This window comes from Chenopodium album, chromosome 18, assembly GCF_948465745.1.
Source record: "Chenopodium album chromosome 18, dcCheAlbu1.1, whole genome shotgun sequence".
Classification (NCBI taxonomy): domain Eukaryota; kingdom Viridiplantae; phylum Streptophyta; class Magnoliopsida; order Caryophyllales; family Amaranthaceae; genus Chenopodium; species Chenopodium album.
Genome location: NC_137851.1, coordinates 40,274,718 through 40,346,806, shown reverse-complemented (window position 1 = coordinate 40,346,806; position 72,089 = coordinate 40,274,718). Strand labels below are relative to the sequence as shown.

The following is a 72,089-nucleotide window of genomic DNA, read 5'->3' as shown; positions in this document are numbered from 1 at the left end:
GAAATATCTTGTCTTAGATGTCTCTTGATTACCCTCCAAGGAAGCATTTTTATCCTTCTTTAATTTCATGATCAAAAATAAAATGAAAACATGCCACAATTCTTTAGTTGCTTAAGTCATCAATCTCACACTTACCTTAAATTCAAGCCTAGATCTTTAAGTAATTTCATAAACCAAAATTACCTTAATTCTTCTTACAATAAGTTACCTTAATTCTTGCATTCATAAGTAGAGCTGTCAAAAATTGACCCGACCAGAGAACCCAATTTGAACCGGCAATTATTTGAACCTGACCTGTACCCGAACAATGGGGTGAAACTAGTGACCTGTGACCCAACTTGAACCCAACCTAATTAGAACCGATTTGATCTAATACTTTATGACCTGAACCCGAACCTACAACCAACCTGATAGTAACCGTCAACCGATTTAATACGACCCGACAACAATTTGAACCCGAACTAGTACCCGACCCAATTAGAACTTGAAAACAGTTATAACCCAACACAACCTGTTATTGGCTCGAGTCATGGAAGGTTTAATAAAAGTTTATATACCTTTTGTTAAGCTTAAATATTGGTACAATTATGTTAACCCTCAATCCTTAACAACATATTGGTACAATTTGTTCAGCTTATATACCTTATGTTCTCTATTACTTCGTATATAGGTTTAATAAAATCTTTATATCGCTTGATCAAATTATGCAAGGCATAACTATATAGATTCAACTTGACACATCGATATTTATTCGAAATGAAATTGAACCAAAATCAAGGATGATCCAACTTTAAGATTATCCGACCAATTATATGACCGGACACTAACTCGAACCCGAACATGAAATTGAACCTGATCTGAATTTGACTCAAATCGAACCCGACCTACACCCGATAAGGTGAACGATCCCGGAATAACTTGAACCAAAATTGACCCAACCCGAAACTTAACCTGATCTGAGGCTAAAATGACCCGACATAACTTGATCTTGATTTGACACGAGACTTGATTTGACCCGACCCAAACCCGACTTGAATACCTGAATTGACAACTCTATTCATAAGTCTATATATACCCGCCCCCACCCCCCATGCTAATGAAAAACTCACACAAAAATCCTCACAAATTCTCTTTTTCCCCCTCTATTTCTCACGGTCTTCTCTCCTCATCTCCATTCAGTTTTGTTCCAACCACCACCAACATCTCCTGCTGCCACTGCCCGACGCGAGCCACCAGTCGGAGCTGCTGTTGTCGCCTCTTCTTCTTCCTTCTTTCTTGCAGTTTCTTCTCCTTCTTATTTTCTTGAATTATTTTAATTATTAATATTATTATTTCATAAATAATTATTATTAATGTTTTAATTGAATAAAATCAGAAAAACTATTTAAGAATTATTGAAAGAATTTTAGATTGATGTAAATAGAATTGGGAATTTATTTTAGTTGTTTCTGATTATTTGATGACCTTATAATTATGGTTATATTTATTTGTAGGGTGTTCTTGGTGAGATTGCTTGAGTTCTCTTGTTGTTTTTGCTAAGCAAGGAGGAAAGATACATTTAGGTGGGTAGATACTCTATTAAAGTGATTGAGTTGAACAATGTGTTTTAAGTGAATTTAATGGTGTATGAATTAAATTGTATATTATGATTTTTGAAATAAAATATATTTGAGGAATTATTTTAATTTATGAGGTAATAAATATGTTTAAAGGATTGATTTTAATATCATGTTTAAATAAAATTGAATTTATTGAACTAATAAAAGAATTGGTTTGAAGGATTAATGATTTATAAAAAGGTTGAATTGGAATTGTTATTATTATTGGAATTTCAAGGATTTAATTTAACAGAATTATTACATGAGGAATTACTGAATTATTATTTAACGCTTTACAAGGATGTTTGTTTTAATCACACTATGCGGATTTGGTTGATAAAGATTATGGACTTTATATGACCTAGTCTTTCCTCACGCTATAACAAAATGAAGCAAAGGTAATTATGAAAAACCATTCCCTAATATTAAAAAAGCATTGCCTTGTACCTAAGACAACACATATGAGGCGTAGTTTATGCCTCCATTGTCTATTCATAAGGCAACACATTTTCGTACAAAGGAAACAATTTTAAAAGCCAAAGGTAAAATAATACCTAAGGCAACAATTTTACAAAGACAACAAATAAAATTGTTGCCACCTTAGGAGACAATTCAAAATTATTACCTTTTGTCATAATATAAAACAATATTTTCATTTGTTGTGTTTGCTAGTAATAATACAAAAGTGTTGCCAAATATTTTAAAGACAACATTTAGAAAACTGTTATGTAAAAATTGAATGACTACAATGAATCGGCTATTTTTTTATATTTTTTTCTATTGCAATATATTACTATATTATATTAAAGGAGTGGGAATGTGTCGTACTCTTGTGAATTTGTTATATTAGAAAAATGTTGAACATTAAAACATGTAATAAGCATTTAACTAGAGAATCCTAAACTTATAAAATTAATTAGTAAAACAGTACAACAAAAACAATATCAACATGTTTTCAACATCAAATCTATTTGAATAACCTATTGTTTAATAGAATGTTGTAGGCTATAAATATTAGTCTAACTAAAAAATAGAAGAAAAAAAATTATGTCCAAGCGAGAAATAATAAAAGTTAAAGCAACTTCAAATTGAGCTATAAAGTCATATTCTTCTTCTTCTTACTCCCAACCTTCTTCATCTTCTTCTTGTTCATCCCCCTGAAAAAAAAATTTAAAAATATTTTCAACTTAGTATCTCTCAAATGCACCAAAAAAAAAAAAAAACAGAGAAAAAAAAATGAAAGCCTTAGCCACTTTTCTATCTATACTTTGCCTAGTATAGAAATCAAAAGGTTTTTACCTTGGATGTAGAAGCCGAAGAATGAAGTCGAAGCATTTCTGCCGTACTACCATCCTTCTCAAATTGACTATCAATAAATAAAGAGCCAAGCATACTTAAATCAAAAGACATTTGAGGATTTTGTTGTTGAATTTGAGAAAGAATGGAGCTAAGACCATATGCTATCTCCCTTCTATCTTGTTGCCTTTTGTCCTCATAATCTTTTTGTAGAGCTTGAACATCCTGAGCATGCTTCTCTTCAACTTCCTTCATCAAGGTCTTCCGCTTTAATTGAGTTAATGAAACACCCCTTCCATGAAAATTTAATCGAGACTTTTTCTTGTTATCAGAACCGATAATAGTTGAAATCACACTTTCAACCTTCTCTGAATCTAATTTCTCAAGTTCAATCTACATTTTAAAAGATAAAGGAAAAAAATTAATATTGACAAAATTAAATGCAAAAAAATTAACATGAAATGAGAATGAATCTTACCATCAATTTTTCCCTTAGGTCACCAGGCTTTTGCTTTGTTAGCTTCTCCTTGCGTGTTGCTATGAACATTTGAGCTAAACTAGGATTTTGTGTTGTTTTATTATCCTTTTTCTATATAAGAGTAGTGAGTGTCAATCATTTTAATGCAGAAATAAAACCAATAATAAAAGTGATGAGAAAAGTAAACAAACAAACAAACTCACCCACTTATATCGAACCCTAGCAAAACTCTTTGGTCCTGAAGTGTGCATAATGTTCTTTTCCTTTCCAACTAACCGATTTGCTTTATTTTGCATACATCGTTCCTGACAGATTAAGACGGTGAACTAAATGAATAAAATTTTTCTTAAGACAAGAAATATACATTTGCTATAAAGGGAGGGAAATATAAGAGACTTGTATAAATGTAATACCTCATATTTGTCATCATTCCAAATCTTTAACAAGTCCTAGATCATTTTTTTTGGGACTCGTTTTGGTCGTTTGATCATCCTTGTTTTTATCATTGTCATATTTATGAAAGTGAACTCTTTTCAAATAACATTTGTACCTTCTCCAAGCAGCGCCAATGGTTTGCAAAACCCATTTTTTGGCCTCAATTGGGACAATATAATGTTTCTACAGCAATAAAAAAAAAAGTTATATTAAAGTGATCAAATTGGCACTGTTAAACAACTCACTGCCAATTAATTATTCTTAACCACAAATCAAGAATATAAGAAAACAACTCATTGAAAGTCTGGAACCTATTCTGGCACTTAGAAAACAAGTCACTGATCATAAAAACGTAGCAGGCAGAACACCAGGTAGGCTGATTAGCAGCAATAATGACAGTTGGGGGTTCAATTTTTTTTACATAACATATGCCAATCAAGAAAGTTTAACATGACACTCTGAGATGATAGAAGAAACCATATAGGACAAGTTAAGCAATTATAAAACATTTTTACCATATTTATTTGATTGAATAAGTAACTCACCAAGACATAATCTTCTAGTTCCTTAGTATGGGCCAATTCTTGACAGTCAATGGTAGGATATTTGCTTTTCGAGCTATTGTTCCTAAGAAGCTAATGAACTCATTGCATGTATTGTCATCCGGACCAATAGGTTGTCCATGCTTATTCAAGGTAATTTCCAAGCGTTCTTCTTCGCTGCGTCTATGGACTTTGTAGCACATAGTGGGTCCTCTTCTAGGCTTATCCTTTTCAGCTAACATGAGCAAAGAAATTCAAATGTTAATAAAATGACTTATCAAGCATCCAGGTAAAAAATTTTAAATACAAAAACAAACGATAGCTTGCCATTTTCTTTATCATTCTTGTCATGATTTAAGCGTTCAACTTCTAATCCGAGCATTTCAACTGGTTCTCTTGTGGTTAAATAATGCTGCTGTGATGTATGATTAGGGGTAGATGAGTCACCATGTGAAGAAGCCAAATCAACATTCCGCCAACGTTTCGCCGAAGCTGTTGTCATTGCTTTTCGAGTCAGAGCCTTCATTTTGCGAATCTGAAATTGGGAACAAACATGGAAAAAAGAAAGACATACAATACTCTAATATATGTATGTACAAACATTATACAAAAAAACATAACGTGAAATTAAAAAAAGGTTTCGCACTTCATAGCTCTTGTTAAATTTATAAGCCATTAATTGATCATAGACCATACATTCATAAGGGGATTTATAAGCAATTAAACATAATGTCTAACTAAGCATGTGCTTCAAGTAGCCTTGGGAATTGTGTTCTTTAGTGTTTCAGCCACCATATTGACATAAGAAGTCAAATTTGAGCTGATCTTTAGGTATATGAGCATACAAGGAAAATGTGATGGACCAAAAGCCCAAACCTCTATTGCAATATCAGAGAAGAGGAAAACCACATCAGCACAAGGGAATAAAATTAGTTAATTGCTGAAGGACGAAGGACAGGGGAAGAGGGGAGTCTGTAGGAAGGGGGAACAACACTCACTAGTGGAGCAGCAAACTTGGAGCAGCATATCAAAGTAGATGGAAATAAGACAAAATGAATTAAGGCGGCCTCTTTTGTGTTGGACGACAACCTTGTATATATAAGAATGTTTTTGCATTGTTAAGAATTATGTGAGAAGACTGTTGTATTGGAGCTTTTTATCCTAAAGATACTTTGGACAGTAGTAACCTAAAGTTACTGAACTATCAATATATTTAACAATTCATAGGTTGTCGAATCTTTGTTCTTGCTTATTTTTCTTGTTTTGTATGTGCTTTCTATTGAGTGAGTTTGAGAGTGTGTAGATGTAGAGTCTCACAGAAAATGTATATGTGTATCAAGACAGACAAAGACTAGGCTATTAGCACAATGCTTACGCAATTTCACACTTTTGCAAATGACGCGACAAACCATCCAATTTTATTTGGGATTAAGGTAATCACTAATGACTGTAATCAAAACCAAAACATCACAATAAAAAACATACATTACAGTACAGCTTAATCATGAATCATCCAATCTAAATTGAAACTTGTAGTTTAACTGCTTACAACGCAGAGCAGAATTTGTGTTCAAAGTTCTAGAGAAGTATTTGGCAGTAGATTGCAGAACAAGGGGAGATTATACGCTGATACATGCTTGTAAATTTGGAAACGAAAATGCTTCATTTACACCAAAACTAGACCTAAAATGATCAAATCGTAACTTAATGCCCCTGACTAAGTGTGTTTGTGTCTTAGAAACATGAAACAAAGGTTTTTACACATTAATAGCATTAACAATAGTGATATTAGTTGATTTTTGCAAAGTTGGGATAAAAAATGCTTTAGGGATGTAAAACATAACCCAAATTGATCGAAAAATGATTAAATGCCCCTTGCTATGAGAATTATTGTCTTAGAAACATGAAACTTAAGTTATTACTCATAGATTAGTCTAATAATAGTATACATAATCACACATGCAAAATCATACCATTAGTGCCACGCCGCATCACCACATGAGCTGCCATATGAACACCAGCAACCCCATGGTAGTGCCACGTTGGCAGCAAGTGTACAGTCAGCAAGGTAGGGGGGCAAAAACTCATGACAATAGAGTAGTAGAATTAAAGTTTCAACAGCCGTAAAGCAATAGGCAACAACAACATTATAAAGTAGCAGCAGCACACCAAGACATCAATAAAGAGAGCTAGAGGTCAGGACAGCAGGGGTTATTAGTATCCTATGTACAACAAACATAATTCACATTGAAAGAATTGGCAATAAGGTCTGGCCGTCAGGAAGGAATACAAAAAAGGAAACACATTTTTCTTACTACTTTTTAAATCTGTAGAGAATTGGACAAATTTTCTATCAATACATGATCATAGTTGATGGCAAATCAAAAATTCAAACATCAATTCCTAGTTGCATATATACTTGCATGAGATAATAGTGTTCCATTCTCAATTTAAAACCCATATTTTCAATTTAAAACCCACATATATATAGCAGCACAACACATTTTGATGCATACAGAATTATAAGTGTAAAGAACATAGACATGCTTAATTATTAATGTATAGCATAGAAACAACTACCTTCCATTGAATAGGATTGGACTTGTCTTTACTGTTAGATTGTGGAACGGGTAACTCTTCATTAGTGGAATCAAGCTCATGCTCCATATCTTGGTTAGGCCTATAGAGCTCATCATCTCCCGAAACCTTTTTCATTTTTATTCTTACTATGATTGCCTCTATTACTTTGAACTCGCGCCATCAATGACTTAGCTTGTTCCTTCAAACCTAATTCTTGCATTCTTGACATATTATTTTTAATGTTGTCCATTCTCAACCTCTCATATTCTTCCATTCTTGGTTCATGAGTTTGATGCTCATCACCTGAACTTCTTATAGCTCCAAGCTTAGTGGTATTTTTCTTTGTCATACTTGGAGCTAATTGATTTTAAAAATGAATCCAATTATACAGTAGAAAACAATCATATATATATATATAAGCAGTCATAAAGCAAGCTTTTACAAAATAAAGAGTAAGAAAAATACAACCAAACGATAGTTATATGCATATTGACCAACTTATAAAAAAGGGGAAAAAAAGCATGAGTATCAAATTCCAATTCTAGATGAGAGTCAATTAAGAAATCATTGAAGAATAAATGCTAGAACTTGATCGAGTGACATAGTTTGGGTAATGAGAGAAGAATGATTGATGTAATAGACCCAATATCCAGATCACAGTTGCAGGTTTACACCAGGAGGGAGAGGGAGAGCAATATCTAGTCATGCAAGTAGTAAAGTTTGTGCTCTCCCTTAGTTATATCTAGTCATAGCTTATAGTCATGACTAGTAAAGTTTGCATGACTAGATCAAGAAGGAGAGCACAAACAACAGTCAATTACACATTGATTGCACACCTAAACTAATTTAAGTGCAATATGTTTCTTAAAGTAATCTGATTTAACTTTACAGTAAGCCTTGTTAAACCATTACTTCAAATTTTCTTAACATCTGCTGCAAATTTTCTACAGGGCGAATATTAGTTGTAATTGATTTAGATATGCACAGATTTAGTTATATCTCAAGGAAAGGCTTTGAGGCATTCCTAGACAGATTAAAGATGTGTATTTTGGATTTTAGACTCACCGTACAAGCAAGTTAATACTGCCCTTTTTGAGATTATTTATGTTTTATCTTATTCGGCTGTATCCCTTTCTATCATAAACTAAGCATATGCAATAAGCCGACATCGGTTACTGATAAAAATGTTGGACAGAAACATAGGAGAGGTGGGAAAATTAGTGCAGATGCATATAAACCCCACATAGTGTAAGCAACCCCACTAACTACCATTAGTCAATTCGTTTGAATGTTAATTAGACCTTGGACACATATCTTAGCATCTGCCAGCAATTACTTAGTTCAGTAACAACTAGACATTAGGGAATAAATTGATAGTCCTCAATATGCTTTAATTTTTAAATCTTTTCTAGTTAAAACTCTTCTGCTCAAGTTACAAAACAAGCAAGGATAACCATCTGTTTAATAATCTAGCTGATTTCACAAAAGGGTTTGCATGATTGAAAGCTTAACAACTAACCTCTATTAACTTAAATTTTAGTGGAAAATTCTATTCTGTTATTCAGACTAAAGTAGAGCAAACAGAATATAATTGATTTCTATTGTGAACAAATCAGCATATATCTCAGACATGGCTCTTTTACTAGCATTAAATGAGAAGGGGTCTGCACTCAACATAAAATTTAGTTCACTCATGGCCTGTTTGGTAACTAGAATTTCATTTGAAATTCTGGATTTGGCCTAATTGTGTTGTTTGGATATGCTTAGAATTTGGGAATTGAAATTGGCCCAAATCCAAGATTATGAAGACAAGAGTATTTTTTGATATATTGAAATTCCAAACCTACACTTGTCATTTCAAATTCTGATATTCATTAAAAAAAAAAGCCCAACTCTCACTCCCTTATGTCGTACAACGTACACAACATCTTCCCCAATTTTTTCTCTCTCCTAGGGTTCTTCACCATGGAAACACCTCCTCCACTGAAGTAAGCTTCGAATTTCTGTACTCTCATTATTCCTTTTGGTCCACCATTGAAGTGTACGCTCATTCCACTTGTTCAACATTGAAGTGCAATCTCGATTCTCCATTGAAGCGGCATGCGAGCTTTCTCTCTCCTCCATTGAACAACAAAAAAAAATACCAACATTGAAGCAAGAATCAACGAAATTCTGTACGTCTTTGGCACGAATTTACTGAAAATTTGGAGGAATTTGGATTTAATTGAGGATTTTTGGGAATAATTTGGGGTATTTTTGAACTTCTTTGGTATTGATTTACTGAATAATTGAAGAAATTTGGGTTTAATTTTAGGATTTATTTAAGAAAAATATTGATAATCTAAGCAGAGAAAGAGATGAAAATTTGGGAATTTAAGATTGAGGAGGAGAGAGAGGAAATTTTTGTGAGTTAAGAGTGTAATTTCATTTGCTTAATTCAAAATTTCACTCATCTCCAAACATAGGTTAGAATTTGAAATTTTGGAATTGAAATTTTGATATTTCCCAAACACCCAATATTAAAATTGAATATCAAGATTTCAAATTCAAAAATTCAATTCCAACATTTAAAATGAATATCTTGTTTCCAAACACAACCTCAGAGTATTTCAAATTCAGAATACCAAACTTCTTTAGCACAAACTAAGGTGCAGTACAGCACCCTGACCAAACAAAGGGGTAGTAAAAATAAGGGGTATAGAACACATGACTCACTTAATTGACTTGCTGTGGTACCTGGTTTTTAGTGGATAAAGATTAGTGTATAAAAGGTTCCACTTAAGTGTCTAATAAGACTTATAATAAAAGACTTAGAGTCGCCACCTTATTTTTATCCGAATAAGGACGGATTTTAAAACAGTCAATAAAAAAAATCAACTGTTAACTCCATAAAAAGAAATAAGGCACATGGTTCGAGGTTTAGGTTAAGAGAATCGAACGTCTGGAACTCGTCTTCCCTTCCGTTCTAAGGAACGGGCTCTTACTATTGCGTTGTTAAGAATCAAGTTTTAAGACATGTAAACCACATCAAAAAAAATTAATATAAGGTAGGTTTGAGCACCAAAGTTGCACTACGTACTGATCATAGCGAGATTTTGAGTTCACTCACGGATCAAAACCTTCGTAGTTTGGACATATGTCATGTTTTAAATAACCAATTCCATTGGGTTTTTAATTTGGGTTATTGACATAAATGTCATTTTTGCAAGTGGTATTTTAGTGATCTTTGACGGATTCACTCATAAAAGTAAAATGAACCACCTTGGTTGAGTAAAATCACCCCGATTGGTGATCACCAAAAATGTCTTTTGAATAAGACAATTCAACAAATGCATCCCGATTGACGACTTTTAAGTGGATCAAGGTATTTTTTTGGAGTGAAAATGTAAGGGTTCACAATATAATCTCACTTTGGGTTTAAAACCACTCAAGGGTAATTTTGTAAGGTTTTAAGGGTTATGTATTTAGGCTTAATGGAATTGACCAAGTAAAACACGTCACCTGTCAAGGCCTTAAAATAAAAGGGAACAATAAACTATTTAATTATATTCGGTTGTCAATTAATCCATCAGGTAATTATAATGGGATATAAGCTTATTTTTATGGAGATGGATAATTGCTACAACCTTATACAACTAAATAATTAATCTTAACGTCATGTTTGGAAATGAGGCCATAACCTTATATTAAATATCATTAATTATTAGAAATAAACAAGCAAAGTTATGATTCATTCTTGTGTCACAAAAGGGTTTGAAATAAAAAGGTTCACGAAATTATAAAAGAAAATAATGTTTGTTAAAACTTTATTTCTGAAGTCATCTTAAAATAAAATAAAAGATTCTTAAAATAACACTTAGAATTAAGGCTGGTTAAAACTCTTATTTCCAAAGTCATTTTTAAAATAAGATTAAAGACATTTTAATTAAAACTCCATGAAATAATAATTATATATATAATATAGTGTAATATAGGTTTCATACCACCATTAGTTCTTTAAAAATAAATTAATACAATTTTTAAAAAGCAATTAAGAGAAAAACGTGCATATTTCATCTCTTTGATAGGTTGAACTAAAAAAATCATTAAAAATCATAGAAAAATCAAAAAAATTATTGTGAGATATGGTTGGAAAGATCTTGAAAAGTTCTAGCATTGAGCTAAATAAATGGAACTGATTCTGGTCTTAAGGGTTGTTTCACAAGCCATCTTTGGGTCGTGGTAAGTAATTCTTCACTCTTGAACAACCTTTGCTTAAACTCTTAATTCCTTAAGTCCTTAAGCTCACTTTAAGAAATAAATAATTCTTTAAAATATATATTAGGCAGTCACATGAATGTATTAACCTTTCATATTTAAAATGCATTATAAAGAGATGCAATACAAAATGCAATTAACCCCCCTCTTTGTAACCTATCACCTCACCAATAGGCTTGGCTTTCTAATGTCAAGTAATGAGAGATTTAGGGCTAATTTAGCACCTAATATCGTCATTACCCCTATTGGTAACATCACATGAAAACAAACACATTAATTAGCATAATAATAATAATTAAGGAAATTAAGAAAGGAATAAAGATAATACCTCGAAGTAGATGTATCAATTTTTTGGATAACCCTTCTTACTTATCAAGGATGAAAAGATGATCACTCCTTAATTAAAGTGCAATAAAAGAGACTAAGTGATTTTTTTTTTTTTGGAGTTTTGAGATATTAAAGGAAATTAATGCAAACATAAAGCTAAAGAACTTTTTTTTTGATTTTTGATTAGAGAAAATAAACTTGAAAAATAAAGCTAAATCTTGAGAAACAAACTCCTTTTTTTGGTTTTTAATATAGACTTACTAATATTTTTTAATAAGGATAATAAAAAAATATTGCTTGAACTTGAAATATTTTTGTGTTTTTTTTTATAGGAATTAAAGATGATAACAACTCTTAAATAAAAATAACAATATCAACTTAATTATAAGATGCTTTTAATAAGCTAATAATTTAAGAATATAGCTAAATTAGAGAGATTTTAACTAAAGCAAAGATTAGAGGAGAAAATTTTTTAGAGAGAATTTTTAGAGAGAGAATTTGTAGGAATTTTTGGTGTCTACAGATTGCCCCACATTGATTGAGTTTAAATAAAACGATAATCAATGTTTGAGAAAAGACACGAAATTTTGATGTATGTTTCTAAAAAAAGGAAGGAAAATCCCAATTGATTTTCATTTAAACATTGGCTTTGGTGCAGCTGAAAAATAGAGTGAAATTCTCACTCAATTACAACACAAGTGTTGGCTTGGGTGCAACTGGAAAACTGGCTGGAAAATAGAGTGAAATTCTCACTCATTGCAATACAAACGTTGTCTTAGGTGCAGTTGAAAAACTGGCTGAAAAATAGAGTGAAATTCTCACTCATTTGCAACACAAATGTTGGCTTCGGTGCAGTTGAAAATCTGGCTGAAACATAGAGTGAAATTCTCATTCAATTGCAACACAAATATTGGCTTGGGTGCAGTTGAAAAATTGGCTGAAAAATAGAGTGAAATTCTCACTCAATTGCAACACAAATGTTGGCTTGGATGCAGTTTAAAAACTGGGTGAACCTTGCACTAGTTTAATTTAGATAGATGTTTAAAAGAACAAAATTCCAATTTTCACGAGCTTTAGGGAAGATAATAATCATTCTTGAAGGAACATAGTTTATGGATTTCGGATGCAAAAACATCAGGTGGTTTGTACCGAGTTTTCGGAAAAGTAAACTCCTTCGGCCTTTTCTTCCTGGCACCATTATCACCACCACCCCTATAAAAAGGAAAGTGATACTCATTATTTCTACACAAAATCAATTCCCTCCTTCTCCTTTCAAGCTTCTTAAGTATTATTTCTTCTCTCCTTAATTTTTCTAAGAAAAAATGAATGCAATGTTTCAAGAAATCAATGAAATCAGTGGAGCTAGAAAGCTCCAACTAAAAGGAGTGGTAGAAAACATTTCTCCACCTCGTCTTTCCCCTTATACAAGTGTCTTTACTAGAACCATCACCCCTCTCCTATCTATTCAGCCACGCAATGTTTTTCGCTTTGGAGAGATGGAAATGACCCCCCTTCTGGAAGAAATGGAGGGTTTACTAGGTCTTCATAAATGAGGCCATGTGATTACACCTGCTAACCCAAGGGCAACTGATGCGGTCATGAGGGATTTGATAGGTATACCATTAAATATGGAAAGCAATTATCGTCTGCTTGACATTTTAATGTTAGATAATTTCCTTGAAACTTTCTCTTTACCTCATTGGGAATTTGCCAACAATGAAAATTTCCAAAAGTGCCAAGAAAGAGCTTGCATCCTTTTTGCTCAGCCTTATTTTACTCAAGGAATCATTATTTTCCTGTCATGTTCGCCGCCTTTCTTTGTTGTCACAGATTGAGTTAGGGAACCGTTTAGGGCCTCTTATCCTAGGGGAACTTATCTAGGGGGTTTTGTCAAAGGATGTCCAATCGTGCTTCAACTTTGGTTATGTGAGAAATTCAAGCTATCTAGACCACCTATTCGAATTCCTTACCAAATCCAACATATTCGGGAGAGAGGTTTTTTCCTATATTCCGTCAATGTTGCAACCATGGTGCATGGACAGACCTTTTCGCTACAACTGATGTAGAATGGATCATTTCATTTCTCAACATAGATTCCATAACAATTAGCACTAGCAGGCGCAGAGGTGTCCAACTTCTAGAATTGTGTCGCGTCACCTTCTATCTTCCTTGGAGATGCTTGAGACAAGCGGGCCAACTCCAACGACTCCTAGAGTTCCATGAGCTCCCAGTGGTACCTTGTACCACCTATGAAATTGGGAATGTGGAAGCTCTTAGGGCATCATCTCGTGTATGGAAATTTGCACGAATGCTCCCAGCATTTTCAGTTCTCGAGGATAATGTTCAAACTATGTCCTACGCAACATGGTTGTTGGAAGACCTCGAGGGTGATGCTTAAATAAATCCTTAGAAGGATCTCCTTATTGTATTTCGATACTTGTACTTGTGTTCCCTTGTTTGTGCATTTCAATTCCAAAAGAAGAAATCATATCCGAAGGCATTGGTTTTTCGGGAATGGTGTATGTGGTTGTTGTTTTCGTGGTTTTTTTTTTTAAAAAAAAGGATGTAACCTTGCCAAAAAGCGAGAGAGTTTGTGTTATATAAAAAAAACTATTTGGTTGTTGTAATCATATTTTGTTAAGTATTGACTTGATCATGATCTTTTAATAATAATGAATATTTCTACATGACCCTCAAGCATGCAACGCAAACATGAATGAAATCTAAACTTTAACATGATACACATATACCTATCTAAAGCTAGTAGGAGATTCACGTTTTTTTTTTGTTTTTTTTTTTTTTGCGAATCTCACAAATACAACACTGTACCAATCAAGCATAATACTTTTTCAACTAATCAAGGTTGGTGAAATGAACAAACTCATTTCCATCAAGATCCATCAATTTTACTGCTCCTGCTGGTGTAAGATGTTTGACCAGGTTCCAGACCAGTTCGGCTTGAACTTTCCACATGGATCATGAATCGGTGCTCGATTTTCCTTAAGTACCAAATCTCCTTCTTGTATATTCCTTTCCCTGACCTTTTTATTAAAAGCCCGAGCTATGCGTCTATGATAAATTTGAATGTTGTGAAGGGCATGTAACCTTCGTTCACTTGCCAAAGAAAGTTCATCGTATTGTTCTTTAAACCATTGTTCTCCAGATATCTCGCTTTCATTCATTACACGAAGCGATTGAATCTCTGTTTCGATTGGAAGAAGTGGATCCATTCCACTTACTAAAGAATATGGAGTAGTCCTAGTTGGTGTTCGAATGGAAATTCTATATCCCCAAAGTGCATAGGGAAGTTTATCAGGCTATTCTCGAGCCCTATCTGTCATCTTGGTGATTATCGTCTTGATAGTTTTGTTAGCTGCTTCAACAGCTCCATTGGTTTGAGGACGATATGGCGAAGATTGGTGATGCCTGATTTTGTACTTCTCGAGGGTTTCTTTAAGATGGCCTTCAAATTGTGAACCATTGTCAGAGATAATTTCAAAAGGTACCTTATACCGACATTAATGTTATTGATTACAAATTTTGAAACTTGTTTTGCCCCTAGTTTTGAATATGATGATGCCTCCACCCATTTCGAAAAATAATCAACAACAACCAATATATATTGATGCCCATTCGAAGCTTTCGGATGTATTTGCCCAATGATATCTATGCCCCAGCTGGAATATGGCCATGGCGAAGTAAAATTATTCAAGCTAAATGGCGGCATATGATTAAGGTTTGCAAATAGCTGACATTTTTTGCATGTTCGTACAAAATGGATGCAATCACTTTCCAAGGTGGTCCAATAATACCCTGCTCGAAGAATCTTCCGAGCAAGCATTCGTCCATTCATATGAGGCCCACATTCTCCCCCATGTACTTCTTCCATGATCCTTTGTGTATGTTCCCCATAGATGCATAATTGCAAGTTTCTATCGAAAATTTTATGATACAACAAACCTTTTAATATTGTGAAATGAGAAGCTAGCCTTCGAATAGCCAACTGATCCTTCTTGTTACTTCCTTTAGGATATTCTCCATCAATCAGATATTTCTTAACATCAGTATACCAAGCATCCTCATTGTCTTCTTGGGTTAATAGAGCAATTGTTGGTTCAAAATTAACCACTGGAATTTATTTTTTTACAATCATTACTGATTGTACCTTCACATCATCATCCCAAGTCAAATTTACCGCAAGATTTTCCAAAGCATCGGTGAAGCTATTTTGCTCACGAGGGAGATGTTTGAACTCTATTTCTTCAAAGAATGGGATAAATTGTTGAAGATACTCTGTGTACATTTGCAACCTTTCATCCCGAACTTTCCAAGCTCCAATAGTCTGGGAAATTATGAGATAAGAATCACCGTATACTGTGAGATTTTTTGCACCAGCTGCTAATGCTGCTTTGATTCCATAGATGCAAGCTTCATATTCAGCCGTGTTATTCGTTGTTGGGAAACTAAGCTTCACAGCGAAGGGAATATGTACTCCATAAGGATCAATCAATAATACTCCTGCACCATTACCCCTCCTGTTAGAGGCTCCGTCGAAATACATCTTCCATTGTGACGTACTAAGACAGAAAATATGTTCATCTGGAAAATCATCTTCAAATTCATCACCCGATATAGGTCCATCAGCCAAAGCTTCAGATATAGCCCTCCCTTTGACAGACTTTTGATTCACACACTGAATGTCAAATTCTGACAATATCGCATGCCATCTTACTATTCTTTCACTCAAGATTGGCTTCTCAAAAATGTACTTGATTAGATCTAACCTCGAAACCAGATAAGTAGTATGTGCTTGCAAATAATGTCGAAGCTTCTTTGTTGCGTAAATAAGGGCAATGCAAGCTCTTTCCAAAGGAGTGTATCTAGTTTCATACTCAAGGAACTTTTTACTGAGGTAGTAGATAGCTATTTCCTTCCTTGTACCCTCTTGGTATTGTGCCAAAAGAGCTCCCATGGCTGTTTCCGTGATAGTGAGATATAATATCAAGGGCTGCCCTGGCTTTGGTGGCATTAAAACTGGAGGATTAGAGAGGTATTCTTTCATTGAATCGAATGAAGCCTGACATTCGTCATTCCATTTTGTAGGAACATTTTTCTTAAGTAACTTGAATATAGGTTCACACCGGGTTGTCAATTGTGATATGAACCTACTAATATATTGGATTCTACCAAGAAATCCCCGAATCTCCTTTTCTGTTCTTGGTGGAGGAAGCTCTTGTATGGCCTTTACCTTGTCAGAGTCGACTTTAATTCCGTCTTGACTTACAACGAAGCCCAGAAGCTTTCCCGAAGTTACTCCAAATACACATTTTTGAGGATTCAATCTCAGATTGTATTTCCCAATTCTGTCAAAGAATGATTTTAAAGCATCAATGTGTGTCTCACGATCATGACTTTTGACAATCATGTCATCAACATAGACCTCCACAATATCATGGATGAGATCATGCAAAATCGTCGTTGCAGCCCATTGATAGGTTGCCCCAGCATTCTTTAATCCGTAGGGCATTGCTCTATAACAAAAGGTTCCCCATGAGGTAATAAAAGAAGTTTTTGACATGTCCTCTTCTGACATGAGTATCTGATAGTACGCCGAGAATCCGTCTATGAATGAGAACATGGCGTGTCCAGCAGTGTTATCAACCAGAACATCAATATGGGGCAATGGAAAATAGTCTTTTGGTGATGCTGAATTTAAATCCCTAAAATCAATGCATACTTTGACCCTTCCATCTTTTTTGGGCACTACCACCACATTTGCCAACCATTCCGGATGCTTGATTGGTTTGATGAAGTTGGCATCAAGCTGCTTTTGAATTTCTTCATTAACTTTGAGACTAACTTCTGGTTTCATTCTACGAAGCTTTTGTTGCTTCGGCTTGCTATCGGGGTAGAGTGGTATACGATGTTCAGCAATATTACGATCGACACCAGGCATATCAGCATAAGACCATGCAAACACATCCACATATTCTTTAAGTAAAATAATGAACGCATTTTGTTCATCGGGGGAAAGGGAAGACCCTATCTTGACTTCTTTTACATCATTATCCGTACCTATATTTACAGTTATAGACTCTTCCATGGGGTCACACATGATTTAGGTTCATTGAAAAGTTCATTATTAGAAAATGCATCATGATCAAGATCAATTTTTTGTACGCAAATATGTTTACAAGCAACTTCATCGATATCTTTATGATATGAGATATCAGGCAGTGTATGGATAGATGATTGGCTAGATGATGAGTTATCGGTTTCATAACCGTCTGAGGTAAAGGATTGAAAAGGATATAGTTCGAGGAAAGGAAGGAATTGTTCTTGAGCTTTGGGTCGGATATTGTTTTCAACTTCTGTTTTTATAGGAGTGATAAGTGTAACGGGGTCGAATCGAACTTCATAATCATAAATTGGTGAAAACAAGCCTCTTAGAACTCCTTGCTTTAGATGGTCAGCCCAATCAATATCTTTCTTAAATACCGGTTTCTTATCAAACCATTTCTTAATAAATTCTTTATTCCTTGCTTCTGCAAAGAAAATTTCTAACCCAGGGTGAAATTTCTCTTTATCCAAGTCACACCAAGGTTCAGGAAACTCATAAAATGGATTAGTGTCATTTTGCAACACAAATTGCCCATTCAAGGTGAGAGACTTCCTTGTCATAACTTTATAACCCATTTTCTCATCAAAACCTAAACCATGACGATTTCGCTTATCAATTATTGGGATTGGGTGCCTCATGCCTTCACCATTTCGTCCTAAACCAGCTCTCGGAACATAACCCATTTTCATCATCAATTGAAATCCTCTGGTAAGTGTTTGTGGTATTGGATCTTGGATGGAATCTGGGGATAGAGTAGATTTTCGAGTTTGATTGGTCATTGGTTGGCAAAGGATACCTAAACATTACACACTCAAGATTAGGACTTCCTCCCTTTTTTTTGAAAATAATAAAAAAAAAAGTAAATGACAAATGCAAAAATGCATGCGGGAAGAATATTTTGGTAAACATTTAAAAGACGTCTGTTAAGTTAGATAAGTTAGCGGGGTGTTCATTCCAAAAAATCTTTTAATTTTTTCGGGTCGCGCCATAAGGTTGCCTACGTATCTCCAAATAGATTTTTTTGTTTTTTTTAGAGAATCAGACCCGTCATAGTTCAAAATGGAAGAAGAATATTTTTTTTAAACAGCTGCACTCGATCAGAGTTGCCTACGTACCCCAATAACAATGTGCGTGCAAGTACAACTTTTGTGTATGATCATGAAATAGTGCTTTGGGGGATCAAGTTGTACGTAGTTCTTTGTACCGAAAGAAAACATAAAGAGAAAGAAAAAAAATGCTTGGTTTACAAAGTTCATGCTACCCCTCTCATTCATCCTTCTTGATGGAGGGTAAGATAGAGATCACCATGTTGTTGCAGATGCTTCCTTCCCCGTGCAGAGATTCCTTAGGCTTCAGGATTTTCAACAATCTTTCTCGTAGTCTTGTTGAGATATCTTTTCTGAATAGTGACGAGCAATCAAAAGAGTGGGATCGTCTTCGCGTGTCAAAATGGAAAGGGCATTTATGGACACTTTCTGATTCGGGTAGGAAATTTCAGTTGTGCGCTTTATACACCAACGGAGGGCATGGCATTCGTTAGTATCATGGCCATGTAACTGATGATAGTGACAATATTTGTTAAGATTTGGCCCAACAGGATCAGCTCCTGCTCGACGAGGTAGTGGCTTGATACGACCTTCTTCGAGTAGTTGAAGGAACAAATGTGCTTGAGTGGCCTGTGGCTGTGCCGGGCTTGTCTCTAATGCGCTAGACTTAGGATGGGTCGGCGTGATGACCCCACGATCAATGAGATCCTGGATTGCACACTTAAGGTCGTAACAAGTATCTGTTCTATGCCTATATTGATGACAATAACTGCAATATTGTCTCATATCGGTTCCATGTGGTGGTAATGAATACACATAGTTTTTTTCCCAAAAAATACCTTTTTTGCTCAAACGATCGTACACCACACTCAATGGTTCGTCGATTCGAGTGAATATCCTCCTGTTAGCTCTTTCACCTTGAGGGTGCACCTTAGGCCTTCTTTCCTTAAGTCGATAGGCATCAATTTCGTAACCATATCTCTCCATGTGCGAGAGATCGGCGTATTTGATGGAGACCATATGTCCATAATAGAAATCATTTAACTTCCTTAGTAATATCAACATAAATTCCCGATCAGTAATGGGAAAACGAAGTTGAGCCCGAATGTAAGAACATCTTGAAAAGAGATGTGAAAATGATTCCCGGTCACTTTGCTCCATATTCACTAGCTTCAATTTTTCGGTGTCAGTCTGTTGAAATTCAAACGCCCAATCACTGAATGCTTGAGCTATTTCTCCCCAAGAACCTTTAATTGTTACCCCTAAGGTATAATACCAAGATAACGCGGGTCCATCCAGACTTCTGTTGAACAACATAGGAAAATGTTCTTATGGAACATTTAAAGGATATAAGGTGTTCACAAAGTTGTATAAATGGAGGATGGGATCTCCCAACCCATTGAACTTCTCGAACTGGGGGAGATTAAGATAACGATCTTCATGCCTGTAGTTAGGGAAAATAATCAACTCCTCCGGGTATACTAACCTTCTATAACACAGGACATCGAAATCCAAATCAAAATCCTCGGCCCTAGATCTCTTCTATAACATTGTCATAAGCCCTAACAACCTGGCTTGAAGGTGTCAAGTCTTTTTTTTGATAACCCAGCTTTGTCATAACTCGATACGGGCATACGTTGATGGCAGAACCATTGTCAATAAGTACCCGAGGTATTGTCCACCCATGACATTTCACAGTTATGTGCAAAGAGTTATTATGGTTGACACTTTCTGGAAGATCATTGTCGGTAAACATTAAAGTGCGGTCGGCTCCATGAATAAGTCCTACCATTTGATCTGGTGTTATGGATGGATCGATTGAAACTTCATTGAGATGTCTCGGAACAGCAGCCCGATGGGGTTATGAATGAGTTAATAACTTCCATATGGAAACATTTGCATTAACCTCCTTCATGCGCTTAATAGCATCATCTTCTTCCTTATTCTCCTATGTCAATTCCTTGTCTTTTTCTTTCCTTCTCAAGGCTTCCACGGGGCATCTTCAAGATATGAAGGTTTAAAATGACGACCTGCGCGAGTCAAATGAGCCACATGTAGATCTTCATCATCACTAAGATCGTCAAGGTAGATCGGACATTGAAGATTACTAGGGGTATTAAGGTGTGCCCCAGCATTTTCCTCAGCAATTGACAACAATGAGAAAGCCTCCTCTTCATTATCTATTAGGAAAAATGCCCCATTATAACCCATAGTGGCGCAGACATCAGAGAACGGATCCTTATTAAGGGTAACACCGGAACCCTTGCACGGCACAAGCTTGACCTTTTGCTGAGTGGAGTGATCATACACAACACACACATAATTCTCGGATAATTGCATCTCATACATTCGAGGGGAATTTCGAACCATTAATAATGTTGGATCAATCTGGTTACCAAAAGTGGAGATGGTGTTTATAGAGACAGGAGGCTTATGATTGGGAAGAGGATTATTAGTGATGCTTGGTTGTGTATTTTTAAATTTATCAGAGGATGCCCCAACTGAAAGTCTTCCTCCATCTACTAGATCTTGAATACGGTGCTTGAATGCTGTGCAATTTTCAATGTCATGCCCAGGACCTTGATGGAATTCACAGTGTTGGTTTGGGTTGTAACTGGGAGGAGGGTTTCTTGGTGGTGGCCTTGGGTTTAAAGGTTGAACAAGGTTGGCCTTTTTTAGTTTGGAGAAATCTTGAGCATAGGTCATGTTCAAGGGAGAAAAATCCCTCTGTGGCCTGAGTTGGAATGCTGGTGCGGCGTCAATATTGTGTATCAAGTTTGTTGGTTTTGAGGGTATTGAGTCATTGTTATTGGTTTTCCTGTTGCCCCTAAATTTAGGATTGTAAGAGGTGTTACTACTGTTCCCTTCATCCTTCTTGATATCTCCCTTTTTTATGGCATCCTCCACCAAGGTTCCTGTTGATATAAGAGCCTTGAATGACGGAAAATACTGGAAAGCCATTCGTCCTTGATAGACGGGAAGAAGATTCTTCACTATCATCTGCAATTGTTCTTCCTCGTTCGGTCTATTCACCATCTTTGCAACCTTGTTTCTCCATTTAGTAATGAAGGCGAAAAACGTCTTATTAAGATTTTGCGCAGTTGTCTCCAAATCCCTCCTTGTTACATCGATCTCTTCATTATATCTGTATTGGCTAGAAAATTCTCACACAATATCAGCCCACGAAGTTTTCTGTGAATTTTCCAGATTAAGAAACCAATGTGCAGCAGCCCCATCTAAATATTGTTGAAACAATTGTGCCATTAAAGGTTCATCAACACCCCAAGGACTCATAGCCCCTACGTACAGTTTTAAGAAATTGGTGGGACTTCATGTACCATCAAATCTCGTGAGATTCGGCATCTTAAACCCAGGTGGCAGTCGTGCTTTCTGAAATAAGGTGAGACCATGAATATCCAACCAAGGTTCCGCTTTGGTCATACCCTTCAGTACTTCCTTGAGCCTGAGAATATCTTCCTCAATTTTGGTAGGAGCTTCTCTATCACCATTTCCATCATCTAAATGCAATGGTGAAGCTACCTCTGAATCATGGTGAGGAGGAGGAGCACTTGTACCCTGTCTTAACAAAATCTATATTGTTTGTTCCATAGTATCTTGACGATCAAGGATAGCTCACATCATTCCTGGAAGATCATTAGCTGGATCAAGGTTTAGCGAACTTTCATGGCCAGGAATGTCAGACATTTCGCTTGGTGGTGGAGAATGAATTTCCCTTGGTGTCGAATGACCCGGTGAGAAAGCTACTGAATCAGAATGTAAACTATGAGAAGAGATTTGCCGGACAAGCATAGATCCTGTGCGGGTCCAGGTAGATTTTCTGGGGTAAAAAGGGAACATTACAAAAAAAAAAAACTTTTTCGACAAGCTAAAAAAATAAAAGATTTTTTTACAAGAAACGAACACCCCCTTTTTTTAAAAAAAAAAAAAACTTAGACCCTATTACAAAGACTCCTTGCGTGTTGAACACACCATTAGTTCTCGGCTTATAATAAACTAAAACTTGAAGAAGGATTATTCACCCAAACTTCTTCTCTCTCTAAAATCTCAAGTGTTTTCTTTTGAGATTTTACTCACTTTGCTTAAATTTGAGTTATGGATCCTAATGCCTCACGCGTTAGAGATTTAATTCACTTCTTCTCTGACACTTCGCGTTCCTCCCTCCAAGAATTACGAGAGAGAGAACGCAACGAGATTCTTAGTTCAATACGGCCAGAAGTTCATCCATCTCAATTTTCTAGGGAAAACCTCTCTCTCCCTTATGATCAAAATTCTACAGCTATCCCACCTTCAGTTCCTCTAGTGAAACTTGCACTAGTGACTGGTCCACCCCAGGTATTCGAGATAAATAGCTCTCCAGAGTCACTCTCCTTATTTGTGGCAGATACAATGGTGCTAGCTATGTCTCTATTGCTACGTTTCTCTGGAGACTCGTTTTACCCTATCATAGCTACTATAAGTCAACAAAACCTCCCTTTTGCTAGCCAACTCGTAGAGAGTCCGAACCTGCCACCACATTTTCCTTTTAACCTTCCTATGTACTCGTCTCTCAGGTTATTGTTTTGGGATGCTCGCGGGTACTGTACAAGTCAAATATTACATAATATCTCCATATTACACAAAACCAATATTCCTACTTGTTTGGTCCTACTTATCTCTAATTTGTCAATCGCAAAGAGGTCTCTGAAAATATAGACGTAACAAAGTCTTATATTCTTGCAGGGCATAATTCTCTCCCATCAACTCTATTCCTATAGAGTGACACATGTTTCTTTTCACTCACTCGATTGTCTGAAGGATCAATAGCCATATCGGCTTACAATACCCCTCGCAGTATTTACTCTGGGACTTCCTCACGCCAAGGGAGAGGCCCGCCCCAAAGCTCAATTAATCATCCTTGGTTGGGTATATCAGATTTCATAACCTATAATCACTTAACAATGATGATGGGTGGTCCTTCAAACTATCGAGAATCTAAGGAGAATTTTCTTCAAAAACTACCTCCGCGTCATAGGCGTTACGTATCTCGTCTCCCTGAGACTTTATGGTCAATAGGTCAAAGGAGTCTCTTCATAATAATAGATAGATTAACTAGGGCATTGTCGACTACTCCTTGGTCACAAGAGGATCCTCTTACTCTATCTCTAGCAGCCTTATCAGATGGCTCAGATAGATGTAGAGGTGGGTATATATTGCGAGAACCCGGGCATGTTTGGAAATTTGGTTTTGGTTCAAGGCTTAGAGGACCTAGCTTTTCCTTTTTCTCGCTTTGTTTACTGCAAAATGGGTTGCCAAAGGCTCGCTCTCTAGAGGTGAAACAATTAGAAGTAGTGATGGACGTTAACCGCTTCATCTCATCTCTGACTAGGCTTGATGTCTACCCAGCAAATACCGAGCAAAAGTTATGTGACATACTACTCCTAATGAGCTCTCGCGGTTGGGAAGTTAGTATACGACATTCCCCTCAAGACATGCTTCAAGGAGTCTGCCTTATGGTTGATCATTGCCAAGGGTTTACTTGGGGTTAAACAGAGGTGTTCGAAGCTCCACCGTCTCCTGAGATTCAGTTAGGGCCTTTTTTACTTTTGCATTATGTATTTTTTTTATTCACTGTCATGGTTGTATCACTATGTAAATATGAATTAATGTTCTTTTCAGTCTATTTTCCACCTCATGATAAATAAATAAATAAATAAGTGAAACCTGCAACAATAACAAACTGTTAGTGGCCGGGCCCGAAGGCTGCCTACGTATTCCTGAGTGCGGAAATGTGCTGAGTGTAATGTGATTCAGGAAATCAGGCCTATCGTAGTTCGACATAATAAGGAAACCAACTTTTTAATTTTTGCGACTGCACTCAAAGCGAGCTGCCTACATACCCTGTTACAAGATTATTTTTTCATTTTTTTTTAATTTCATTTTTTTTGGGGGGATCAAGTCGCTCGTAATTCACAAAGGAAAAAAAAACTTTTATAGAGATAACTTTAACTACCATGCATCTATTTCCCCGGTCAAAAGTCGCTTCTCCCAAACAGATTTCCGTTTAGCAACATAGAAAGGCTTATCTTCTTTGTCCAAGATCCATGATGCCCATGCTTTACATACTACCGTGCAAGATTCCGTTGTAAAAAGGTCGATGTTGTCGAGGAAGATGTAGGGTTCCATGATTTCTCGAAGAGATGCCACTTTATTTGCAGATGCTTCAACCCCCTCACAAGGAACTGCTATATCTTTGTCGTAAAGCCAATTAAACCTTCTTCGGATATCATCGTCCTTTGCCTTATTGGGCATCCAATTTGGCTTGTCCCGTTCATTCTTCGGAATAAGAAAATATATTGTTCTTTTTGCAAAGGGTGGGCGCCTTATTTCAACAGCTTCATTATTTTCTATGCGATGACCCTCTGTGCTTACGGTGTTTATCCAACCGCCATGCTGCGACGAGATTTCTCCTTCATAGGCTCCCCTGCTATAGTCACCACATATAGTGATGATGCCCCATGATACTCTCATTCTCAATTTTTGATGTAAGCTAGACGAGACTGCTTTACACCCGTGTAGCCAAGGTCTTCCTAATAACAAGTTGCATGAGAGTCGAAAATCCACTACCATAAACTCTATGCTGAACAGAGCGTTCTCATGTACCAAAGGTAAGACTATAGACCCCGTCACTTCCCTGGGCTATTGGTCAAAACCTCTAAGAAGAATGGAGTGGTAAGTGATATGTAAATCATTGTACCCTAGCTCGTACAGGTATTCTCGGGAACAGAGATTAACATCAGATCCGGTGTCAACCAATATGTGATTGATATAACTTGAACCGTGTCGAAGAATGATATGCAGTGGTTCATTATGATAGTGATTAGGGGGTAAATCGCTATCTATAAAGGTGAGCCCTGGATCAACATCGTGATGTTCGACGTTTTTCCCTTTTCATGAGGAAGAGTGAAAAGCGTCTAAGGTTTTGAATACGTTTTGAGAATACATTGATTCATGGATAGGCACATCATATAATAATTCGGGGCTAGTTTGACGAGAATAAGGGGCAGTGTTTTCTTGGCGAGAAGCCTTGGATCGTTCTATAGTGGAAACCTTTGGATGCGGGCTTTTATCATTTGGAGATTCAGGTCGTAAAGTTAAACTCTTAGAGCCATCATGGAAGGTTAAGGATTCACGAAGTTGTGCCGGCGTCTTTTTGGATTGAACTAACATGAGGGGATGAAATTGGTAAATCCAAGGCTGACCAAGTTTGATATCATAGGGAACTGGTATATCACAAATTATGAAACTTGTGGTGAAACTTACACCTTTGTATTTAACAATTGCATCAATTTTACCACATACATTTTCATATACATCGTTGTTACAAAAATCATCTATTGTTACAGGTCTAAGTTCTTCCTTTTCGAATTGCCAATCAATAAATGTATGGTACGGGCACATATTAATGGAAGACTCTTCATCAATGTGGACATGATGATACTTGATGTTATGACATATCATTGCATGATCCAGTGAGTCATTTATAAAACCTTTTCTAATCAAATCGTCTTTGACTTGGTGCAGATCAAGTTTGAAGATTTCCCTCAAATCTCTAATAGGGGTTGAGGCGTTTATGATTGTTCTTTTGAGATAATCACTAAAAGCCTCACGATACATTGAGGAATTTGATAGTAAGTCCCATAACTATCTTTCACAATTCTCCTTCTTTAGTCTCGAAGTCGAACCTTCCCCAAAGCTTACCATATTACACACCGTGGTTGCCTTGTGCGGTAAGACTGCATCCCCATGAATGGTTATCACACCGCCCGAGGTTGAAAATATGACTTTCTGATGAAGTGCAGAGGCAATTGCCCCTATGTGTTGTAACCATGATTTTTCCAAGGTAAAGGTGAGGCTTTCCGGGTCATCGATTACTTGGAACTTAGCATTACAAACCCAATCATGATATCCTAATGGTAAGGTGATTTCCCCAACTTCCGCATGAGAGTGCGATCGCTTGTTCTAACCACCTTTTTTGAGGGTCTTAAAGGAGCGTCTTCACACCCTAATTTCTAGAGAATGGTTTTGCTACAGATGTTGAATGTGGACTCTCTGTTTACCAAAATTCTTGAGACCTTGTAACAATCTGATACCAAGGTAATGGACAAGGGTCGGTCATTACTGTAGTCATTTGGCAAATCTGCATCGGTAAATCTTAGAGTAGGTGGAGTCCATAATCTTGGAATTGGAATTTTCCCATCATCAATGAGTTGTTGGATTGCATGTCTTAGATCACTACAAACATTTGTATTGTGTCCGTAGTCATGACAATAGTTACAATACTTTCCCATATCAGCCCCAGGAAACGGCATAGTGTAGTTATTGTGTTTTGACTTGAGGAAACCCTGTAACTTTAACCGATGATATATAGCACTTAGTGATTCACACCTCCTAGAGTAAATCTGGCGGATAGAACCCCAACGGCTTCCTCCACTACACATTTGTGCTCCTATATCCATATCTCCGTCTCTAAACAACAAGTGAACTGTAATATTCAAGAACATGGTTAAGAAAACCTTCAAAGTGTTGAGGGGTGTAAGACTTTCCTTTGAAAAGAACATTAATTCATATATTAACTCATCGATAGTGATTAAACCATTCTTTAAGTTGAAAAGGTTTTAAAGGGAGATTTTGGCATTGCTTAAAATGCACCACATGTGGTGTTTGTTAGTCTTACTCACTTGAGATCATACGAGGGAAAGTCTAAGGATAACTCTTAGTTAATTATTAGGTCCATAAATAAGCTTTCTAAAAAAAGTTTCACTTAAAACAAGTTTTTGTTGAAAAAAAAAACTTTCATGACAACACGAATGAATCATTAAGACAAATGACCGTGGAGACTCCATGCATGTATTGATGCACATGTTTCTTAATCTAAAGGTCAATCCATTTTGAGGAAATTATTAACCAAGTGGCCTCATATCACTTCCGACTGTGAACACCGAGGGTGGACATTCCTAACAGAGCCGATTGCAATAGCGCACAGATGTAGGTTTACGCCCTTAATTCATTAATTTTGTTGTCTAAATCCGACCTTACCAATAGGTAGAGGTGTCGGCCTAAAAAAGAGAAAAAAAAATGCTCATGCTCAAGACAGTTGATGAATGATGAATGACCACATGAGTACACTTACACAAATTAACAACGCAAATTCAGGTTTAAACCACTACACATTTTATATAAAAACAAAGTCCCCAGTGGAGTCGCCAGACTGTGGTACCTGGTTTTTAGTGGACAAAGATTAGTCTATAAAAGGTTCCACTTAAGTGTCTAATAAGACCTATAATTAAAGACTTAGAGTCGCCACCTTATTTTTATCCGAATAAGGACGGATTTTAAAACAGTCAATAAAAAAAATCAACTGTTAACTCCATAAAAAGAAATAAGGCACAGGGTTCGAGGTTTAGGTTAAGAGAATCGAATGTCTGGAACTCGTCTTCCCTTCCGTTCTAAGGAACGGGCTCTTACTATTGCGTTGTTAAGAATCAAGTTTTAAGACATGTAAACCACATCAAAAAAAATTAATATAAGGTAGGTTTGAGCACCAAAGTTGCACTACGTACTGATCATAGCGAGATTTTGAGTTCACTCACAGATCAAAACCTTCGTAGTTCGGACATATGCCATGTTTTAAATAACCAATTCCATTGGGTTTTTAATTTGGGTTATTGACATAAATGTCATTTTTGCAAGTGGTATTTTAGTGATCTTTGACGGATTCACTCATAAAAGTAAAATGAACCACCTTGGTTGAGGAAAATCACCCCGATTGGTGATCACCAAAAATGTCTTTTGAATAAGACAATTCAACAAATGCATCCCGATTGGCGACTTTTAAGTGGATTAAGGTATTTTTTTGGAGTGAAAATGTAAGGGTTCACTATATAATCTCACTTTAGGTTTAAAATCACTCAAGGGTAATTTTGTAAGGTTTTAAGGGTTATGTATTTAGGCTTAATGGAATTGACCAAGTAAAACACGTCACCTGTCAAGACCTTAAAATAAAAGGGAACAATAAACTATTTAATTATATTCGACTGTCAATTAATCCATCAGGTAATTATAATGGGATATAAGCTTATTTTTATGGAGATGGATAATTGCTACAACCTTATACAACTAAATAATTAATCTTAACCTCATGTTTGGAAATGAGGCCATAACCTTATATTAACTATTATTAATTATTAGAAATAAACAAGCAAAGTTATGATTCATTCTTGTGTCACAAAAGGGTTTGAAATAAAAAGGTTCACGAAATTATAAAAGAAAATAATGTTTGCTAAAACTTTATTTCTGAAGTCATCTTAAAATAAAATAAAAGATTCTGAAAATAACACTTTGAATTAAGGCTGGTTAAAACTCTTATTTTTAAAGTCATTTTTAAAATAAGATTAAAGACATTTTAATTAAAACTCCATGAGTTAAGAATTATATATATAATATAGTGTAATATAGGTTTCATACCACCATTAGTTCTTTAAAAATAAATTAATACAATTTTTAAAAAGCAATTAAGAGAAAAACGTGCATATTTCATCTCTTTGATAGGTTGAACTAAAAAAATCATTAAAAATCATAGAAAAATCGAAAAAATTATTGTGAGATATGGTTGGAAAGATCTTGAAAAGTTCTAGCACTTGAGCTAAATAAATGGAACTTATTCTAGTCTTAAGGGTTGTTTCACAGGCCATCTTTGGGTCGTGGTAAGTAATTCTTCACTCTTGAACAACCTTTGAACTCTTAATTCCTTAAGTCCTTAAGCTCACTTTAAGAAATAAATCATTCTTTAAAATATATATTAGGAAGTCACATAAATGTATTAACCTTTCATATTTAAAATGCATTATAAAGAGATGCAATGTAAAATGCAATTAACCCCCTTATTTGTAACCTATCACCTCACCAATAGGCTTGGCTTTCTAATGTGGAGTAATGAAAGATTTAGGGCTAATTTAGCACCTAATATCGTCATTACCCCTATTGGTAACATCACATGAAATCAAACACATTAATTAGCATAATAATAATAATTAAGGAAATTAAGAAAGGAATAAAGATAATACCTCGAACTAGATGTAGCAATTTTTTGGATAATCCTTCTTACTTATCAAGGATGAAAAGATGATCACTCCTTAATTAAAGTGCAATAAAAGAGACTAAGTGATTTTTTTTTTTTTTGGAGTTTTGAGATATTAAAGGAAATTAATGCAAACATAAAGCTAAAGAACTTTTTTTTGATTTTTGATTAGAGAAAATAAACTTGAAAAATAAAGCTAAATCTTGAGAAACAAACCCCTTTTTTTTTGTTTTTAATATAGACTTACTAATATTTTTTAGTAAGGATAATAAAAAAATAATTCTTGAACTTGAAATTTTTTGTGTTTTTTTTATAGGAATTAAAGATGAGAACAACTCTTAAATAAAAATAACAATATCAACTTAATTATAAGATGCTTTTAATAAGCTAATAATTTAAGAATTAAGCTAAGTTAGAGAGATTTTAACTAAAGTAAAGATTAGAGTCGAAAATTTTTTAGAGAGAATTTTTAGAGAGAGAATTTGTAGGAATTTTTGGTGTCTACACTTGCCTTTATGATCTAGGCACTAACAAGCATACTTATTTCATTTAGAGTTCCTTTACCTCAAAGTTAACAGGTACACATCATGTAAAATTTTTTTAATCAAACATGACATATACCTGTCTCTAAGCACACTATTATGTGAATTAATGAGGTTTATGTTTGCAAAAACTTGAACAATAAACAAGCAATATACTCACCAATTTGATGTTTAATTCATCTTTAATCAAAATTTTCAGGAGTAATATAAACCAAGAAGCTTGACTTAGAGGTTCTGCTCAATAGTTAGTGCACTCATAACTCCTCTGACTAAATCATACTAACATAAACATCATTTGAAAAGACTTAATATATTGATGCATCTAATTTATGTGTAATAGATATAAGCTCGGGAACTTGCAACAAAATAGTACCTGCCTAATATACTTAAGTAGACTAGCAAACCCCTAGGATAACAATTCCTATAACCCCAATTCTATCTAAGTTGTAAAACTTTAACTAAATAACTCAGATCATTATCATATTAATTTCCAATAAGCTAAACTAATTTTAATAATAAACTAGTGGCATGCATGTGATCTGTAGGATATGAATTGATAATCCAAATTAAAACGTCAACCTTGAATGATAACATGTAAATCATAACAATTAAAATCATCTTAACCCATAATCATATTACAAATATGCTTCTCAAGTCTGACATTATTAATTCTATGCTCTTCTTTGAAATATTAGTTTAGTATAGAGAATTTCATACTCTTTAGTTTTTAATAACTCACTTTCACACATAATTCAAATTCAATAAATAATATTAAGGATAACTATGCGGATTAGTTAAAAATTATAGTCAGCTATGTATAAAAATTATAAAACTGATTGAAATCCAAATCCAAAATCTTTCCAAAAACAAAAACAACCAATTGCATAATAATCGCAACGACACGAAATTAAATAGTAGAACAATCAATCACAAAACAACCCAGAAACAAAAATAAATCGAAAGCGTAAAAATTAAGAAAACCCAGAATATATTACATCTAAAAATCAAATCCAACATCAAATTAACCAGTTATAAATGCCAAATTCACTTCAGAGATTAAAAGGGCAACGATGACTTACGAATGAAATTCAGAATACAACGTCTTTGCCGGCATCAAACCCAACTAGCCAATCATAAATGCAAAGAAAGCAGTGTGAGTAGAGTGCAAAGCAACTAGTTAATTACGAAACAGATACTCTACACTCTTAATCAACTCTCACCTGAGTAGAAAGAAAGGAGGTGAGTAACCAATTGTGGGATATGATGATTTTAAGGTGATGAGTGTGTTGTATAATGAGATCAACAACTGAAAAGTGGAGTAACTGCTGATTCATAATGAATAAATTTTGGAGCCAAAAATAATTTACCATTCCGCGGGTTTGGAGAGGAGTGAGGCGTTGAGGATGGAGTTGAGGCGTTAAGGATGATGGGGTTTGGTTTTGTTTTGTTTTTTTTGTTTTGTTTTTTTTTTTAACTTCATTTTTATTTTGAGAAATAAATGTGGAGTACTAGCTAATGGTTCCTTTTTTTGGGAATAAATTAGGGGATCTTACTTGAGGGAAAAATTGCCCGGAAAAATTCCACCTTTGGCCCGTCCGCTAAAAATAATCCCACCTTTACCCCCCGATCTTTTTTAATGGTCCCATTTTACCAGGAACCGGTTGAGTAGATAATTTTTATTTTTTTAAGTTTAATTGACACGTGTAGGCGTGTAGCTACTTGATTGGTCAAAAAAATTTTAAAAAATAAAACAAAGAAGTAGTAAAAAAAAAAAAACCACCACCACCTAAGCCACCACCATCCCTGCCACCACCCAAACCCAAACCCTACAACCACCATCTCCCCTAGACCCGAAACTACCGCTATGGAGTTCGTGCTGACCGGAATCCCACCCAGCCAACCCAACCCCATTAACCCATTAACTCAACCATTCGAAAACCCACCAAACTAAATCGGTAAATCCTAGAAAACGGGTTGAATCAGGCAGTGGATTTTGACGTAGGGGAATCGGGGGACGGGGGAGGTTGACTGGGCAGAATCGGGGGATGGGGGAGGTCGGCGAAGCCGAAATTAGGGGACGGGGGATGAGGGAGGTTAATGACGCCGGAATCGGGGTGGGGGAGGTCAGCGAACTGAGACCAGATTCGTGGTCAAGGATTTCGGCGAGCTGAGGCCGGATTCGTGGGTCAAGAGTTCGGCGTGGCTGGATTCGTGGATCAAAGGAGTTCGGTGTGGCCGGAATCCTGAGACAATGGAGGTCAGCGCAGCCCGAGATTGGTGGTAGAGGAGGTAGGCGTGGCTGGTAGGTGGTTTGGCTGGTGGATGGTGGTTAAAATTAATTAATTGATTTTTTTATTACTTTTTTTTTTAATTTTATTTTTGGACCAATTAGGTGCTAACACGTGTCAATCAACTTGCTATAACAAGTTAACCAACCGGTTGGGACCATTAAAAAAGATGAGGGGATAAAGGTGGGATTATTTAACATTAATCCAAAGGTGGGATTATTTTTAGCGGACGGCCCAAAGGTGAGATTATTGTGGGCAATTTTTCCCTTACTTGGGTGGGAAGTGGGATTAAAAAAATCTTAATGAAACAAAGTTGTAATCTATTATTGGATTATGACGAATAAATTATTGGATTAAAAAATATGATGGATAAATTAAAATGGGTATTGGTAGCAACTTGCTAGTTTGTGGACGGTAATCTATTAAAATAATAATAATAATAATAATAATAATAAAATAAAAAATCAAACTATTTATTTTAACGAATAAAAAACAGCTGTACAATAAACATTGTATATCCATATTAATATTGTCCTAAAATGATTACTAGTTAGTCTACTATTGACTAATATTACTCCCTATATATATACACAAACTTAAAAAAAAAAAAAAAAAAACAAAAACCGGGTGTATAATAATTATTGTACATCCATTATAAAGATAGCCTAAAGTGATCAGAAGTTACCCCTAAAATGAATAAAAGTTACCACAATATGCATAAAAGTAACCCAATACAAATAAAAATTATCTACGCTTTATTAGTAAAGAATCACATTTAAATGACTAAAAATCAATTATTAATGATTGAATGTAATTAAATTACCTTTATAAAACTGCTCTTGTTGTCTATTTATATATAAAAAAATTGTATTATGTTTAAGGTTACCCAAAAAAAAGCAAAAAGTTACCCTAAAATTAGCTAAAAGTTACCCTTATACCGCTCGATGTATACTAATATTAGTGTAAATCGGGTGCATATAAAAGTTTTTCATATATATAAAGGTTGTCTATGCCTTTAATGATAAATTTACTCTCTGTAAATAGATTAAAAAAAAAAGTTTTGTAAGTAAAATCAACTATAATATCCTTATAAAACTTATTTCATTGGCTATTTACATTAAAAATTGGCAAAAAGTTACCCTGCTAAACTATTTTACGTTTTCTAAAGCATAATTAATTTTATCTAAGCTTATGTGAGCTTATTTTTTTTGTAAAATATATGGAATAAAGGTGAACATAATAGAGTCTTGTTTGTAATAATGTTTGACTTTATACAAATGTAATATTGAATTGAAATCAGCAAAAATGTAATCAAGGAGACCAAAGTCAACTGATATGAAATAGACCCACCCAAACTCATTTAAACCTAAGCTAATACTCCAATTTGAGCATTAACCAATACAAAATTGATGGCTTTTTCCAAACTTGACATGGACCCGATAGTTATTATCTCGACTCAAAATTGATCAGACCCAAACCGAGGTGGTTCAAAAGGGTAACCTTGACCATTATGACAATTTTTTTTTAACACAATTGTGAAAGTCAAGTTACTATATAGAGTAAAAAGAAACAAAGTTACGTAGTGAGTTTTACCATTAAGTTTTATACAAATGTGAAATTCAATCAAATTAATTGTTTTATTATGTTAACAAGTTATATAAAAATGTTAAAGTTAAATTGTTTTATTACGTTAATAAGTTTTATACCGATTTGACCAAATTTGATCTCAATTAATTCTAGTTAGACAATCATGAACTTAACCCAACTCAACATTAACCTATACATAAATGGTAACTATGTTGAGATGATTTGATGTTAAGCCAATTTGTTTTCAAACATAACAAATTGAATAATTGACACGACCTATTCTAATCCAAACGAATCAGGTGGACTAAAATGGTAACTTTGGCTCATTATTACCCAATCACCAAATGGTCAAGCTTTAATTGAATTGATACGATAGAAACCAATTGATACTAATACTCCCCATGTTCTTATATAATCCGCATAATAAAACTTGACACATATGCATTACTTTAACTTTAAATAAATACGACTAAATATTGGTAAAAAATTTGAAGTTGAGATTATGATACCTTATATTATTACCTATTTAACGGTATATTTCATGATAAAATTAAATTTTTATATGTTACAAAAAAAACGATAGTCAAAATTAGTAAATAAGTAGTGAAAAAGTCAAATATGTCAATTTTTTAAGAATTGAGGGAACAATAATTTTACGATTATTATTATTATTATTATTATTATTATTATTATTATTATATTGCTGTTATTATTATTATTATTACATCACTAATCATTGAAAAAAAATCACTTAAAAGTTAACTAACCCCCAACTAATCCGTTAGAGACTTAGTTCTTCCTTCAAAGTAGAACAAACAAAACCAAAGTCAACTAATTCTTCCCACAGATTAAAAAACCCCAACTAATTCTTCCCACAAAATCGAACAAACAAAACCAAATTGCCCCTCTGTTATTCCAACTCTCAGAATTTCGCTCGCTTATTCCTAATAGATTAACCCCAAAATAGCATGAAATTTGATTTTGATTTCGATTAGATATCAACTTGTAATTTGTTGGTGTAGATTGAAGAGAGTAAAGAATTAAAAATCGATAGTTTGGTTCCATCTTCTGATAATATCTTGGTGCAACCTGAAGATAGCAGTAGGTAGATCGAGGAAGAAACAAAGGCAAGTAAGTCCGGCAATTCGACTAAACTTGCTAATTTCTGTTCGTTAATTTGGTATTTTGTTAACTTGAATATCTGGAGTAACTTGTATTGGGTTTGCAGATTTCATACATTGTAGTAGCATATTCAATTGTTGGCTTTTGAAAGTAATTCAATATGAGTTAAACTTGTGTACTTGTGATGATACATGCATATTTCTTATCTTTTATAAGAATTAGGTTATGAATTTTCCATATCCCAGAATTGCTATTTTGATTCTTAGTATGTCAGGCTAAGTCTTATTGTGGTACAGAGATATTACTCAATGGAGTAATTTAACTGTGAGTATGGAAATACGATGAGTTTTTTTTTAAGAAATTAGATAATTAAGATTATGGTGTAATTGGTTTTATAATCCATATTATTGATATTAATTTTGTGAAATCTTATTTCAGATCGACTATTTGTAGTATAATTACTATTTTAATCGCTAGAATATTAGACTTCATTTGTATACAGTTTTATGTTTTGTATGATGGCCTGGTTGCCAGAGTCTATTTGCGTGAATATTGTTTGGATGACATGATATTCATTTTATGCTATCAGTTGCCATGTTGTTAAAAATATTACACATGTGTATTTTTTTTTCTAAGTTTACCCTCTTGACTAGAAATATATTAAGTAAAGTCTACTCTTTTTGTTTATGTAAGCTTCATGGTTGATTGGTGGAGAGTGTATAAAGGAATGTTTTGACGTATGTTGCCCTCCTTGGAAATCTAGACATAACTTAGTTTACCCTTTAGGGAATGACACTATATCCAAGGATTTATGTCCTTAGTTGTCTATTAGTTTATTATCTTTGTTGTTCACCCTCTTTATAGGTTCTTATGTTATAGATTAATATCAGGTTATGGCAAAAATCAACAAAGGTTGGATTGATGCACCCCAAAGTGCCGAAGAATATATCAAAGGAGTTGAAAATTTTCTTGATTTTGCATTTCTAAATTCAACCATGGGCGCAAAGGAAGATGATGAACTGGAAATTTTATGCCCATGTATGAAGTGTGTTAACAGATTCTGGTTCCAAGGGAGGAGGTTTTCAATCACCTAATTGCTAACAGATTTAACAAGAGGTATAAAGTGTAGAACTTTCATGGCAAAGGATTGACAATAGGGTCTTCTTCAAAGGGAGATGGGCATCAGTGTGATAATCAAAACACATTAGACAATATGGACGAGATGATTAATGATATTTTCAGAGATGTTATTGGAAGTTCAAGCTCCTAAGCTAAAGAACTTCGAAAGGGTCCGGATGAGAGTGCTAAAAAGTTTTATAAATTGTTAGAGGATGCACGAGAGGAATTATATCCAGGTTGTAAGGATTTTTCTGTGCTTTCATACACAGTGCGACTCTATTTACTTAAATGCCTTAATGGGTGGAGCAATTCCTCATTCGATAAGTTGATGAAGCTTCAATGTGATGCCTTTCCATTTGCAAAGCTTCCCACTTCTTTTCATCAAGCTAAAAAAATGGCGAAGAACCTTGGACTTAATTACAAACGAATTGATGCGTATCCTAATGATTGTATGTTGTATTGGAAAGAACGTGCAAATGACAAGTCTTGCCATGTTTGTAAAGCTTCTAGGTGGAAGTTAAATGAGAAGCAAAAAGAGGAAGGTGCATTGCTCGACGAAGGAGTTCCTACAAAAGTGCTGCGTTACTTTCCTCTTAAACCTTGTTTACAAAGGTTGTTTATGTGCTCTAAAACGGCTGAACTCATGACATGGCATGAAACTGATCGCAAAAAAGATGACAAATTAAGGCACCCTACTGATGGACAAGCTTGGAAAGATTTCGATGTTGTGCATCCTCAATTTGCAAGTGATTTTCGAAATGTGAGGCTTGGTCTTACTACTGATGGTTTCAACCCATTTAGAACTATAATAGTATTTGGCCTGTTGTTTTATCCATTTATAATTTGCCTCCTTGGTTATATAATAATTTTGAGTACAATATCATGTCTTTGATTATACCTGGTCCTTCTTCTCCGGGTTATGACATTGATGTTTACTTGCAACTATTAATCGAGGAATTGAAGGAGTTATGGGAAGTTGGAATTGACACCTATGATGTTGTGAAAGTTGAGACATTTTCTTTAAAGGCAGCCTTGTTATGGACAATCAGTGACTTCCCTGCTTATGCAATGTTGTCTGGAGCACCAAAGGAGAATTTGCTTGCCCAAATTACAATCATAAGATTTGGTCCAAATACCTGAAGTATAGCAAGAAAATGTGTTACATGGGACATCGTAGCTCTTTGAAAGAAAATCATCTATGGTGCCGTAATAAGAGAGCTTTTGATGGTAATATAGAGACAAGGCCGCCTCCTCCTACTAGATTCCTGGTTCTGAGGTATTAAAAGATTTAGAAGGGTTTGAAAATAAGTTTGGGAAAACTCAAAAGAAGGGCAGAAAGAAATTTCCTTGGAAGAAGAAATCAATTTTCTTTGAGCTTCATTATTGGGAAACTAATACCTTGCGTCATAATCTTGATGTTATGCACATTGAGAAAAATATTTGTGATAGTGTGCTTGGTACTTTGCTTGATATCCCAGGAAAGACTAAGGACCATGTGGCAGCTCGCTTTGATTTACAAGATATGGGTATAAGAAAGGAACTCCATCCAAAGAGAACAAATAATAGAGGGAAGTGTTTATATTCCAAAGCCTGTTTTTCTTTATCTTCTAGTGAAAAAGACTTGTTCTACAGTGTAATAAAAGGTGCTAAGTTTCCCGATGGTTGTGCATCAAACATCTCCAGATGTGTCCAATCCAATGAGAGGAAGGTTGCTGGTTGCAAGAGCCATGATGCCCACTTTATGCTTCATTATTTGCTCTAAGTTGCGGTAAAGAATACCTTGCCTAAGCAAGTAGCATTAACTTTGATTAGGTTAGGATCCTTTTTCAAGGGTTTATGTAGGAAAGTTCTAAAGCCTAAAGGTTTTGATGATCTTGAATCTGTAATCATAGAGATACTTTGCCAACTTGAGAAGATATTCCCCCCAAGTTTCTTTGACATAATGATCCACCTTCCACTTCATCTTGTAGAAGAGGTAAGTCTTGGGGGCCCTGTTCAAGGTCGTTGGATGTATCCGAAAGAGCGGTATTTGGGTAAATTGAAGTCATATGTAAAAAATAGAAGTCGACCCGAAGGTTCCATTGCAGAGGCCTACTTAGTAGAAGAATGCCTTATTTTTTGTTCTCGGTATCTTCACGATGATTTTAGTTCAAAGTTGAATGGGGCACCTAGAAATGATGATGATACTGCATCCAATGAAGATGGAAGCCTTTTTCCTAAATTTGGACGTCCTTTAGGTGTAAAAAAGAAAAATAAAGGCAAAAAGGTTTCTTTAGATGAGGACACTTTGATGAAAGCTCATCGTTGTGTACTCTTTAATTGTGATGAAATAAGTGGTTACATAAGGTCAGTAAGTAATTTTAAGGTACTATTTCATATTTACTATATTTTAATCTTTATTATTTATAATTGACTAATACAACTAAGTTGCTTTGTGATATGTATGTAGTGAACATCAAGATTTAGTGAATCGTCAAAGAAGTCAAGGCAGATGGGGTAAGCGGAGTAGATGGGCGAGAGAACAAGAACATAGTCATGATATTGGAGCATGGTTCAAGGATCGCGTACATGAAGAAAATGTTTCCAAGGAAATCAAGGCTTTATCCCAAGGTCCTGACTATATTGTGAGAAGTTTTAAAGGGTACCTAATAAATGGTACCAAATTTCATACAACTGCACATGAGTCAAAAAGGAAAACTCAATGTAGTGGAGTTAGTGTAACATCTTCAAAGTTGAGTTTTGCAAGTTCTAGGGATCAAAATCCTGTTGTTGGGGATGTAAAATATTATGGAGTGGTGGAGGATATCATTGAGTTAGATTATTTTGGTCATTAAAGTGGTATTGTTTCGCTGTAAATGGTTTCAAGTGGAGCAAGATGAGTTTGGGCTAACGTGTGCAAATTTTAAAAGGTTATGCTTTACTAATGACCCTTTTGGGATGGCTAATCAAGTAAACCAAGTTTTTTATGTGCAAGATTCCAAAGGAAAACATTTGCATTACGTTATGGAAACTATCCCCGGAGACTTCTTTGATATGAGTGAAGAATCAAATGGTGATGTTGGAGTTTCTTATTGGAATGAATCTGCTAGCGATGGTGTTCTCCCAAGGGCAACTGTTGATGATGATTATGATGTTAGTTGGTTGAGAGAGGACTTGCCTGCCACTACTGTTGACATTCTAGAATACATGTTAGATATGCAAGTAGAGCCAGAAATTGATGATTCGGATGATGAAATCGAGGACAACACTCTATGGGATTTCATGCAAGCAAGTGAAGATGAAGCTTAGGAAATATGATTGGTCCTTTCTAGTATTATTTTTTTAGTTACTTTGAAGTAATAAAAGCTTAGGGATTTTAGCTTAAGCATTTTTGGTTTTGTTTGACTGCAAAATTATCAGTTTTAATGACTAAAAGTTTGGGTTTTTTTTTTTTTTTGGTTTTGCGATTATTTGATAATCTCTTGAAGCTTAATTTGTTTGTTTTGGATTAGAATCAGCTAACTGCCCAAATAAAATAAATATGAAGTTCTTGTAGTCGTATCTCATCTTGTCCTGAGTTGCTTGGCTCAAAGTTTCTTGCTTTCTTGACTGACCTGTACTTTATTGATTTCCCCAATTTTATGTCTCACAGGCTTGCAATCGTTACGAGGTTTCAGAAACTGCTTTTGGTGTTGGTATAACCTCTTAAACTAGCTTTTGTACTTTGCTTGTAACGTTATTAGATCAGCTTATGAATGTTGGAGGAGATGCTAAAGAGTATTCTAGCAGCCAGCCACCAGCTTGCCAGGCTGCAGCCAGTTGCCATCAGCAGCAGCAGCTAGCTCTAGAAGCAGGCAACAGATAGCCGCCAACAGCATGCAGTAGGCAGCCGCAAGCAGTAGACACCAAATCACCTCAGGCGGCAGTAGCTTGTAGATATTGGGATAATGTCATTTTAAGCTTAAATCTGGTAAAAATATGCTGAATTTACCTCATGCTTAATCAAGCAATTTAGTTTTAGCAGTTTTGGGTTGGTTCGATTGCAAAAGTATTGGTTAAATTGGACTTAAGAATATGAATAAGTTTGAATATTAGAATTTGGAATTAGCATTGGTGTGAGTTGATTGATAATTTTTCTGCTGCCATGTCAGATTTTGGAATTATAACTTTTGAGAATTAGATTTTGGGCTGAAATATTGCTTTATAAACTTAGTTTCTTAAGAAGCATTTCCATGTTCTAAATCAAAGTGAATTGTAATTGTCAAGCTCCAATTTTCATACTAAAGATTCAACCTGTGTATGTGAGGTATATAATAAAGAATATACCTATGCTCTCTTGTTTGGGCCCTAGTATGTCATATTTCCAACTTTTTTGGTTTATTTTGCTGTAGCTATTTGGATAACACAAAACGACAACCAGTACTTATATTATTTTCTAGTACCACAATATTGCAAAACGAATTGAAATGGAAGGAAAGGCAGTTGGATTGTCGTGAATCATATTAGTCAGCTTGGACAAGCGACTGCCAGCCACCCGCAGCAGCAGGCAGGCAGCTACTAGCCAGCAGGCAGTCGCTAGCCATTAGCAGTTGGCAGCCTGTAGCTGGCAGCCTGCTGCTGGCAGCCTACAGCCAGCAGGTAGCAGCAAGCTGCCAGCCACAGGATGCAGCTAGCCGCCACCAGCAGGAAGTCACCAGCGGCATGCAGTAGCAGGCTGTAGGCAGCAACAGCAACTCGGGTAAAAATATGCTGAATTCTTTGGTTTTTATTATTGCAAAGTATTTGTTAAATTGGACTTTAGAATAAGAATTAGTTTGACAAAATTTACTTTGAGTGAAATCATGTTGGTAACTAAAATTATATACTTGCAACTTTGTAAGTATTAGTATTCTCACTAGATATATATGGTATATATCCCAATTAGACATAAATATTATAAGATCTTGGGGATTTTGTGAGTTAATTGATATTCTTACAACAACCATGTCTGATTTTTGAATTATAACATTTGAGAATTAGATTTAGGCTGAATATTGATACATATATGTATAATTTGTTTTATAAATTTGGTTTTTTTAAGAAGCATTCCCATGTTCTTACCAAAGTGAATTGTAAGTGTCAAGTCATTTGAGAAAATTTTATTTTGGATGAAATAATGTTGGTAACAAAAATTAAATACTTGATATGTACTAGAATTCTCACAGATAAATGATTTAAATCCCAATTATACACAAAAGTTATCAGATTGTGGGGATTTTGTGAGTTAATTGATATGTTTGCTACTGCCATGTTAGCTTTTGGAATTAGATTTTGGGCTGAAATAATGATATATTTATTTTTTTTGGCTAAAAGTTGTTTTATAAACATGGTTTCAATAAGAAGAATTTCCATGTTTATAAAATATGCTTTATGTTTTCAGGATGCCTTGATCTTAATCTCACACTGCACATTGTACAAATCAGCAGAAGAAGAGGTGTTGATATGGGTGTGGCATCTGCTAAGTGTTGGTCTTGTAATAACCGAGTTTTCGTCCCAATCAGCAGCCAGCCAGCCACAAGTAGCAGCTAGCTGCCACCAACAGGCAGTCGCCAGTAGCAGGCAGTCGGAACAACTTGTAGATATTGGGTGAGTGTCTTGTGGCCCTCCCCCTCCCCACTCCCACCCGCCACCCCCCCTCCTTAAATTTAGTAACTAAAATTTTATCTAAGGAAAGTAACTTACATTTTATCTCAAAAGAAATGAGAACTCATATGTCCAATTCTGTTGCATTCTCTAGAATCAGTTTCTGCTTGGGATTCGTTTAGGGTCACTGCAGCACACTAGATCAAGATTGTTTAAAGCTTTATCATGGTTTAGTAGCTATAGATTGTTTCTGGTCATGCTTTTTAGTAGCAAGTAATGCTGTTGAATGGTCAACTCTTGATGAATCTTTTTGTGAACTGTTCAAAATCTCTCCACGCACAACCTTTTTTTTTGGATTCTAATCACATTGCTTTGTAATTGCGATATTTCTTCGAATTCATCATTTAAGGAAATGGTTATATGTAGGGAAAATATATAAATAAAATGGTAGCTTACTAGTCTATGATAGGTAAGTGAAACTTAATTGTATAGGTTTCTCAAAATTAATAAATTGAAGCACAGGAAACATTGACTTGATTAAGTCAGCTTAGGTTGCTGCATTTGAACTTTTCTATCTAATTTAAAAGAGAAAGTTTGTTGACTATCTACTGTCATGCACATAGGTCAACTCGATAAAGGATTACAAGAATTTGAGTTGATTACCACAAAGTATGGCATGATACCAACTCTGCCTCATTTTGCTTGTATCATTGACCTATTGGGTTGATCTGGACACCTTCAGAAAGCTCAGCTATTGATACTGGAAATCCCTGAGATTTCTAGTTTGTATTCTTCATTGCTTGGTGCTGTTGGGTACCATTTGGATACAAAACTTGGCAAATATATGACAAAGGAACTTTCTGAGCTGGAGCCTAGAAATCGAGCTACATTCGTGGTTTTATCTAATATACATGCAGCAATTGGTAGGCATGAGGACGTTAAGAAACTCAGGAGTATGATTGATGTGAAGGGATTGTAGAAATATCCAGGCATCGTGTACAGATAACCTGAAATGATTTTCATATTTACCTTGAAAGCAATCAGAGATGCCACACAATATCGCCACTAAGGGAGGAAAAGGCTATCATCCTATATTGCTATAACAATGAAGAATCTAATTAAAAGAAAGATATCACAGTTTTTGAAGAGTTCTTGAAAACATTTGACAGTCATCTGAACTAGCAGCATACTCTAGTGACACTTGAGATAATTACTGACATTCATATTGTAGGGCATCAGTAGCACATTTTTTCTCTAAATATAATTAGATTTGTGTTACACTTGGATTTTAAGAAGTGCCTACTAATGCCCTGCTGCTACCTTGCTGTACTAATGCTACCCGCATTCGTGCCTTCTACATTATGCTGCTGCTGCTACACGTTGTTGCCACTGTCTTTTTTATTTTTTTTCAAAGACTTCCAGCCTTTTGTAATTTATTTGTACTGTATAATTAACATCAATTCTACTCGTATGAAAATAGTTACTTTTACATGTATGTTATATTTTCTACATTGATTTAGCTTTAAAAATGATGTTGTGCAATGTGAAATCCACCAAACACATATGCACTGGCCTGGTTGAATTTGTGTGCCTTCAAGGCCAAAATTATCGGTGCTAAATTATTTTTTCTAATCATCAACTATTGTTGTCATACACACCTTTATGTTAACGTTTTCAAATTGTTGAATAGATAATAATTTGTTCTTATTGACAATAATCTGTTATTATTATTTTTAAACCAATGTTCTAAATAATAACCTATCTTATGTAAGGCAATGACAACACATGAAACAATCGTTGTCTTAGATACCTTGAAAAAGCATTTTTAAAATTATTACGTAAGCAACAATTTTATTGTTGTTATCTTTTTGGGCAACATTTTAAATAATTGTTGTCTTATGTAAAAAAAAATGGCTACATTTTACATATTGTTGTCTTACATAATCTAAAGCAACACTTTTTAAACCGTTGCATTGTAATATAGTACAAATTGTTCAAGATCAAGGTAACAAACAAGTATTGTTGTCTTTTACTACAAAAGGCAATGTTTCACTACAAGAATAATGCACTATTGCGACTGACCTAAATAGTCGCAAAATGCCTTATATTAGTCGCTAAAATTGTTTAGCGACTATCAGCAACCGACTTTGTGTTAGTCGCTAAAACCTTAGTCGCAAATACACGTCTGCGACCATTATTTTATTGGTCGCTAAAACAGCGACTACTTAGCAACTATGTAGCGACCAACGTTGTAGCGACTACGTATTAATTATTGCGACTGAATAGTAAGTTAGTCGCAATTTATTTGCGTCTGCACATCGACTATGGCAACCAACATTTTAGCGACTACCAATTAAAATTTGCGACCATGGTCAATGATGGTCGATTTTGCTTTTGCGACTAAGTAGCAACTATGGAGACCGTTATTTTAGCGACTACGAATTTAAATTTGCGACCAATGATAAAGGCGGTCGCATTTGTTGCGACTTAGTAGCAACCATGGATACTGAATTTTTAAAGACTATATATATGACTTTTTACGACCAATTTGAATGTAAGTCACATTATTTTGCGACTAGTTGTGACTATAGAGACTAACAATAAGCGACTACAAGCTGGTCGCTAACCTCAAGGAGTCTATTCATCAACATTCTAAATTAATATAGCTCCTGCAATGAGATTACAACACACTACATTAATTTAATACTTCATAAACAAAAATCACCAATTTTACATTAACTAAATAAAATTAAATCTATTAATAATCCAAGTAAAAATTCCTAAACTAAATCATCAATAAATTCAAAATAATCATCAACATCATTATTCTAAATGTGCAAAAACCATTTCTATCTAGACATGGAATGAACTGAACAAAGTTCTACCATGGCAAGGAAAGAAAAATTCTATCAGACAAAGCATCCCTAAGTGGCACATGAAGAACCTCCTCCTGATGGGTCACGAGGATCACGAAAACTCGGAGGGATAGAAGAATTACAAGAGCTCTTGACAAATGTTGATATCTGAGAAAGAGTCATACGCATTTCAGTTTGATACTCTTCTTTCTCCTTCATCCACATTTCCTTTTCCCTCTCGAATTTCTCTTCAGTTGCTTGAGCTAATTTAAGGCTTTCTGTTGCTATTTTATTGCTTTCCTCTACCGTCATCTTACATTCTTGAAGTTGAGAACTTAACTGAGTAAACATGGAAGGAGTAGGAGATGATCCAGTGGGAGGAGAAAGAAGATTATTCTTGAAGAACATTTGCGAAGCACTCCCTAAACCATAAACATTACCTTTCTTTTTCCCACCAACAACCTCCAAGTACACTTCATCTGGATTTTTTGCGATTCCTTTTTTTTTATAATCCTCAAGTTTCTCATTATATTCCGTCTGCAATAAATAATAATATAATAAGTAAATATCTCAATATCACAACATACAAAATATATAAATAAATTATTTCAAATCAAACCACACATAATTTAACATAAATTTAAAAATTTTATAGTGAAAATTTTGACAGAGTATCCTTTCTATATTGGACTATACCTCCAACAGAAGGGTGTGGCGTCAAACAAAAGCTACATTAAATCACAAATTAAAATTGTATATCATTCAATACCATAATAACTTTATCTTGATAACCAAATTAGCTAAAGACTTTAAAAGAGAACATAGTTAATTAGTTTCATTTTATATCATAACACTCCACTAAGCTCAAATTAAGCACTTTCTTTAGGCAAGTTGCTAGCAGGTCACATATACTTAACACTTTTGTCCAATATAAAATACGAAGTACAATCTTCTTTTGTCCTATTAGTTGTACTTACTAGTATAGATTTAATCTCAATCAACCAATAATACAACAAAATGCTCATTATAATAAGGTTCTAATTATAACTTTGCTTTCGCTCGTACTTATTTAATTTTCATAGAAAAATTCATCACATTCTAGATAACTTTCTATCTTAAATTGATTATTCTTGATAAGATAGCCTTAAGTTATAACATTTAAATGTCTACCTAGTTATATAGTACTAGGTGCACTATCTCATTCAAGAAAGTAAAAGAGAAAAATAGAATTGTTCGTATATTAAGAGGGCATAGATATACACCCCAAGTCTTAAAAAAAAAAAAAAAAAAAAAAAAAAAAAAAAAAAAAATCTGATAGCCTAAAAAAAAATTTGCACTACTCATAATCAATTACACCAAAGTTACCAGAGTTGCTCTTCAAAAGTTATATATATATATATATATATATATATATATATATATATATATATATATATATATATATATATATATATAATACATGTGTACAAGAAAACCTATATGTTTATAGTAAATTAAGGTGAAATAGAAGTACTGATTATCTCTCGAGCGTCCAATGTTCAGTATTATACATTCCTATATCATCATCAACTTTAATGAGATTTATAGGCATATATACTTATTAGTCAATAAAATACTAAAGCTATCCAAATTAAACTTATTATAAACTTATTTGACTACTAGTAGCAATAGCATCAGATAACATGTCAATTAGATAACATGTCAATTAGTTATAATAAATTACCCTCCAAAAACTAGTTGAAGCAAAACACATAAAATGTCAATTTTACGTTGGATTTCACGCAAAATCAAAAACCCACTAGACAAACATATCCTAAGAGGAAAAATGTTTATACTTATAGTTGTTAGGCACTTACCAAGGTGTCATTTGACTTGTCACCTATCAACAATGTCTCCCCATCAGCTAGTTCAACTGAATGTGTCTTCTCATAGACATCAGCAGCAATAGGTAAAACTCCATCATTCATACTTGCCTTCAATTAAATATAATCATTAGAATTCAAAATTATTATAAGAATTTTAATGTTAAAGAGGAAATCAAAGTGGACAAGGGGAATATATATTAAACTCACCAATCGTTCGGCAAACTCAACTGTGGAAATGCTACCTTGGCGATGGCCAGGGTCGAACTTTTCTAGAGTTTGCCCAGATAAACGATTAGCCCTAGCTTGATCAGAACGAAGCACAAACTCCTTGTCTTTACGCTTGTTGATAAAATCAGCCCGAACGGTGTCAGACATCTATTTGATTTGCTGATGAGGAGGTATCTTGGCAGCCTTGTTCAATGTGTCCTTAAGTCGAGACATACCTTTCTTTTCATAATCTATCCTTGCCTTAGAATCATACTCTTTTTTCCATGTAAATGTACGCTGCATATAATCATACAACTATAATTTTTATAAAAATCTTTACAACTTGTTTTTGTACAAAAGTTATTAGATAAAGACATTATAGTTAGCAATATCATAAAATTAATTACACTTATAACCAAAATTAATAAACAAATTATTGTCAAAAGTAAATGACATAAATAAACAACAAAGCGATTTAGAAATGAAAAGTTACCTTGAATTATGTGAACCAACGATCCCTTACAGCGATTGGCACTTCTGACCAATTCATGTGAGGGTGGTTATAATGAGCCTTAAAAGATTTTGAGACATATTTAACCACCTCATGATTACTAAACCTGGTGCATGTAAAGAAGATTTAAAATTCTAGGTGGTAACCAATAAAAATCATAATAAGTTAATTCACATAGAACAAATTATGACTCACCATAATACACCAGGTTTAAGCTCGATCTTTCCTGAGCTTGAGGAAGCATTACCATCCTGATGCGGTTGCGCTTGCTCTTGTTCATCTTGAATAGGTTGATCTTGGGTCATGTCTTGATCAACTTCTACGTGATTTTAATCTACACGTGGGACACTAGATGTGGGTTGTGTAGCACCACGACCAACACCGCGACCATCGCCTTTTGCATTTCTCATGAACCCTTTCATTTTAAAAAGAACTAAACATGTATTTGCTACACAGTCATGTTAGAGCTCACAATACAATTTCTTAATGCCAAATGAGGATAATAATATTAAAGTAAGAAAATAAAGTTTTAATTTATTAACAACAAAGTTAAACCAGTAGAAAAAGAAAATCAATCCATAATAATAAAAAAAATAACTCATATGAAGCACACATTATAAACTACAATAAAAACATGGTAAATCCTTCGACAAAATAAAATTAAAAAAGGTAAATTGGCTTTTTCATCATCTCTGTGTTTCTTTATCATAACCATCATCATCATCATTATCATCTCTGTATTTCTTTATGATAATTAGCATCATCATCATCATCATCATCATCTCTTAACTCTTCATTGTCTTCTTCTGATGATTCACTCTCTTCCCACTCTTCTTCTACTTCTTCCTCCTCTTCTTCCTCCTCCTCATCCTCCTCCTCCTCCTCCTCCTCTTCTCCTAAATTATCCTCCTCCTCCTCCTCTCCTAAATTGTCCTCCTCCATGTCATTCTCATCTTTGTCCTCATCGTCATCTGGATCACAAAGTGTGGGGGTCTCAACATCTTCAACCTGATAAAATGACTCGTCAATTGGAGCATCCACACTTGATCGAGCTTTAGTCTTAAAAACAGCCCACCACTGACTTTTATCATTTTTTAAGCTTGGATATGAGGTAAAATACACTTGATAAACTTGGTGTGCTAGCACAAAAGGATCATAAATGGGGTATTTCTTTGTATGGTTAACGTCAATCAGCCTATATTGTTCATGGATGTTCATACCATTCCATGAATCCATCCATTTACATTTAAACAATATTGTTTTATAGACATTTTGGGTGCCTAAGTATACTAATTCAATAACTTCCTCTAGGATGCCAAAATAGTCAATCTCCTCCTCACTTTGAACACCCACCCCATAATTCATAGTAGCCTTGTGCTTTCCATACTCAAAGGTGTGAAACCTGAAGCCGTTGATGTGAAATTGTCTCCATGTTTTAACTTGCCTCGACGGACCCATGGCAAGTGCACGAACTACTTCATCAATTTCATTAGAATCAATAACCTAATTTGAAAATTGGAGTTTTAGTAAAATATTTTATACAATTGTATATTTATAAAAGAATAAGTATCAAAATGTTACATTATCCTGTAACCACTTGGAAAACTGAAGTGCATGCTTGCTCCATATATCATGTAGGTCGATACCAGGATAGGTTTGCATCATCACCTCCTCAAACTTCCTACAAACCTCCTAATATTAATTACATCATTTTATTAAATTTAAAATAATATCACTAGTTAATACTAATTGTATAAATTTTTACCTTTCATACTCTCCTAGCACCCCAGAATTCGAAAGAACATAATGGTGGACATGCTTAATTTCTTTGTCATCTAGATACCTCGTATGACTACCTATGCCACGACCTTCATTAAATTTGAATAATTCGGGTAGAGTTGGATCTATTTCAACATCAACAACCATATTGCGTCCAAGATCTCTAGCTTTTGTATCAACGTGGGGTTGAAAATACAGAGTACAAAAGTTAGAAATCTCTTCAGTCAAATAAGCCTTACATATTGAACCTTCAACCCGTGCCTTATTACCAATTTTTTGTTTCAAGTGATTAAGAAATCTACAAAAGAAAATGTCAATGTGACAAATTAGTATTTTATAATTTATTTTCATATAGAGAAACTTAGAAGAAAAAAAATTATTACCTCTCGAATGGATACATCCATCTATATTGAACCGGACCACCAACCTTTACCTCATATGGCAAATGTACCGGTAGATGTTCCATTGAATTAAAGAAGGCTGGAGGAAATATCTTCTCTAATTTGCATAAAATTTCGGGGATGTTCTTTTCAAGGTGGGTCACATCATCAGTTTTCATGGTGTAAGAGCATAAATCTCGAAAAAACTGGCTAATTTCAGTGATCGCTTTCCAAACATTGTTTAGAAGTAGCTCTTTCATTGCAACAGGAAACAATCTCTCCATGAACACATGACAATCATGGCTTTTCATCCCATACAACTTATAAGCTTGCATATCAACACATCTACCCAAATCAGAAGCATATCCATCAGGGAATTTAAGACCTTTTATCCATCCACATATCACTTTGCGTTGTTCTTTATCTAGAGTGTATGGTGCTTTGGGAATGGTCCATTTCTCATCTCCACATTTAACGAGCTCCAAATTTCTCCTTTTACAATACAACTTTATGTCTTTACGAGAAGCTTCTGTATCAACTGTTCCCTTCTCATTCATTATGGTATTGATGAGTTGATCAAAAAAGTTCTTCTCAATGTGCATGACATCTAAATTATGCCGAATCAACAAATCCTTCCAATATGGAAGCTCCCAAAAGATACTTTGCTTATACCAGCCTTTCTTACCCTCTTTTGAACCCATTGAAGGGACGTTTGGCTCAAAGGTTTTCGGAATATTTCTCACTTGATTCAATAGTTGATGGCCCGTCAATATAGGGGGAGGAAGTCCGCTTTCTATCCTATTCTTGAAAAATGCAGTGCGATTTTTTCGAAAAGGATGATTATGGGGAAGAAATTGACGATGACTATCAAACCATGATACTTTGGAGCTATTCTTGAGCCAAAAGGATTTATTTTTGTCCATGGAATACGGACAAGCCAACTTTCCTGAAGTACACCAACCAGATAACATCCCATATGCAGGAAAATCACTAATGGTCCACAAAAGAGCAGCTCGTAGCTTAAAATTCTGCTTCTTAGACACATCATATGTCATTGCACCCACTGCCCATAAAGATTTCAATTCCTCGATCAAGGGTTGCATGTACACATCCAAGTTCCTTTTTGGATTTTTAGGACCAGGAATGAGCAATGCTAAGAACATAAATGGTTTTTTCATACACAACCATGGTGGCAAGTTGTATGGAGTAATGATAACTGGCCAACAAGAGTACTGACCCCGAATTTACCATGTGCTGCGAAGCCATCTGTGCATAAACCCAATCGAACGTTACGAGGCTCGGTTGCAAAGTCCTTGTATGTTTCATCAAAATGTTTCCAAGCTTCACCATCACTTGGATGAGCTAATGTTCCAGGAACTCTAGGGTTTTTTGAATGTCATTGCATATCTTGTGCAAGATTTGTCGTAGCATAGAGTCTTTGTAACCTTGGTGTGATCGGAAAATAGGTCAACACTTTAGCTGGCACACGTTTTCCTTGAGAAGTCAACTTGTAGCGTTGCCCCCCGCATTTCAAACACTTTTCAAGGTGCGCCTTATCCCTCCAAAATAACATGCAGCCCTTAGGGCATGCATGTATCTTCTCATGAGGAAGTTCAAGGCCCTTAACAACCTTTTTGGTTTCATAATATGTCTTTGTCATGGAATTTTTATTAGGAATTACTTCACTAATGAGAGATGCAAACCCATCAACACATCTATGGGGCAAGTTATACTCACACTTCAAGTTGGTTATCCTTGAAGCCATCTCTAAAACAGATAACCTACTTCCTTCATACAAAGGTTCTTGTGCTACCCTTAACATCTCAAAAAACTTGTTAGCTTGTGGATTGGGTTCTTCTTCAATATGCTCAAGCTCATCAGGAATTTCATCACAATCAATTGGCCCAAAAGCATCCATCACCATATCAACATAAGGATCTGTTGCATCATTTGTTTGTTCTAAACAAGCAAAATCTTCCCCATGGCAAACCCATTCAAAATAATCATCCATGAATCCTTTTTTGTACAAATGCTCTCTAACACTATCAACATCTAAATATGTCATATTTTTGCACTTAACGCATGGACATCTAATCTTTGTAGAACTTTGATAATCTTGGTGGTTCTTAGCAAAATCAATAAACCCCCGCACGCCATTTATAAATTCTTTTTTTAGTAATCTACCTTCACATCTCTCATACATCCATTTTCGATTCGACCTATCCATGACCCTAACATTAAAATATTATGAGAATAAATCACAAAATGTTATTCAAGTAATAAATTCATTATATTAAATATTACTACATTTAGTGTATATATTTGTTAATTTCCTAAGTCCAAGCAATGATTTGGTGTAAGAAAACAAATTGTATGAGATTGTCACTCTAATGATAAGTAATAGCTTTTGCCGTCAATATAATTCACAAAGTATAATAGTTGAATTAAATTCTTAAATCTAGAATAATGTATAGTATGCTATAATTCAGTAGTTGATCACAAGTACAATAAAACTACTAGAGTTTCAATACTAAATTAGAGTTTCAAACTTTCAATGTATATACTATAAATAAAAACAAAGACAATGGATTTATTTCCTGCACAAAATTTAACAGTGTTTTCTTATGTAATATTGGAGACCATGTAAACTTCAATCATAAGCCAAAGCACGAGGGTATTACCTTAATCGTCTAGAGGCGAATAAAAAACACAAAAGTGCATAATATGTGAATTAAGCTCCACGATCCACCGTACCAGGTTATCTTGTTCTTGACCTCCTTCGATTATCACCCCGTACAATACGACCTACGTATAAACATAAATGAGAAAATGGTATAGAGTATAACAATCCATTTAGAATTATAGAATAAGTGTGCAATAATTTATGTAATTAAGAGGTTGAACCAAGATTGAGATGGGGTCATAAAAAAAGTCAAAAGATCATTATGTGTCATAGATAGAGTAAGATTAATCTTGATCAATAAATCGATCATATATAATATATAGATATAAAAAATTCTAAAAGTCTAGAAAAAGACATTTAACATAAAGCCTTAATTATATCCCACCAAAAAGAAAAAGCAAGAAATTAAGCATCATTATATCACTATATCAGCAGTAGCGTACTCGTGTACAATGCAGACAGAGATGATCACAATATTCACAAGTACAAGAACAAGAGTCAATTTCAATACTTGCATATATAAATTTTGTAACTAAAATTATAATATGTAAACTACAAACAATCACAATCTAAATAACTAGGGTTTAAATTTGGTTTTTTTATATTGTTTTTTTCTTAACAAAATTAATAAAACCACAACAATCAAAGATTGTAGATTGAACTCTAATCAAACAACACAAAGAGCAATAAATAACATAAAAAACAAAAAAATTAAAAAAACTTAGGGCACTGAGCACTTACTTCTTGCAGTTATTGAATTGTAACTATTGTATGTTCTCTTATTAAGTTGAGAGGAAAAAATAAGAGAGATTGCATAGGGATTGAGAAGCGAGAGGATGATGATGCTCAACGATGGTGAAAAAAAGCTCTAGGCACAGTACAATGCACGAAACACGGGAGTGAAAATGCAAGCACGCAACCACGACTCCACTAGATAGAAGAATTTGAAAACAACGACTGAGGAATAAAACGTGGAAGAAAAGAAAAGAAATAAATTGTGAAAAAAAGGGGCTTAAACCAGCTTTTTTTTTTATTAAAAAAATAATGATTGGTCAATACATTAAATTGTCATTCATTAATTTATTTTAATGTAAAGAAACCTTAAAATATTTTACTTAATATGAGAAGAATTTCTATAAAAAAAATTCAATATAAAAAAAAATTATCTGATTACAATTCTATAATAATACTAGCTTAATAAAAAAAAGTAAAAAGATATTTGTATTGGATTCGTATCTAATGCTATTAATTTGGCATTCAAAGTATATCTCTTCATATAAAATAATACGGAGTATAAGACTTTTTTTTCTTTGATTATATAAGGTGATCTTGTATTAACTTTTAGAACTTTAGTCTAGATATATCTATTCTGGTCCATAAATATCCATCATTCTACAAATATAGAATATAAGTAAAATATAACTATGTGAGATCTACTTATTATATGTATACCAATCTATATTTTTCAAAATGTCTAGTTCTTACATTTTTTAGAGATACAAGACATTAAATATAGGTAAATTTTTATATGTGGTTACGTTGTCCACACCGTGTGGCTAGTTTTACTCGATCGAGTTTCTTGGTTAAGAGTTACTCGGGTTACTCGGTTAGGGGTTACTTTGGGGGTTCGGTCAGGAGTTACTCAAGTTAATTGATTAGAGGTTGCTTGAGGGGTTCGGTCATTGTGTTGTAATGAAATTGTATCTTAACTATTTTTTAAACTTACCATCTTGTATAGGGATGGCAATGCGTCTTTTATTATTTTGGAGTAGTAGTTTAGTTATAAAGTTATAGTATATATACAAAATTATAAAAAATTAATAAAAATCATAATTAGACCCGACCTAGGCCTGACCAATTGTCATCCCTAATCTTGTACATATAGGTCTGGCAAGAGTAGGGTGGGGAAATAGTTAAAGCTAGCCTAATTATATTGTTTTCAACATATGTTAATGTCTCCATGCAATCAATAGCTTTTGGACACTCCATATACGTCGTATCTTTCAGCAAGTATATAATCTATTCCTAATGAATCACAACAATAAGTATGTAGAATGTCTTGTATGGACCTTGTCTACACTAAAATTTTTGTTGACCCAGTATTATTTAACACTCCCAAACAATTTAATGACATTCGAGATGATATAATTTAGATGATTTAATAATCTTGTTGAGAGCCATATTTTGAATGATATAGTTGCATTTTGAATAATTTAGTCGGCTGATATAATTATCTTTTGGATGATATAATTATCTTTAAAATGATATAATTTTTATTTTATACTTTTTTTTATAATACATTTACTTTTTGAACAATACATTTACATTGAGAATAATATAGTCAGTTTCTGAATGATATAATCACTTTTGGGTGATAAATGTACACCTTCATAATAATGTTATAATCAATTTTTGTATAATATAATCACATATCTATTGATATAAAAGATGGTACGTAGTATGTACAACAAGTTAGGGCTTGTTCACATTTACTTAATTTTAGTTTGGTTCAGTTCAGTTCAGCTCTAAGCTAATCAGTTTAGTTCAGTTCAATTTTAGTTCAGTTCAGCTCTGATCAGTTCAGTTCAGTTCAATTCTTAATTTTCTCTCTCTTAAAATATTCATTTAAGTTCAATTTAGTTCAGTTCAGCTCCAATCAGTTCAGTTCAGCTCCAATCAGTTCAGTTCAGCTCAATTTAGTAAATGAGAACAGGCCCTAGGTCTGTTCACATTTACTAAACTAAGTTGAAATGAATTGATTGTAGTTGAACTGAATTGGACTTAACTGAATATTTTATGTGATAGAAAAAATTAGGAGCTAAACTGAAGTGATTAAAGTTGAACTGATCTAAACTGAACTGAACTGAACTGAACTAAAATAAACTAAACTGAAATAATTAAGCTGAAATGAACAGGCCTTAAATCTATTTATACAGGTCAATCATAAAAGTAGTTACTAACAATGCACAAAAGAAAAATATTTATAAAGGTCAATCATAAAAGTAGTTACTAACAATGCACAAAAAAATTATACCAATAATTGCACATGTTGCGACCATTAGTCTCCCACAATTGACAAGAGTCCACTTTAGAAAGTAATAATGATCAGAGATAATCGCAAAATTTGCAACTATGTAGCAACCGACTCAACAACAAATGCAAAATTTCTCATCAGTCATCACAGCAAGATCACCTTTATAGCTACTGTTAATAAGAGGGTCGCAAACATCAGTCGCAAAACTTGCGACTATTAGTCTCCCTTAGTCGCAAGATTACATTTTAGCGACTAATAAAGATGTAGTTGCAAACTTTGGTCGCTAATTCTGCGACAATGCAGCGACCAACCATAAACTAGTCGCAAAATTTTCGACTACTAGTCTTTATTGGTCGCAATATAACACTTTAGCGACTAACAATGCCGTAGTTGCTACATTGCGACTACAAGTCTCTGTTGGTCGCAATATTATATTTTAGCGACTAATATTATGACGGTCGCAACAATCAGTCGCTAAATAAAGATTTTCTTGTAGCGTTTGTCATTTAATTGCAATTTATTGTAAAACGGATTAAAATTTTTTAAAACATACTTAAATTTACCTTTTATACTGCAAAAATTATTATTTTTCGAGTAATAAATTTATCTTACAAAAAAAATATAATGCATTAGATTAATCTTATTAATCTTTATAGTATGTAATCACGTATCTATAAGAAATTACGCATTAAAATAAAATTCAAACCAACGATAAATTAAAAGTTACTCTTCAAGTGGTTAAAGTTACCATAAAAATAGTTAAAGTTACGCTCAAACTGACTATTTTACAATAAAATCAATGTACACCCGTTGTACACAAGCCTTATGCTTCTACATAAAGATACTAACTTGGGGGGGGGGGGGCGGGGGGAGGGGTGTGTGTGTAGGGATATAGGTATTCTAAAAGGAATTAGATAAATCATATTCATATGCACCTAAAACAAGATTGCATGCATAACACACAAGAAAAACATAATCATACCTTTGAAGCGTGATCTCCACATAGCAAGTTGATTGATAATTAGAGAGAGAATAGAGCTCCAAGCGTTGCTTCTCTGCTTATTCCACGGGCTAGAATTGAACCTCCACTAATGCTAGTTAGTTGAGAATGAACCCTTCGATCCACCTTCTACGGAGAGGAGAGGAAACGATTAAGTCACGAACCACCACCACCACCGCGAGCAACCACCTTGCTTGGGTGGTCCGTACAGTACGGACGAGGGGAGAGAGAGAGAGGCGTGTGCGAGAGAGGGGATGAGAGAGATTGGTTGCTTGCTTCACACTTTACCACCACCACCACGAGCAACCATCTAGCTTGGGTGGTCCGTATGGTTGTTCGGACGAGGGGAGAGAGAGAGGTGTGTGAGAGATAGGGGATGAGAGAGATTGATTGCTTGCTTCACACTTTACTGCTTAAGTTAATTGTGACTTATCTTTTAACCTAGAGAAGGCCTCTATTTATATATCTCAAATATAATTAAAGTCCATATGAAGCTCAAACTCCTAATCCAACCCAAACTACTATAGCCTTACTTCTTATGTGGCTTGTCATTATCTTATGATGCCCATAAATGGGATTCATACTTTGTTCAATCCATGACCCTTATGCGTGACCTTATAGGATCCATTCTATTAGGTTTTGGACTATTTGACTAGCCCAAAGATTATTTATCATATCTAGCAACAAACAATGACGACCTAAAAGAACGAACTTAATTATCTCCATAATTTGATCCTTTATATATATCTAGTAATTGCACTTGACGAAGACATAAATCCTTCACTGTGCACACTTAGGAGAGAATTTGGATTAAAGGAATTGATTTTCATTATAGCAGTATTATTTGTGTAGTTGAGAAATTGGTTTGGAATTAATCATGAGAATTGAATTTTAATTTTGAATTAATATTACATTTTCTATGATCGGATTTTGAAAGCATGTTTGCTATCAAATTAAATTTACTTATCTTGTACTTAAATAACTTAGCATATTTTTGCTAATCCACATTTTCTATTTTGTTTTAGTTTGTCCTATTTTCCTTATTGGTAAGCAACAATGAATTTTCAAGTGGGGTCTTTAATGCGCATATAAGAGTCCCAGTATATTACTTCACCTAGATTAGGGATGTTGTTTTTTATTTTGGTGTTTGAGTACTCATAACAATGGTTTGATTTTTTTTTTTTTTTTTTTTTTTAAGTATTAATAAATAAAGAGTTGATTGATTTCCACTGCAAGTAATTGTTGAGTTGAGTTTTTAAATAGCCTTATATTATCACGTGGCGGTAATACTCCTAAGCCTATCTCTAAAGTACGTATATTATAATATATTATACTAACATTTCCGTAGAGAGAGATTTGAGGGTGTTACAACACAAAGAAGAAAAGGCTAATTATAAACTTGGCATGATATGTTTTCTCTATATATATGGATAAATTTTAGATTGTAACGTAGTATAAGAGGTGACGACGTCGTAGGTTCTAGAGACAGAGGCTCTTCCCTTTCTCTAGTAACCTTATAAGCTAATAATTAGCCTTCCACCACCCTTCTTAAGCCCTTCTTTTGCCTTTGTCCTTGGTACCTCCTTCCTAATTTTGGAAGGTGGTCACAACAATGCAAGAAAATACACTTTTACTAATGACTTTGATAGCTCAAAACCGTCGGTGATGAACAAACTATTGGTAATGCCTTTACTGATGTAACAACGATATTTGGCCGGTCGTCAGTGCTATGTTTGTTAGTAATTATAAAGTTATCAATAGTTAATGTTGTTGGCGATTGTTTACCGACCTTTTTTTAATTTCATTAACGACCTTGGTCATCTATAAACCCACGACATGAATTTATAAAAATTAATAAAATAAAGCAAAAAACGAAACCTGAATTTTGGGTTTTGATTTTTCCCAACACCTACCATTCTAAAGGCCTAAATAACCCACAAAACCCACCCGAATCTAAAGATTTGAAATTAAAAAGATGAAATGGAAACCATTTTATATAACCTAATACATTTACAATACAACAAACAACGAAAAATTCACAATGGTAAAATTTGTTGGTGACTAAACGAAGAGAGGAGAAAATTAAAGTTGAATGTGATAAGGAGAGAGATAGAAAGAAGTAACACGTATAAAAGGAAAGAATATATTTGTTGCAAATAATTTGAAGTGATTATTTATGGTAAATGTTGTAAATAAATTGAAACAAAGGTAGTAAAAAATAAATTATATAAATTTAAATGACCAAAAGTTTCTAAAAAATTTACAATAAGAATTTTATAAATATCCCTATAGGATTACATCAATATGAATTATTTAAAATAAATAGTAGATTTAAAATAAGAAAAATTAAAATTAATAATCCCACCTTTGTCACTTCTGCTAAAAATAATCTCACTTTCGAATAATCAGGAAATAATCCCACCTTTACCCCTCATCTTCTCAAAATGATCATTTTTACCTACGTCCTGTTTAATAGTGTAGGGAATATTTCAAGCATTACCCCAAACTTGAACCCCACTGTGATCATACACTTAAGCATGGTGGCGTCCAAAGGGAAGGAAGCTAGAGCAAAAGAGTCGCCAACAAGTTTTAGGAACTTATAAACCGTTCACAAGGTGAAGATTACACCCCTTAACGATCCAGGAGATCGTCAACTCCAAAAGGTTTTGAACCAAATAGGGTTCGGGGATGAAGGTACAAATCCAACCTAAAAGAGATTGAACCTTCCCTAAATAGGCCTCTACTTCATTCTTCTCGTATTCATGTGCGTTTCCTGACTAACATGCAATCAATAGGTTAACCCTAAACCTGTTTATCTATGTTGGTTGAATTTAATGCACAAGCAAAACTATTATTGGCGATCACTTGAATTATAATCATATTAACCCTAAACAAGATTATTAATTATCTTATTAAGCGTGATTACAAGTACAAATTCCCTTTAATCCTGCAAGAGAGGGCGTGATCAAGCAATAACAATGAATAAGCAACAAGCAACATGATTATTATAAAAATAATAATTATAAAAATAATCATGTTAAAGCATAATAATAGCAAGATCCTAGGCATGATACTAACAAGATTAATAACAAACCCTAGCATGTCACTAAGCAATAAAGATCGAAGATTTAGCCCTAGCATGATACTAAAATGATATTAGAAAAGAGGAAGCACCCTAAACATGATACTAGAAAGCAACAGAAACATCCTAAGATGATACTAGGAATTAAACAAATTTAAACATGCGTTCTACAAGAATAGAGCAATAAGATTACATACTTTGATGCCTCGTATCTCTTTCTAATAACAAAATATACGCGTTGTTAACTTCAAGGAAAATATAAAACAAAACAATTAAATTAAATAATTGAAATAGAGATTTGGGACCAAACCCTCAGAAATTATAACCTTTCACGTCTAGGTGGAAGACAACTTCGAACTCGGCTAGGTGTGTCTAGTGCCAATGTATGAGGAATTGTGTTTGAGGGAAGGTTTAGAAAAAGAATAGAGAGAGAAGGAAAGCTTCTAGCTTTAGAGAGAGAAAGAGAGAGATGATTGTAGATTGATTGTGGATAGTTGATGAATAAAAACGGAGGTTCAGGACCCTATTTATAAGAAAACAATCCCGAAATAGGTAGAATTTGATAAGGAATAAAACTCCACGCTGTCGCCGCAAAACCAACTTTGTCGCTTGGCGACAAGCTCTGTCGCGTGGCGACAAGGCTTGTCGCGTAGCGACAGGCCTGTCGTTTGGCGAAAGCCTGGATTCCTACGCGCTTTCAAACACGGAGTCCACTTATCAATCAAAATTGACTTGTAAAGTCCGTATGAAAACTGAAATCGTATTTTTCATAAAATAATATTTTATTCCAAGTAAAACTCATCAAAATATAATTATTAATTCTAATTTTATTAGGACTTAAAAGAACCTTCTAGAGAATTCTAGAAGACTATCATTAATTCTAATAACCTTAGGAATAATAATTAACATTGGGCCCTCCCCTAGATCATCGGGCTGCATGTAAAAATCAAATCGGGCCCAGTTTAGTATTTTGGTCATAACTTCCTCATTATTCATCGGAATTGGGCTTATAATATATCGTTGGAAAGCTCTTTGCAAGCCCCATCCAACTACTCTATTATTGGACCCTTGTCGTGGACCAAGATAAACTTGATTGGCTATTTTCATAAAATAGAGTTGTTTTTCGAAAACAGAAAGAAAGAATTTTAATAATAACCAACCGCAACACCTGACCTTTCACACTTTCACCTCGTTCGATTATCATTCGACGCAAAAGGTATTCATCACTGGGTTTGGTTTTGGGGAGACACATTTGGGTGTGTACAAATAGGTTAATGTTTTACTCCGTAATATTTTTCAATTTTATTTTAATGTCTTAATTCTCTCTTCTTACTCTCCATCTCCCAGCCCTTCAATGGTAACTCCACCATAATCACCACCACCAAACCTCCATAACCACCACCAAACCTTCACCCAAAATCTCTACCCCACCAAACCTCCACTCTGAACTGCCAACCACACCACCTCTCTAACCTAATCACGAAACCCCCTAAACCCAAGCATCCATCCACCGACGAAACCCCCTTAACCGACCACCCATCCACCGACGAAACCCCCTTAACCAACCACCCAATCACCCTGGAAACCTCCTAAACTCGACATCCCAGCCACCACAAAATTCCCTTGCTAAAATTAGGAGCTCATAATTGGGCATTGACTTGCTAAAATTGATAGTTTTGGTGTCAATTTGTTTGTTGTTTATTGGATATTTTGGAGTTTCTAAGGGCTACTGCTGTTGTTGTTGTCGGTATTTAGGAGTGGTGTCTTTGAAGTTGTGGTTGTTAATTTAATTGCAGATTAGCTAGTGGTTTCTCAATGTGCGATTTTGGGAATGAAATAGTGAAACAGGTGGTTGATTGGAGTTGAGTTGAGCAGGGAATCGATTTCGTGGGCCGTGTTAAGGTGGAGGTGCAGCGTGTATGGTGGAGGTGGCGATTGTAATGGTGTTCGATTGGGTTGTTGTGCGTGTATGGTGGTGTTCGGTTGGGCTGTTGTTGAAGCGTGGTTACGATCAAAAGTGTGACGGGAAAGGGGGTTGGCGGCATGTCTGATGGGAAAGGGGAGTGGGGCAGCTCCGGCTAGGTGGCAAGCAAAATTCAGAAGGGGGCCGGAAAGGGAAAGGGGAGGAAGATGTTGGGTTGAATTTTTTTTTTCTAATTAGTATTATTTTTGTTTTTTGTAAAAAACTTAATTAAAAAAATTAAGACCAATCTGAAGGTGACACATGACAAGTCACCTTATAAAACCGGTTACCAATTTCACAAACCAGTTAAGGGATTGTTTTGAGCAGATGAGGGTAAAAGGTGGGATTATTTCTAGAATACGCAAAGGTGAGATTATTTTGAGCAGAAGTGACAAAGGTGGGATTATTAGTTTCAATTTTTTCCTTTAAAATATAAAGGCAAAAACAGCTTTCAACAACATCAACAACCTTATATAGATGATGGTGATTTGGTGGCCAGGCAGCAACGCTGAATGTTTCAACAAAGCAAAGGAGAAATTAAAGGGTGCTCTTTGCCTTGGTGATTCACCAGCTATGTGATAGTGATTCACGATGTTCTTTGCAGCGGAAAACAATGGAAAGAGAAAAGGTCGTTGGAAGTGAACAATAAGCGGGGAGAGAAAGAGGAGGAGACGGAAGAGAGGAAAGGTGAAGATAGGAGAAAAAGATCAGAAGAGAGGAAAGAGGAAGGAAAAGAGAAAGCAAGGAAATTTGGGTGATCGGATAAAGTGCAGAGAGAAAGAGCGCGATTTGGTGAGAGAAAAATGAAAGAGATAGATAAAGAATGAGAGACGACTGTTAGGGGTGGTATTATGGTTAGAAATGGGGAGAAAGAGAAAGAGTGATATGGGATAAGTTTTTTTTTAAATAGAAAAAAAAATGAAAAATCAACATTATTGATGACTTAGCCGTAGATACCTTTATTTTTATGGAGTTGAAACGGGTTAAAAAAACATTTACTGCATCTTTAAGTCGTCATCTTGTCGGTAATAATCTTTAATAATTTTAAAAGTTAAAATTAAGTCGTCGATAAACTCTAATATTTTTAAAATATATAATAATAAAATTTTACATTCAGTACTATATTAAGTACTCGGTACCGTTTTTGGTCGTTGTTAAATTGTGACGGTTGTCCAAGCAGCTAATAAATCTAAAATTACCCGATGAATTACATTTATATAGGTTTATAGGCACGTTTATGCTAGTTTTATAGTTGCTTTTTAGGTTTTTTGGTAACTTTTTAGGTCTCAATTGGATAAGTCGTCCATTTTGTGCTCTATTACGCTTGGTTTGTGTTTACTTAATGTTTCACGTAGTTTTTATAAGTATTTGGACTCTATTGGAGTGGTTTTGGAAGAATCCGACAATGAAAGAATGAAAAGTCGATGAATCGAGGTCACTCAATGAAGGACATGTGTTTGTGGAAGCTTAGGTTGATATTTATATGAATGATGAATGAATATACCATCCACAAGAGTCATTATACAATTTTCGGAATTGAATTTGGGTTAGAAATGAAGAAAATCGATATTTTACAAAGTGGCAAAACTAACCTTTGTCCACTCTTTTGATCATAACTTTAGTTATACAAATTGGATTGAAGCGATTCAAATTACATTAGAAACTAGACTTGAATAGCTTTCCAATAATAGGTTTTAAGACTCAAGAAGCCTCATAGAACAGAAGATTTGGCCGTTTTAATCCGAGCAATGCAATCAACGACGAGGTGTAAAACCGCAGGGCTGGCTGCGCCTCTGCCCCGTGCCCACTCGAGGCCACCTAGTGATACTGCCAGGCCGCAGCTAGGCCTGCGCCCACAGTTCTGGCCGAGTACCCTTGAAGCATCGATCAGCCTTGTCCTTCCACGATCGTAGCAAGTCTTGTGACACGTCATCGCTTATTATCATCCAATAACATTCTACTTATGTTTTTATTTATTTATTTATTTTTCGGAAAATTTGTAAATTACCACCCAACTACTAGACCTGTTTTGAAATTAAACCTCTTAATTTTTTTTTTATTTTACCACCCCTTTAATTAAAAAATCACTCAGATTCCCACCTTTTTTAAAATTCCGATGGGTTTTCCATTTATGGGCCCCACCTAACGGCTACTAACCGCTATTTTGACCCTTTAGACTGTTTTTCCCCATGATTTTTCTCTTTAAAACATCTCTCCCAACTTCAATTCACATTTCCTTCACCAAATTCCACTATAATTGGGGTAAATAGGTAGAATTGAGGGTTTTATGAAATTAGGGTTCACGCTTCAATTAAATTGGGGGTTTTCTTAAATTAGGGTTCTTATTTTAATTGAATTGGGGGTTTCCTGAAATTAGGGTTCCTACTTCAATTAAATTGGGGGTTGTTATGAAATAAGGGTTCCTTCCTCTTTCCCCATTGTTTGAAATGTTTCCGTTGAGTGCGGCTCCTTCCTCTGCCTTCCATGGTGGTTTCAGGTAAGAAGGAGGAGAGAGAAAATGAAGCAAGAAAATAGAGAAGAGAGGTTTTGCGATGATGCAGCGAAAAATGGAAATGGAGGTGGGCCCACAAACGGAAAATCCACCGGAATTTTGAAAAAGGTGGGAATCTGAGTAGTTTTTAAATTTAAGGGGTGGTAAAATTAAAAAAAAAAAAAAATTAACGGGTGGTAATTTCAAAACAGGTCTACTATTTGGATGGTAATTTACAAATTTTCCTTATTTTTATTTTAATTAGCTTAGTTTTTAGGATAATATAAATAATCCACGGGATTTTATTTTTCCCTTATGCCTTTGAGGCCGTTTTTACATTCATTTTCTTAGCCCTAGTTTTCTCATGAGCAACTCCATGGATTCTCCATGGATTGTTCTTGAGTTTGTTACTTTAATTCATTAAGTTAATTTTATTCCTCTTTTTAATTATGTTTTATTTCTTAGATCTAGTTTTAATTATTTATTTCATATTTGAGTAGTTTTATTTTTAGGGTTTGCGAATCCATGTTTATATAATGAATCTTTATTGATACTTTGACTATTGATTTCTCTAATTGATAGTGTTATATAGTTAATCTTGAAACTTAATCAATTGTTTGATTAATTATTGTTAACAGGAGTTTGAATCGAAATATCTTACTTTTAGAGGCTTACTTACAATTAGAAATTCTGATTATGTTAGCACCGAACTACATAAATTTGTTGAATTGAGAGCGTTAAGACCCGAACGTAGGCTTAGCAATTGCTCTAGATAATTGATTGATTGAATTGTTATTGATATTTGATAGATTTAGAACTATAAACATGGTGAACCATAACCTTAGGTCTTTTATTGATATTTATTCTTATTTCAATTTAGACTATCTTTTTATCCCAATTTTGTAACTTGTTTAGTTTCACCAAATTCTTAGAGGTTAGATTAAATAGTCATCTCTCTGTGGATTCGACCCTACTTACTACCCTACTACATTGTTAGTTGGTTTGTTAGGAATTTATTTTTGACAGGTGTACGACAACCTATCAAATTTTGGAGTTGTTGTCGGGGAGACGGCTCAATTTTATTTAGCTTCTTATTCGGTGAGACTAATCTGTGAATATATTTTATCTTATTTTTATTTTGTATATACTTACCTTTTGTTTTACTCTTTTTGTGTTATCATGGAGTGGTATGATTATAATTCGTATGGGAAGAATGATCTTAATTATCAGGGGAAATATGATTATAATTTTGGGTACTGTAATGCTAATGTTTCTATGTTTGATGCATCATATGATTATTAAAATTCACAAAATGTATGCATGAATTCCTGTGAAAATTCTTATTACCCTAGTGAGTCTTATATGCATAATTTTAATTCCTCTTACCAACCCCAAGTCCATAATTATACTCAACCCAATTTATCGGAGTGTAAGGAACTTTTTAATATGATGAATGAGTTTGTTGTTAATCAACATGAAGAACTTAACGAATTGATGCATGATGGTCAACGTATTTCCACTACTAGAAATAGGCTAATTTCCGACGGATTTCTTTCGAAGGACCCTTATTTCCGTCGTAAAATTTGAATGTTGCGAGGAAATTAAATTTGTCAGAGAAATCCGTCGGAAAAATGAATTTCCGACGGAATTTCCCTCGAAAACTTTTCGACGAAATATTCTGTTGGAAGACTTAAGTTCTGACCAAAATTATTTTCGTCGGAAACTTTAATTAAAAAAAGGGGGGCTTTTAGAAACTCACGTTTCTGAAACTGAAAGAAGGGGGAAGAGAGAGAACGAAAGAAAGGGAGAAAGAGAGTGAAAGAGAAAGAGGAAGAGCGAGCTTGGGAGGGAAAACCGCCACCACCGACGCCCACTGTCGATCTGTCGCCACCTGCATTCTTCTTCTTTGTTGTTTTCTCAGCCGCCGGTGGGTAAGTGTACAGAATTATTTTTTTAATTTTCGGAAAACCCTAACCACCAGAACCTTGTCAACAGCCAGTAGTGGCCTCTCACCTCCATCACCCACCGTTCACAGTCGTTCCCAAGACGCTGCTCTATAATTTTTTTTTAAATATGTATTTTTTTTGTTTAAACCCTAACAACCATACCTTTTTGTACAGGTATCTCCTTTTCTCCGTGGTTGCTGCCACCAGAACCACCACCACCTTCATCCTCCCTCCGGTCATCTCGGCGGTAAGTGTTGCCCTTTTTTTTAATTTATTTTGAATAAAAATTGACACCATAAACCCTAAATTAGGTTTAATTATAATTATTTGTAGGATTTTTTACATTTACTTGCTTTGAATCTCAATAAAAAGTGCAGATCTAGAGGTTAGTGACATTATAAACCCTAAAATTTTGACTTCTAGTTTATATTTGGCAAGTTAGTGACTTAGATATATGTTAGTTTATTATTGTTTTTATTTTATGTTTAAATATGTTGAAATATTTGAAATGAATGTGTTGATTATGATATGTTAGTTTAGTTTGGTTTAGTTTATTATAATAATGTATGTTAGTTTAGTTTAGTTTAATGTAATGTATGTTAGCTTATTTAGTTAAATATATTTGTTTTATAAAATGTTTAATGTAATGATTAATAATTGTTTATATCACTTTAATTATGAACACTAATTGTTTATATATTTGTTTATATCAATTTAATTATGATTATGATATATTTGTTTAATACAACGAATGTGTTATTTACTTTATATATTTTTAAATGAGTCATTTGCATAAACATATGCCTAGATACCCGTTCAAGGCATACACATTAGGAGTATGTCTTGAATAGTCCCCGGTTGGGACCATCCTTGTACATTTATTCTCACTTAGGTGGTGAATGTATGTCTTGTTATTGATTCTAGGGAATATCCTGGCTTGTCATTTCTCTACAATGTTCTCTAGGTACATATGGCAGGTTATCTAATTGCCTACATCGTGTACTTGGAAAACTAAAGGGAAATGCTGCCGGATTTTCCATAGAATTGAAAACCTAACATACATTCACTAGTGAGATTAAACGTCTAAGGATAGGTTAGGTTTGAGTGATAAGGACCTTTGGACATCATTTACAATCCCATTTACATTTCCATAACACTTTGATGGATAATGAATATTCAATACGCTTTGTGACTAATGTGATTATACATATGCGTGAGTTGTGTAGAAGTTGTAATCATGAAACGAAGAGAACGTAGCTGGATGTATGAAAGGAAGGTTGGATATTCTATTAATCCGGACTTTGTGAAAGGGGTAGATGAATTCCTTAAATACGTGGAAGATCATCTCGAGAGCAGCAACCCGAATGAAGTTAGGTGTCCATGTTTTAAATGTAAGAACATACGGCTTTGGGATGCAAAAACGGTTAAAATCTATTTGTATCGCAAGGGTTTTGTACCTAATTACTATGAGTGGATGTGTCATGGGGAAGGGTTTCTAGGAGTTTATGAACGACAGTCAAATGAATATCGTGAAATGGTTTTCGATGCTTTTGGTCATAATGAAGATCAAGGGCATTCCGAAGAGGTTGGGGGTTCCTCGGAGGAGGAGCCTAATGCACAAGCTAAGCATTTTTCTGGATTTGTTGAAGGCTTCCAAACAACCATTATACGAAGGGAGTTCATTGTCTGTGTTAAAGATGGCTGCCAGAATTACTAGTCTTAAGTGCGAGTATAATTTTCCCCATAGATGTGTTGATGGGTTTGCTTCTTTGATCAATGAAGCGATTCCTAACAACAACCGTATGGCCGACACATTCTATAAGGTGATGAAGATTGTGAAGGGGTTGAAGTTGCCTCATGAAAAGATTCATGCATGCCTTAAAGGATGTATTCTGTTTTGGAAGGATGATGCTCAGCTATCTACATGTAGGGTATGCGTTAGCAACCGATACAAGAAGACTTCTAAAGGCAGCTAAGTGCCTTTGAATGTTTTATTTTATTTTCCGATCACACCCAGGTTGCAAAGGCTCTATGCAACCAAGAAAATTTCGGAGGAAATGACATGGCATTCGAAAAATCCTCCAGTTCAAGGCACAATGGCGCACCCTAGTGATAGTGAAGCTTGGAAACACCTCGATAGTTGCTTTCTAGATTTTGCCAATGAGCCTCGTAATGTTCGACTTGGGTTGTGTAAAGATGGTTTTGCTCCTTATGGTAAGTTTGGGGGACAATATTCTTGTTGGCCTGTCATTTTGACCCCTTATAACTTGCCTCCATCAATGTGTATGAAAAGACAATTCATGTTCCTTTCGTTGCTGGTTCCTGGTCCTAAAAACCCTAAGGGAAACTTGGATGTGTATATGCAACCGTTGGTAGAAGTGTTGAAACAATTATGGGAAGTTGGCTCAAATACTTATGACATTTCGAGGAAACAAAATTTCAATCTTCGAGCAGCCATCCTTTAGACCGTTAGTGACTTTTTGGCTTACAGTATGTTGTCTGGTTGGACCACAGTTGGTAAGAAGGCTTGTCCTTATTGCATGGAGAAAAGCAAAGCATTTTGGCTTGAACACAGTGGCAAAGTTTCTTGGTTTGATTGCCATCACCAATTCCTTCCAATAGATCACCCTTTTCGAAATAGTAGAACTGGATTTTTTAAAAACAAAGTCGAAAAAGGTTCACTACCACACATCATGTCAGGAAAGGAACTGTGGGAATGTGTGAGAGACCTTCCAAGGGAAATATATGGGCCGAAGGCACTGAAACGCCTCAAAAAAGCCAAAAAAGGATGGTTCAAGCAAAGCTTGCTCTGGGAGCTTCCTTATTGGAAGCATCTGCTCATCCGTCACAACTTGGATGTCATGCACATTGAAAAGACTTCTTTGATCAGTTAATTCACACTATAATGGATGTGAAAAAGCATACATGTGACACACTTTCGGCTCGAAATGACACTGCCAAATACGTAACGACCATAACTTCATCTTCAGGAGGATGATGGAGGAAAAGAGTTCATGCCAAAAGCCCCATTCGCTCTTGAAAAGGTTCAGAGAAAAGTGTTGTGTGAGTAGGTTAAACAGTTGTGTTTTCCTAATGGATACACCTCTAATTTGAGCAGATGCGTAGATTTGCAAGAATGTAATCTTCACAGAATGAAAAGCCACGATTGTCACGTGTTCATGGAGAGGTTGTTGCCCACTACTTTGAGGGAGTTGCTCCTTGTCCATATTTGGAATGCAGTTACAGAGATCAGTCAATTCTTCCGCGATTTGTGTTGTTACACAATCATAGTTAGTGACATGGAGCAATTAGAGAAAAACATAGCTGAAATCCTTTGCAAGCTTGAGAAGGTTTTCCCTCCTGCATTCTTCAACTCCATGGAGTATTTACCTATTCATTTTCCATATGAGGGCAAGTTATCTGGTCCTATTCAATATAGATGGATGTATCCCTTCAACAGGTAAATCAAAGACCCTTGCACATCCTCTTTCTTACAAACCATTCATTGTCATGACATTTTTACACATTTATTTATATAAATATAATTGCAGGTTCCTCAATCACTTGAAATAAAAAATTGGGAACAAGGCTCGAGTTGAAGGTTCCATATGCAATGCTTATCTCACCGAAGAGATAGCAAACTTCTGCTCAAATTACTTTTAGGCGTCAGTTGACACAAAAACGCGAGATCTCGGTCAAAATGTTAATGTTGACGTGGAATCCACATTAGACAACGCTGAATTACCAGAGTTGTTCTCGGTGGATAGCGGTCGTGTCTCAACTGAGGGTAAAACTCGATTTTTAGATGAAAAGGAACTCGAGTTTGCTCATTTGTTCGTGTTACGAAACAGCGGCATTCTTGGTGAATATGAAAGGTATACGTGTCTAGGAATGAATTGAATTCAAAGTTCTGAACAATTAAAATGGTTGAAATACTAAATTCTCTTGTGTCATTGACCTAATAGGAAGTTTGAGGACTATGCTCTTAGTACTCGACCTTATCTGCGTAGAGAAGAAGTCATGGAGAAATGTGAAGCTGAATTCTCTGATTGGTTTCATCACAAGGTGATAGAAACGTTCTAGCTATTCTTTAAATATGAATGATAGATCTTGCAATTCAGTTTATTTAATTCATGAATTGTGACGTTAATAAGTGGTTAAAGAGAAACCAAATTTGGATGTCCTGCAAACATTGTGCATGCGCCCTTTCAAGCATGTTCGAACTTGGAGGTAGATTTTTGTTGGTGGATTTAATTTCCATACACATTCCCATGGCAAACACAAGTCTACGATGAATTATGGTGTGTGTGTGTCTAGTGAGGATGGTGGAGAGTACTTTGGCATTCTAGACGACATAATTGAGCTTGTTTACACTGGTCCGGAAAAAGAGTACAAGACTATTTTGTTTAAGTGTAGTTGGATGGATTGTGGTAGGGGTATGAACATACATGAACAATACAAGCTTGTCGAAATAAATCATACTAAGAAATACCCCAAGTATGATCCCTTTGTATTATCTTATCAAGTGACCCAAGTGTGCTACGCATCCTACCCTAGCCTAAAACGGGATCGAGTTCAATGGTGGGCTGTGTTTAAAACATAAGCAAGGTCAGTGGTTGATGCTCCGGTGGACCTAGAGTTTTTGCAGGCACCGTCCCCACAAATACATGCAACGCTTTGTCCACCGAATGACATTCCTAATTACGACCCAGTTGAGGATGACGATGAAAATGATGATGGATTAATTATCTCAAGCGATGAAGATGATGAATCTAGCGTCGACTCTAGTGATAGTGACGAGGATGATGATATCGATGTGTTTTTAGATGATAGTAGTGATGATACCATTAGTGATAGTAGTGATGAAAGTAATGAATAGGAGAATTTGCTTGTTTTTGTAAAATTAATAGGAGAATTTGGTTGTTATTGTAAAATGAATAGATGAGGTTGTTGTACAATATAATGTTTAATTTTGTTACATCTATACTTCTAATTTTTGTAATTTTAATAATATCATGTCATGTTACTAACAATTATTTCAGGTGGTAATGGCGGGAGGGAAAAAAGGAGAAACGTCGAAGAAAAAAAAGGGGAAGGAGAAAGCTCGTGTTTTTATCTATGACGATGACGAGGAAATGGAGGAAGTAGAGGCCCAAGATTTGGGTGACACTGAGGATCCCGCCTTCACCCAAACACAAATGCAGATACAACGGGGGCAATAGCTTCAGGGGAAACGGGGTTCACAGTCTTCTGAGTTGCTAGTATTAGACTCTGTTACGCAATGGTATGAATGTAGATGTGATTACTTGCACTTATATTCCAATTTTCCTAGCACTGACCTATGTATTACTCTAATATACATGTTCTTCATATTTGATTTTTGTTGATGATCATGTAACATCATTGTTCCATGTTAAATGTAGGTTTGATGATGGTCTGGTGATAAAGTGCGTCTCCGGTACCCTAACAGGCTACTATCAACAGGCTTGGAGGAATTATGGAGAGGTTGATGCATCAACGAAGGAGCATTGGTGGAACTTGTTCAGCGTATGACATTTTCAACTATATACATGTATTACTAAATGTATTGATGGAGTTGTGGTTGTAACTTTAAAAGTTTGTCATTTGTAGAAACAATGCACATGGGCACCTGAGTTGAGCGACCATGTGAAGAAAACCTTCGAATCCAAGTTCGCATATCGGTTAAAAGATATGTTCCACACAATCACACACAAGATGAAAGGCGCCAAGCAAGACTGGCTGAATAAGGATGTCCACAAGAAGATGATGGACATTGTTGCCAATGATCCGACTTATAAGAAGCGATCTGAACAAAACAAGAAGAACAGAAGAGGCGGATCCATGGACAATGCGGTTGAACCAACCCACTATCAAGGTTCAATTTTAGCTGTACAACATGCAAAAAGGATGGTAAGTTTGTTTAATAGGCAAGTGAAATAGAAGTCAATTGTGTATTACAGTGAAATGAAAAGTTAAATTTGTTTTGGGTGCACGTACGTTCAAACTTGATCTTTTCGTGAAAACATACTTCAAGGATGTTTACGTACCAGTTACCAACTGCGCATGAGCTTTTCGTGAAAACACACTTCAAGGATGTCCCTGGGAAAGGACCAGTGCCTGCCAATGCCGAAGCCAAGCAGATTGCGGTAACAACTTCAATATAATTTAGTATCTAAACTTATTATTTTAGTGACAT

The 72,089-nt window shown here is 34.9% G+C and overlaps 3 protein-coding genes across 4 annotated transcripts; 1 reads left to right on the top strand and 2 right to left on the bottom strand.

The window, feature by feature from the left end:
- Positions 1 to 14,419: 14,419 nt before the first annotated feature.
- Positions 14,420 to 14,743, bottom strand: LOC145592139 (uncharacterized). Its single transcript, XM_081648598.1, has one exon. The coding sequence runs from the start codon at positions 14,741 to 14,743 to the stop codon at positions 14,420 to 14,422; it is 324 nt and encodes a 107-aa protein (XP_081504724.1).
- Positions 14,744 to 35,049: 20,306 nt separating this feature from the next.
- Positions 35,050 to 43,536, top strand: LOC145592406 (uncharacterized). Of its 2 annotated transcripts, XM_081648853.1 has the most exons (6): positions 35,050 to 35,365; positions 36,247 to 38,821; positions 38,925 to 40,424; positions 40,846 to 41,192; positions 41,807 to 42,079; positions 42,700 to 43,536. In XM_081648853.1, the coding sequence occupies exons 2-3, from the start codon at positions 38,418 to 38,420 to the stop codon at positions 39,307 to 39,309; spliced, it is 789 nt and encodes a 262-aa protein (XP_081504979.1). In that variant the 5' UTR covers positions 35,050 to 35,365; positions 36,247 to 38,417; the 3' UTR covers positions 39,310 to 40,424; positions 40,846 to 41,192; positions 41,807 to 42,079; positions 42,700 to 43,536. The 2 variants fall into 2 exon arrangements, with proteins under 2 accessions (XP_081504979.1, XP_081504978.1); XM_081648852.1 differs by having other exon boundaries at positions 38,925 to 41,192.
- Positions 43,537 to 47,843: 4,307 nt separating this feature from the next.
- Positions 47,844 to 50,836, bottom strand: LOC145592138 (uncharacterized). The gene is made up of 5 exons (XM_081648597.1): positions 49,677 to 50,836; positions 49,280 to 49,591; positions 49,096 to 49,195; positions 48,495 to 49,017; positions 47,844 to 47,929 (listed from the first exon to the last, which is right to left on the bottom strand). The coding sequence occupies exons 1-5, from the start codon at positions 50,834 to 50,836 to the stop codon at positions 47,844 to 47,846; spliced, it is 2,181 nt and encodes a 726-aa protein (XP_081504723.1).
- Between the last annotated feature and the right edge of the window lie 21,253 nt (positions 50,837 to 72,089).

What these genes read in the sequence shown, in the direction of transcription:
- LOC145592139 (XM_081648598.1), bottom strand. Translation starts at nt 14,743, where the DNA reads ATGGATCCACTTCTTCCAATCGAAACAGAGATTCAATCGCTTCGTGTA.
- LOC145592406 (XM_081648853.1), top strand. Translation starts at nt 38,418, where the DNA reads ATGATCCACCTTCCACTTCATCTTGTAGAAGAGGTAAGTCTTGGGGGC. An exon ending in GAAATAAGTGGTTACATAAG is followed by an intron (nt 38,822 to 38,924) that starts GTCAGTAAGTAA and finishes ATATGTATGTAG; the next exon opens with TGAACATCAAGATTTAGTGA.
- LOC145592138 (XM_081648597.1), bottom strand. Translation starts at nt 50,836, where the DNA reads ATGTTCTTAGCATTGCTCATTCCTGGTCCTAAAAATCCAAAAAGGAAC. An exon ending in TGGATGTATCCATTCGAGAG is followed by an intron (nt 49,592 to 49,676) that starts GTAATAATTTTT and finishes TTTCTTTTGTAG; the next exon opens with ATTTCTTAATCACTTGAAAC. An exon ending in GTGCTAGGAGAGTATGAAAG is followed by an intron (nt 49,196 to 49,279) that starts GTAAAAATTTAT and finishes GGAGGTTTGTAG; the next exon opens with GAAGTTTGAGGAGGTGATGA.